At 34.8% G+C, this 72089-nt stretch overlaps 2 protein-coding genes across 7 annotated transcripts; one reads left to right on the forward strand and one right to left on the reverse strand.

Moving 5' to 3' along the window:
• Positions 1 to 8386: 8386 nt before the first annotated feature.
• LOC100266389 (ABSCISIC ACID-INSENSITIVE 5-like protein 2) lies at positions 8387 to 33272 on the forward strand. Its single transcript, XM_002265711.5, has 4 exons — positions 8387 to 8582; positions 8925 to 9942; positions 10057 to 10128; positions 32369 to 33272. Exons 2-4 carry the CDS (start codon positions 9118 to 9120, stop codon positions 32447 to 32449), a joined length of 978 nt encoding a protein of 325 aa, XP_002265747.1. The 5' UTR covers positions 8387 to 8582; positions 8925 to 9117; the 3' UTR covers positions 32450 to 33272.
• A 744-nt stretch (positions 33273 to 34016) lies between these two features.
• Positions 34017 to 40100, reverse strand: LOC100268121 (protein argonaute 4A). 6 transcript variants are annotated; one of them, XM_059742245.1, is made up of 24 exons: positions 39366 to 39813; positions 39137 to 39178; positions 38857 to 39048; positions 38551 to 38756; positions 38233 to 38451; positions 38009 to 38145; positions 37835 to 37932; positions 37656 to 37753; positions 37391 to 37562; positions 37200 to 37316; positions 37003 to 37110; positions 36829 to 36891; positions 36626 to 36739; positions 36378 to 36543; positions 36165 to 36283; positions 35931 to 36068; positions 35720 to 35850; positions 35506 to 35571; positions 35295 to 35358; positions 35109 to 35220; positions 34947 to 35020; positions 34753 to 34847; positions 34545 to 34576; positions 34017 to 34405 (listed from the first exon to the last, which is right to left on the reverse strand). In XM_059742245.1, exons 3-24 carry the CDS (start codon positions 39037 to 39039, stop codon positions 34248 to 34250), a joined length of 2670 nt encoding a protein of 889 aa, XP_059598228.1. In that variant the 5' UTR covers positions 39040 to 39048; positions 39137 to 39178; positions 39366 to 39813; the 3' UTR covers positions 34017 to 34247. The 6 variants fall into 6 exon arrangements, with proteins under 6 accessions (XP_059598228.1, XP_019079568.1, XP_059598229.1 ...); XM_019224023.2 differs by lacking the exon at positions 39366 to 39813 and adding an exon at positions 40026 to 40100 and having other exon boundaries at positions 38857 to 39178; XM_059742246.1 differs by lacking the exons at positions 39137 to 39178; positions 39366 to 39813 and adding an exon at positions 40026 to 40065.
• Between the last annotated feature and the right edge of the window lie 31989 nt (positions 40101 to 72089).

Here is a 72089-nt window from a genome sequence, read left to right on the forward strand (position 1 = left end):
ATTTATTTTTATTTTGAAAAAGAGGAAAAATTAAATCTTCTTTGATAAACTCTTGTTTCATTTTTTTTTTTTAAAGACAAAAAATCTTCTTTTTTTTTGCAATAAAATTTAAAAATAATAACGGGAAAATCCTTCTCTACTACAAATAAAATTTAAAAATATATTATGACATCCCGCATCGGATAAGGGAAAAAGTTCCTGGTGTTATAGAAGTATAGACTCCTCTTAATCCTATAGACGCATTTTAAAGCCGTGAGGCCCCCTTTGGGCCCAAAGCAAACAATATCTACACGATAGGGAGCGGGTCATTACAAATCCTATCAGTGTCGATCTCTAACCTCGGTGTGGGGATTTGTTTAGCCCTGTAGGGATGTTCGTCTTTTTGGCCCTGCAATCCCATGGGACACAACGAGGGGGGGGGGGGGGGGGGGGGGGGTGTTTGTGACATCCTACATTGGATAGGGAGGAAATTTCCTAGCGCTATATAAGTATGGATTTCTCTTAACCCTATAGAAACATTTTAAAGTCGTGAGAGCCCCTTTGGGTCTAAAGCGGACAATATCTACATAGTTGGGAGCGGGTCGTAACAAATGGTATCAGAGCCGATCCCTAACCTTGGTGTAGAGTTTGTTTGGCCTCGTAAGAGTGTTCGTCTGTTTGGCCCCGCAATCCAGTGGGACACAACGAGGATGTTGTGTTTGCATGGGGGGTGTTTATGACATCTCACTTCGAATAGGGGGAAAGTTCCTGGTGTTATATAAGTATGAACTTCTCTTAACCCTATAGACGCATTTTAAAGCCATGAGATCCCTTTGGGTCCAAAGCGGATAATATCTATAAGGTTGGGAGCAGGTCGTTACAAATGGTATCAGAGTCGATCCCCGACTTCGGTGTGAGAGTTTGTTTGCCCCCATAGGGAGTGTTTGTTTGTTTGACCCCGAAATCCCATGGGACACAACGGGGATGTTGTGTCTGCATGGGGGGGAGGGGGGGAGGTGTTTGTGACATCCTACATCGGATAGGAGGGAAAGTTTTTGGCACTATAAAAGTATGGACTTCTCTTAACCCTGAAAACGCGTTTTAAAGTCGTGAGGGTCCCTTTGGGTCCATAGCGAACAATATCTACACGGTTGGGAGCGGGTCGTACCTTCCTGATAGGTAACCTAATCCCTGAATCTATACTCAATTTTTGCAAACATGTCTTCTTCAAATAATGAGTTGTACAGAGTTTTCTTTCTTATTTTATTTTCCCTTTTTAAGTGACGACTCCAACTTTTCTAAAAATCAAACTTTCACAAATAAAAAACAAATATCACTATTTTGAGTGGAAACGTACAAGAAAAATGCAGGTTCAGAGAATCAACAATTTAAAATAGAAATTATATTTTAATAACTTCAAACATTCATTGAGTATTAATGTTGTATTATAGAAATAAATGAGACAATACATATAATTATTTATTTTAAAAAATATATGAATGTAACAAAATTAAATATTAATATCATGGAAGTAAATAAGAGAATACAAAAAATTATTTATTTTCAAAATAAATAAATATAATAGGATATTGTAGACCCCCGTTTTGGGGTTCATTTTCATGCATTTTCTGCAGTCGTTTTTCCAGGTGGAGGGCTCTCAATGAGCCACGTGTCGCCTCGTGGTTGGTGGTCAGAGAATCAGGTAGTAGAATTGAGGAGCAAATGAGAGTTGGACACCTGGGGGAATATTGGGTAGAGGAGCGTATGAGAGAAAGGGAGATATTTTTCTGGAAGTGAGGGAAGTTAGCTTAAGGGGAGAGTTTTGGGCTAGAGACAAGAGGAGACAAGTTTTATGAGGGTATTTTTTTGAGCTTGGAGAGGACACTTTGAGCAGGGGGGTGCTTTTGCTGTGATTTTTCTGGTGGCCGGCCAACTAGGAGAGGAGCCTTAGAGAGTTGAGGACAAACGGTGGCTGATTTTTCATGTGAGGAGCGGACGAGAGAAAAAGAGATATTTTGAGAGAGGCTCCTTGAGTTTGGGAGGCTGGCTGGAGATATTTTTGGGGGGATTCTTTAGCTTGGCAAGGGGGCGAAACGAGAAAGTAGAGCCTCTTGAGCAGAAAAAGGGATACAGGAAGTAGAGGAGCTCTTGAAATCTGGCTAGTAGAGGAGGTAGAGGATGGCTGTAAGCTAAGTGAGCTTCATTGGAGAGGAGTTTCACAGGTATGGAGTATCGTGTTTTTTTTTCAAGGTCTTCCTCAATATCACTGTTCTTCATCATCTTTTCTTGCTACTTGAGCATTGTTAGTTTGTTTGGTTGTGGATTGAGTTTTGCTGAATTTGAGTTTGTTTTTATGCTTGCTCTGTTTTGGTTCTTTTCTGTTTTCTTTGATTTCTCCTGTCAATAACTGACGTATGGATTGTTTTTGAGATTGATGTTTGATTAATCATGCCACTGCTCCCTACTTGTCTCACCTGTTTAGACCCATTGAGTGCAGCATGGGATGAAGTCTTGATTAATGGATTCTAAGCGTGCTTTGTTTCTTGAGCCTTCCTTTTTTGCTTTTGAAAAATACCGACCATTATTTTGTAAACTACCTGGAAGTTCTGGGATGATGGTAGAAAATGTTTCTAACTCCAAGTGGTTTCTGGATTTGATGGACTGGGGAAGTCGAAAGTTCAAGTTATTAGTCTGGTCTTAGTTGCTGTCGGAATGGGTGGAGAAACTGGCAGTAGTGGGGCTCCTGTCATTGCAGTTGTAGAATCATTGGGGAGGAGTTCTGCATCCTGACTGAGAAACAGAGGTGATAGATGATGTCAATTTCCTCAGCCATTTAATGATGGATATCCTGTTCAAGCTCATGAGAAAGTGGTTGATGTACCTCCAGTTATTGAATGGATACACGGTCTTGAGGCTCTCCTACTGTTTCCATTGGAATTGCTGATGATGGGGAACCTGGGGAAGCAAGCTGAGGTTACAGAGCAGGGTTTTTAGAGAGAAAACGGATGATGATGAGAAGTAGAAAGCCATGGTGAGTTGAGTTTGATAATCACGGGAAAACAGCTTATCCTGATTGAGAACCAGCAATCCAGTATGTTAAATCTCCTCCAGAGGTTTATTGGCAACTCCCAAAGTGGGATAAACTCTATGGAGACCCGTGTAAATGGCCTGGGGATGGTACTGGATGAAATATCATTTGATTTGGCAATATCAAGTGGAAGGGTATCAAACTGTGATTTTGCAGGGAACACATGTTGCAAGCTGCCTGGGGGCAGAATTCCTGAGTTCTAAGTTTTGGAAGAGAACACAAGGTCATACCACTTCAAGATTCTTTTCTACTGGCAGCATCCAAGCATGAACTACCTTAAATACTATGCCCAATAAATATGCCAGCAATAAGGTAGATGACCAAAAGCTTTATCACCAAAATTTGGATGGATTTGTTGCAAACCCATTAGTTGATATTCATAGCACTTCAAGAACTCTAATTGATGGGGTATCTCCAACTACTCAAACAATGCCAGTGAACCTTAGCCGCAAATTAGTTGTATAGATAAGATGGAAGTGAAATATGTTCGGATGACCAATGTTATCGAGAGACGACAGTCATGGATTCATTATCAACGAGGATCCCAGCTTCGTGGCTCTCTCACCATCAAGATTTGCAATTGTTCTCGATGGTTCTTCCCCTCTAATTACTGTGACATCAATAGATGCTGAGGGAACTATAGAGCTTCACGTTCAGGTTGGTTGAGTACATGCTGAAGATGTGTTAGCTTTTCCATATTCGGATATAATGTGACGAGCTAGAGGTTGAAGAAGTCGATGTGTTTATGGCATCTCAAACTGTTGTGGAGCAGTTCTTGACTCTGCATGCAAGCTTGAATAATGCTTGCCTCGTTGCTGATTCGCTATCTAAAACCATCCCAGTTGGTTCATCTCCAGATCATGAAGAAAACCCCTCAGAAGAAGCATTAAAGATCACTTCGGATAGACGAAAACAGGCAGCTTCCTAGGTCCACGCTGCAGTGGCCACCAATTTGTCATCCTTCAGTGTATTTAGAAAAGAATCCACCTTGGGGCTGGCTCCAGCTCAAAGCCAGAAGACTCTAGCTGGAAATCAGCCCATGTTAGTCCTTGAGAACTCTATTAAGAATGCTTCAACAAAGACACAAGCCAAGCCCTGCCAGACAGTTGGCTCTAAGCTTGCTACACTAGGAACTCCACGCAGACCAGGGGATGGGCCAACTGCAAGCCAGAAACCAAGGCCCCCACCTCCAACAGAGTGGATAAGAGGAAATGGTCTTGACGAAGCCATTGACTTGGGTGAAATGTTGCGAATGGAGTCACAAGATTGGTTCTTAGGATTTGTGGAGAGGTTCTTGGATGCTGATGTGGACATCTCGACATTGTCAGATAATGGTCAGATAGCAAGTATGCTTACTTAGCGCAAAAGCATAAATGACTGGTTAGATGAGATAGGGTCTAGCAAGGATGAAGGCGACATACCCCATATTTCAGCTGAGACAATCGACAAACTGAGGAAGGAAATTTATGAGTATTTTCTCACGCATGTGACACTTGCTGCTGCCCTGGAAAGAGAAGTTACAGGAGAAAGCCCTCTATGCATGGCCACCTTTTGGCATGCCACCTCTAGGCCATGTGCCACCTTCTAGTTCACCATCTTCAATTTTGAAAATGTTTTTGTTTAAATCTCATTCTTCAAATAAAATTTCAGATTTCAACTCTTCCATTTTCTTAGCCTTAGCAATTTTTTTTTAGGTTCCAAAAATCCATTTTTCAACAAAATTTTGCTACCATCTTTCTCTTTGGCAAACCATTTCTATATCTCCTCTATTTTTAAAACATTTTAAAAATAAGCGCAAATTAAATTCCATAATTCCAAGTGATGGAATTTACAGAATTGATTCATGTAAGAATAAAACGGGCTTTGGTGGGAGCCCAACATTATTGGATGTTTCCTTTGAAAATCCATTTGATTGAATAATTGTGACATGTGATGATTTATTGCTTGGTTTAGTGACATGGTGCTACATTTTATGCTCATCAATTGTGCAATAACCCCATTTCTTGATAGCGTATTGTGGCTCGTTGCCCAGGTACGCATCCGCTCCCATTCCTGTCATTCTTTACGCATGTTCTGATTTTCATATGTGCATGATCAATTCGGGTATTCATTGATTCATTATTAGATACCATGATTGTTTTATCTCATTAGTAGAAACCTGACTTTAGGGACTAGAAGGGTGCTACGGTCTCTACCGTACCTTCCTGATAAGTAATCTAATCGTCGAACCCGATCCGATTTTTCACAGACCACATTTTCCAAAATAAGGAGTCACACTTAGAATTTTCTTTCTTATTTTGTTTACCATTTAAAAATAAAACAAAAATAAGTGGTGACTCCAAGTCATTTTTCTAAATAATAAAAATCATTTTTTAAATAAAAATCGAGCTCACCATCGAGTGGAAGCGCATAAGCCGAAATGCGGGATCCATAGATATATCATGTAAATAATGGAGCATCTTAAATTTAAAATATAATCTATATTTTTTTTACACTTCATTATGAAGGAGAAAAAACTCATTCAAAGATACATATATACAAGTTTATTATTTCTTTATTTATTATTAAAGATACATGAATACAAATTTATTATTAATTTATGAATTTATTAATACAAAAAGTTACTTATTTAATATATACTCTTTTGTTTAAAATATTTTCTTATCATATTTTGTAAAATATTTAAAAATTTATATTTTATTACCTCGATTTTTTCAACTATATATTTATTTATAATTTTTAATATTATTTTTAAAGTTATGATCAAATGCCTTGTAAAACACTTCAATAATTAAAAAGTTATTCTTATCAATTAAAAAATGATTAAATGAAAAAATATCTATATCTAGTTTTAGGAAAGCACTGAAAAAAATAAAAGGGAAATGACTTTTTCATATTTAATTTTATTAGAAAAACACAAAATAAAATCAAATATAATTAAATTAATTAAAAATTTATGAATTTTTAAATTATTTATATAAAAAGAAATTACGTCCTTCGGTAAGTGTCAAGATCACTAGCTGTCCACTGAATTAAAAGTTGTCCATCTTAATAACGTTTGAATTTTATTCCAGCTCAATTCCGTGGATTTTAATCAAATTCAAATTTGTCAAAGATCAATGCTATCTATAGTATTTTCTAAATATTTTTCTTAGTTTTTATAATCCCTTTTCTTTAAAAAATTTCTTCCTTTGTAATTAAATCCTTCTATCGTTGACACAAATCAATCTTGTAATCAAAGTATAATTGTGAACAAAAATTTATTTCATATTCAAATTCTATATTCTTGTGTTCAATTTTTGTTTTAAATTAGATAGAATTAAACTATTAAATTTATGTTTTGATTCATAGATGAAATTTATCTTTAATGATTATATAAAAATTAAATAATTTAAAATATATATAATTTTTTATTAATTTTAATTATATTTAACTTTCAGTAACTTTCCAACCAAACATGGCGTAAAGCATTGGATTGAATAGATATATATATATATATATATATATAATATAATTATCAATTAAAAAAAGACAAAAAGAAAAAGCCGGGATGGTTGGAGTTGGAGAGGAGGATGAGGTGGAGATTAGAGGCAGGGCGTAGAGAAAAAAACAATAAGAAATGTTCATAAAGAAAAGAGGGGGGTGCACGTGAAATTGGAAATCCAAAGTAGTGGTTGTAAACAAAGGAATAGAGGGAGGAGAATGGCAAGTGTTGAAGCAAAGGCGTCATCTATGTGTAATGTGTTGAGGGGAGCACAATCAAGTAAAAATGTAAAACGTGGATATTAAAATAAGACAAAGGCCAAAGGGCATGAGCTGGGGCACTGCCGCGTGGTCCTCATGTGACAAGCACTTGAGTGCCCACCACGTGGCACATGCCTTGGGACAACACTGCCTTCTCTTCTCCACCTTGGTCTCTCCGCCTTCCCGAGTCCCGCCCCCCCCCCCCCTTCCCCCTTCCCCCTTCCCCCTTCTCTCTCTTCCGCCTTTTTTCACATTTTCCCGTCTCCAATTCATCATCCAACTTGATGCTCCAAATACACTTCACCTTTCCCCAACCCTACCCTACCCTACCCTACACTACCCTACCCCTCAGTTTTTTCAATGAAAAATAAATGAACATTTTGTTACTACATTTTTATAAAAACAAATGAATCCAATTAAGTTTTTTTTTTTTTTTAACTTTATTCCACTTATGTGTAATCAAATATAATATAACATATGAATCTTTATTCAATAAAACTGGAAATGCATTTGACGTGGATATATAAATTCATTATTATTATTATTATTTAAATATAATGAAGAGTGATAAAGATGTAAGTGATATAACCAAACAAAAATGATTATTAAGATAAGCTTTTGTCTCTATGAATGTTTGAAAAAAGCAAACAAAAACTATTATTAAAATTAAACAAGCCCATTTGGACAGTCAAAATGTAAGTGACACCGTACACCTAAGACAACAAAAATACTAGTGTATTACTTACCTTTAGTTCAAATACATTTGAGCCACTAATGTTATGATGTCTCATTAAACAATAAATCCAATTTTTTTGTTAAATAATATTTTTATTGGTTTTGAGTCGATATGTTAAATTAATAATTTAATAAATATGTAAGATTGTACATTTCAAAAAAACTTATGTAATTTCATATAACACCTGCTTAAACATGTTATATTTTTAAAAAAATAGGTAAATTTTTATGAATTTTCCTTATTTAAACAAAATATATGAAAAATAGTTAGTTCATAAAATCAAATATTTAATTTGCTTAATTATGATAAAAGTGATATTAAATATAATATTTCAAAAAAAAAAACCTTGATAAATTAATAAAATATAAGAATATTATTAAAAATATTTTTTTATACTCAAATACTATAGTTTTATAAAAATATTTTTAATAAAATTATTATTAATAAAGATCAATAAAGGCTAGATTGAGATATTTAATATGATAGAATGTAATAGAAACAAGTACGGTTACCTAATCTTAACTAGTAAATGAAAAACCCATTTAGCAAAATGGCTCCCAATCCATGAATCCATAATATTCATCACAAAATTGATTGAATGTCTTTTTCAGCAGAAGAAAAGGTAGATGGGACAAATTTAGTGAGAGAAGGATATGATTTTAAGTCGAGTAATGAAAAGAATAAAAAAGAAGGGATAGAAATATCTAAAGTAGGAGAATTGGACAAAAATCTGGTCAGTTGGGGATGGGACCGTGTGGAAGGTCGCAAACATACAATATATCATATTATAAACGTAATATAAAAATAAAAAACGGCTAAAAAAGAATTCCACCAATTAAATTGAGTCGTGGGAGACATTTGCCCTTTTCCTTACATATATATATATATAAAAAATGCACTTGGTTTTGTGTTTGTCCCCTCCAAACCTCCAACCCTCTAAACATGCCTGCTAATTTCGCCTGAGCACAAGAACTTCCTCACCCTAAACCTCGAATCCTTTCACTTTTTTTTTAGATCCAAACAGCACTATGTCAAGTAAGTACCACTGATTTTTCTTTTCCATTTTTTCTTTGTGATTTTATTTATTCTGGTTTCCTTGTTTTTGATCTTTGCGTCAGAAAATGTACTCCTTTTTTCTAAGTTCCTGTTCGTTTATCTGGAAATGAGTTTTTTCTATTCTTATGATTGATTTTTTGTTTTCCCTTTTATTTTATTTTGGGCTTGGGACTTTGATGGGCATTGGGGTTGGGTTTTAGGGCTTGAAAATTGCTTGTGGTTATGCCATGTGGATGTTGCATGTGAAAGATTTGTGCTTTTTGATCCTCGGTGACGTTTTTTGTTGAATGCTCTGTTGACGTTTTGGTTTCATTTGAACAGGGGAGGATTGAAAATGGATTGATGGGTTTGATTCATTTGTTGGGTTTTTGGGGTTTGTGGATTGGTGGTTGAGGTGGGATCTTTTGGCACATTCTAGGGTTTGTGCTGTTCTTGCTGTTCATATATAGGGATTTTAGGGTTTTGAGATTGGGATTTTGGAAGTTGAATTGATGAATTAGGTGGGGGTTGTTGAATGGGGATTCAGACTATGGGGTCTCAAGGTGGTGGTGGCGGTGGTGGTACTGGTAATGGTAAACAATCTCAGTTTCAGCCATTGGCACGGCAAAACTCAATGTATAGTTTAACACTTGATGAGGTTCAAAATCAGTTAGGAGACTTGGGGAAACCGCTGACTAGTATGAACCTTGATGAGCTTCTCAAGAATGTGTGGACGGTTGAGGCTAATAATTCTGTGGGTATGGATGCTGAGGGTGCAGGTTTGAGTAACCAATCTGCTCTGCAACGAGAGCCTAGCCTGTCATTGACAGGTGCTCTTAGCAAGAAGACAGTTGATGAGGTCTGGCGAGATATACAAGGGCATGGCAAGAACAGTGAAGAGAAGAAATCTCGGGAGAGGCAGCCTACTTTGGGGGAGATGACATTGGAGGATTTCCTGGTAAAGGCGGGAGTTGTCGCTGAACCATCAGATAAAAAGATTGCTGGTACTGTTATTGGGGTTGATCCTAATGTAGGGCCACAATTCCCACAGCAGGGTCAGTGGATGCAGTACCCACAACCACAATTTCCGCATCCGCAACAGAATATGATAGGGGTTTATATGCCAGGCCAGCCAATGCCGCAGCCGCTACCCATGGGACCTAGCTCTGTCATGGATGTGACATATCCTGACAACCAAGTGGCCTTATCTTCTCCATTGATGGGAGCTTTATCAGATACACAGGCACCTGGGAGGAAAAGAGTTTCCCAAGAGGATATGATTGAGAAAACTGTTGAGAGGAGACAGAAGAGGATGATCAAGAATCGGGAATCTGCTGCCCGTTCAAGGGCCAGGAAGCAGGTTGGCTGTCGGTTTTCTGTTTTTCTGAACTCCACCGCACTGTTATTTAGTTTTTTCATTTCATTTCTTCTTTTGTTTTGCATTCTTAATAAGCTTAGAGTTGATGATGAACAGGCTTACACAAATGAACTGGAGAACAAAGTTTCACGTCTGGAAGAGGAAAATGAAAGGCTAAGGAAACGAAAGGTATGTATTTTCTTCTAAAATACTATTTCCCCTTTATTTCTTTAATTCATTTTCTTGAACATTCCTAAGTTCTTTCTGAATTGATGAAAGAAATTGAAGCCGGTAAGATATAATCCAAACTGTCAGTTTTCTGTTATTTTTTTTCCTTCCCATTGTTAAGTTGATAACAATAACATATATGCATTATGATTCAATACCAAATTCGTTTTAACCAGAGATAGCTGTTATACATGCTAATTTAGCAGACATTTCATCTAATTAAGTACCAGCAGTTGAACGCTTTCTGCAAACTCAAACAATTATTCGAATCTGTAGGAGGCATAGAGCTCTTGTTTGCTTGCTTGTTGTTAAACTCTACAGATTCTAAAAGCTTTATGGGATGATCATTTGAATGAAATTTGTAGGATTGATATGCTAATTTGGTCATGGCTATTTCTCTTGCAAACAATCAAAAACTTTTATATGGTTGGGTAGATAGATGGAGGGTAGGAAAGATGTTTCTTAAAATTATTTCCTTTTCCTGTTTGGTTTGGAAGGAAATAGGAAATGGAAAGAATCTGGACTCTTGAAAAATTTAGTAGATTTTTCTGTTTCTCATTTGAACATTGTTTCCATAGAAAGGTGGGTTTTCAATGGAACTTTGTTAGGCCCTTAAGGCCTGACTCAAGTGGTAAAGGGATGGGGAGGGTTTGTGAGAGGCTCCGGGTTGAAGTCCCAGTGGGGACAAATATTTATCTATCAAAAAAAAAAATGAAGTTTTATTAGATCTAATTTCCTTAATTTTATACATTCATGCTACTTGCATCTGTTGAGAATGCCTTCATGCTGACATTTGTTTGTGATATCAGTTAATGGTTCATAAATGTCCTTTCAGGTTTCTTTTGCATTTTTTATTTTATTTTGTTAATAGGATATTCTTAAATGTGTTTCTCTGTTTTATTGCTGTATTATCTTGTTGCCTGATTTCTTATGTCAGTATCATTCAGATTGTTGCTGTAAATGTGTAGTCTTCTGGTTATTGGTTTCTGAACTATTACTGTCAACTATGAACATGCAGACGATAAACAACAGAGTTTATAATGGTGAATTAGTGGAACTGTAGAAGCACCTGTTGTTAGACTTAGATAATTTTGACATGAATCCTTTTGGAAGCTAAAATGTCTATTTTGAGTTTTGGGAGGGATTCTCCCTTCTTATCTTTGCAGTCTACACATGCTAAATGAAATTTTTACCCAGTTTAGGTACAATCCATCTTTTGAGGCCTGACATAGATACAAAGATTTGAGTCAGTTGGATATCTGGTAACATGATCTGTGATCTTTTGAATTATAAAAACCCAATGCCAACTCAATCTAAATGAATAGTAAAATACTCATTAATGTGATAATTTGAAGCAACAAGAACCCTAGAAGATGCCTATAGTAAAATATATAAATGAAACTCAAAACAAAAATTATAAAATTGACCTTGGAATCAATGACATTTGACTAGTTTAGGGTCTAATGGGTTTGATCCACCACCTCCTTTTATTTCCTCCCTTCCATGGGTATATCAGTTTATCACTGTTCCCATGCTTTTCATTATCTCATTCTTCAGCTTTTTCCACGGCTTCATCCATCATTTGATAAAGAACCACTGTGATTTGCAATTGTGCATCTGATGGACATATAATTGCTATTTGGATGATAGCAAACTGCATTTGATGGGTAATTTGATGTGTGCATATATATATATATATATATATTTATTTATTTATTTATATATTCTGCTGTAGGATAATTCTTGTAAGTTCTGACATTAGGGCCTTCTTTTTCTTTCCACACAAAATCGATATCGCATGATGGAAAAAATAGCATGCGATGGTTGATTAATATCTAATGAGCGTGTACGCCCAGTTTACAGGACAAATCTTCAAGAAATATGAGCTTCTTTATTATGCCTTAAGGGTATGAATATTGTATTTCTATTTAATCAAAAGGTAAGATATATACTTGAATAGATGTAAGTTGTTCATAGACGATTGCCCTCTAACTATAGCTAATTTTATTTATTAGTTGGGTTCTAAGTAGGCTTGTGGCAATCGGGTTTTTTTTGTCTTTTGGCCTTTGATGGCGGGTGTATAGGTTTTGTATACTTAGAGTCGCTATTTTAGCGTCTCTTTTTTATTAATGAAATTCATTTACTTATCATAAAAAAAAAAAATACTTGAATAGATGTATGCTATATCATTTTATTGTGTGTAGATAGTTGTATGCCTGTAGAAACCTTTCTTAATGAGAAAAGAAACGAAAATTGGTTACATAATAATTATATTAATTAATAAAATTGCAGGTTGTTGACTGCATATGATTTCTTTCCATCAGTCAATGAGAAAGGTGTTCCCATAATTGATCTTCATTACTCACAATGCTTTTAATAGTGCCAAAAGAGGAAATAAAATTTTAATGTTGGGAATACAGGATTAGACTATACTTGGTGGTGTCTCCAACAGATCAGCATTAGGCTTTAATTGGCAAAGAATTTTGCAAGGCCTTAGTTAGAAAGTTTTTAATTGTGGTACATGCATTACTGGTAGAAATTCTTTCTCAATTAGGTATGGCTTCATTACTGATGTCAAATTATCCAAAGAGATAAATCTGCCCCTACTTTGGGTTATCCTTTGTACCTCATCCTACCATAGTTGTAAAAGTGGCTGGAGGCCTAGGTGATGGCCCTATTGTTTTCCAATGATTCTACTTAGGAGCACAACTTTTGGTCATATGGATGACCAAGTTGACTTGCCAAAACTTAGAAATTATGATGGTCTATAAGACATGGAATGTAAGAAAATAACGTGGAAATTAACTTAGTTTAACAATTGTAGCATTATTAGGAGCCATTAAATATTGTTTCATTTTCTTACTTTTAGTGATTCTGCTGGTTTTGAGGATGGATTTAATCTTAGTGGGTCACTACATTGATTACAACATGTTTAAAGGCTTTTGTGGGTTTTAAAAGCCTATAGATTATGTTTATATGCAGAATGGAGTGTCATTTCCAGAGAATAAAAGATTAAAAAATAAAATAAAATTGGAAAAGACCCTCTCTCTCTCTCTCTCTCTTTCTCTGATGAGGAAAATAGAACATTATTCTAAAGAATGGAAGAAGTTTATTTGGACTTGGAATACCATTTGGTGGTGAATGGAACAATTTGAAGGTAATTTTAAGGTTGTAGAAGGCATATGTAAAGTAGCAATATGCTCTCTGAAACAACACATTCACTGCTAACTGTGGAAAAGTTGAGAAGAAAATCTTATTATTCTAAACAGCATCTGGTTATATACAAAATGGATAAGCCCTAGGAGTGTTATCTAAAACTAAGACTATCATAAACCAAATCCCTGTAAATCAGTAAACTAAATCCCTATAAATCAGGGATCAAATTCCAAAAAATTAGGAATTACATTATCTCCCATATTTAAACCTATTTACATAAAATACAAAGTCAAAACCCCATAAGAAATGTGTTTCTCCACACTCCCCCTCGAGCTGGTGAGTGAATATCATGCATTGCCTTCTTGTCAATTATTGCTTGAAACACAGTATTGTTTAGACCCGTGGTAAACACATTTGCTAGTTGATTGGTTGAGGGTCTCGTACGGTGTGCAGATGAGACCACTCCAATTTTTCTTTGATAAAGTGTTTGTCTACCTCCTCATTTTTGATCTGGTCATGTTGCATGGGATTATGTGCAATATTGATTGTTGATTTGTTGTTGCAGTAGAGTTTTAGAGGTGCTTCACAGTTAATCTTCAGATCTTCTAAAATTATTTTCAGCCATTGTAATTCACAAATCCCAAGTGCCATTGCTCTAAGTTTTGCCTTGACGCTTGACCTTGCTACTACATTCTGCTTTTTACTCCTCCATGTTACTAGGTTTCCACCAAGGAATGTACAATAACCCAATATTGAGCATCTATCAACCATAAATCTTGTATAATTAACATCCGTATAGGCTTCAAGTGTCAAACTTGTTCCTTTCTTGAATAGAATCTCTTTTTCTGGCATTCCTTTGAGATAGTGTAGTATTCAGTGAACTGTTTGGAGATGTTCTTCCTTAGGATTGTGCCTAAATTGACTCACCACACTAACAACATTTGAAATAGTAGGTTTTGTGTGTAACAAGTAGATCAATTGACCCACTAATCTTTGATAGTTTCCTGATCCACACTAGCATCGTTATTATTATCACCAAGCTTGTGATTAGTCTCAATAGGCATGTTTGCTGGTTTACAAGCTAACTTCCTAATTTCCTTCAACAAATCTAGTATGTACTACTGTTGGGATACAAAAATTCCCTGTTGTGACCGTGCCACCTTAATACCCAAGAAGTACTTCAATAGGCCTAGTTCTTTAATTTCAAACTCTTTCATCAACCACTTCCTCAAATTGTTTCTTTCCTTCTCATAGTTTCCAGTCATAATTATATTGTCCACATAAACTAACAAGGCCGTAATTCCCCTTGAAGCTGAATGTTTGATAAATAAAGTGTGATCACCTTGACTTTGCGCATCCATTGGTAATCATCACCTTCGCAAATCTCCCAAACCAAGTTTGAGGAGATTGTTTCAAACCATGCAAAACCTTGTTAAGCTTACACATTCATCTACCTTCTAGATTCTTGCCAAATCCAGAAGGAACTTCCATATAGATTTTTTCTTCAAGATCCTCTTGTAAGAAAGCATTCTTGACATGAAATTGTTGCAAATTCCACTCAAAGTTGGCAGCCAAGGATAACAACATCCGAACTGTATTCATCTTAGCTACGGGTGTGAAGGCCTTTAAATAATCTACTCCATAAGTTTGGGTATATCCCTTGGCAGCAAGCCTTGCTTTATACCTCTCAATTGATCCATCCGACTTGTATTTTACAGTAAAAACCCACTTACAACCTGCCGGATTCTTTCCTTTTGGCAACTCTACTACTCCCATGTTTTATTTTTTTCTAGTGCTTCCATCTCAACACTCATGGCTTGTCTCCACTTTTTATTATTTAATGGCTTAGGTAGGGTTTTAGGAATAGTAACAGTGTTTAGTTGGGTAAGGAAGGCTCGATAGGAATGTGACAGTCTATCATAGGATACAAACTGAGCTAATGGGTATAAATGGTGTTTAGTACAATCTTGTGTACCTTTCGTGCGAGCAATGGGTAGATCAAGATCATTATTATCAATGGTAGCACAAGAATTATCAAAAGAAGATTTTGGTAAAGCATTGACCTCATTTTCAGAGATTGGTTTCAACTTTTGTATTTGCATAGGTTCAACAACAAATTCTTTTCTCCTTGAGTATACCTGTAGTGGTCCAATAGGATTGTGAGTTGCACTTTCCTTAGTCAATAACATGGGATTAGAAGAGGATGCTTCGATAGTGGGCAAAACAAGAGGGTGATTGGGACTGACTATGGGCTTGGATGAGGGAGATTGTGAAATGGAGGGCAAGTCAAGTAAGAATGAATCGTTGTCCTTATCTTCCATGAATGATGTCTCCTCCTGAAGATAAGGACGGGTAGAATAATCCTCTCTTTCAACAAAGGTCACATTGACAGAAACAAAAAGTTTCCTAGAAGGGGGATGGTAACATTTATAACCCTTTTGTGTTGAAGAATATCCTATAAAAATGCATTTAAGAGCACGTGGATCTAACTTTCCCCTGTTATGATCATGAATGTGGACAAATGAGACACAACCAAAGATTCTAGGAGTGAGATTATTTTGAGGTATTGACGTCGGGAAAAAACTAAGAAAACACTTGCATAAGACTCTTGAACCCCAAAACTTGAGAAGGTAACCTATTGATCAAGTGGGCGGCTGTAAGCACTACCTCCCCCCAATAGTGTTTAGGAACATTTTTTTGAAATTAGAAGGCACGAGTAACAACAAGAAGATGGCTATTTTTTCTTTTGGCAACCTTGTTTTGTTGGGGGTGTACTAATGCAAGATGACTCATGAATAATCCCTTCTTTCGCAAAACAAGGGGACAAAACCTGATTAAAGTAGTCTTGGGCATTATTAGACCTAAACTTCTTTATGCTTACACCAAATTGAGTTTTGATCATGTTATGAAGGTTTGGAAAGGCTCTACTCACATAAGATTTCTGTTTAAGAAGAAAGATCCAAGACACATGAGTACAATAATCAATAAACACAACAAACAAGCTAGCCCCTGAAATATTAGGAACCTTAGATGGCCCCCAAACATTACCATGAATAAGAGAAAAAGGAATAGAGGTTCTTTTATTGCTAATTGGAAAAGAAGCACAATGATGCTTTGCAAGTTCACATACTTTACAATGAAAGCTCTCTACATCCAATTCTTTAGCAATGAAGGAAATAAAACTCTGAGTATATTAAAGGAAGGGTGTCCTAAATGGAGATGATAAAGCCAAATTTTGTCCTTATTTGAGATGGAGCTTTTAGTCAAGAATGGCAAAGGAAATTTGTTCTCAATCCTATTTTGATCACTTGGTACATCAAGATAATAAAGCCCCTTTTTTCCTTAGCAAATCCAATCGTCTTCCCTGAACTTTGGTCCTGAAAAACACAATGAGAAGGGTAAAAGACTATACGATAATTCATATATTTGTTAATCCGATGTATGGACACAAGATTAGTTGAAAGTTTGGAACATGAAAGACATTCTCTAATGTAAGAGACGAATTTATATGAATTTTTCCTTGATCAGCTACTGTTGTCAAAAAGCCATCTGCTATGGAAATTTTCTTGTTACTTGGGCAAGGTGTGTAGGAGCTGAATTTCAAAGCAGAGTGGTCATATGGTCCATGGCATCTGAATCAATGACCCAGGAATTTGAAAGAGGAGAGTTTGAGACATTGAATGCATGAGAAACAAACCTCTTACCTGAAAGTGCTAAGGAGCAAGCACCAGAGGGTTTTTCTGATGATTCTAACAATCTTTTCAGCCTCTCAATATCCTCCTTGAACTCTCCATCTATTGGGGTCTCATTCTCATCGTTTGGTGGATTGCTATTGGTGAAATTTGCCTGTCCTTGAACTTTTTGCTGCTGTCCGCTGTTAGGTCTCCATCCCCTATTATTATTGTTGAAGTTTAGTGTTCTTCCATGCAACTTCCAGCACATATCCTTGGTGTGCCCAGGTTTCTTGTAGTAATTGCACCACCTGAATGAATCTGGTCGTTTGTTTGCAGCATTCAGCTGATTTTCTGCAACAACATTCTTCATATTTCCGGCATTTGACAACATAGCTGAGCTTTCTACCATAGGTGTTTCATTCATCATTACACCTCTTCTTCCTTCCTCTGCCCAAATTATGGAAATAGTTTCATTTATGAACTTGAACTTGATCAAACTCCAGATTTAGACCAGCAAGGAATTCGAAAATTCGTTCTTTCTCAACAAAGCTTTTCAATATGGCAGCATCCTCACTATCCTTCATTTGAATGCATTGATAATGATCCATCTCTTACCACAAATTTTTTAGGAGATTGTCATATTCAGTCACAAATTGCTCACCTTGTTTGGTGGCTGAAATCTCTGTCGTTATCTCAATTATCTCTGCTACATCACATATCTTTGAGTAAGTCTGTCTCAGGTAGCATCAAATTCCTTTAGCCGTGGACAAAAACATGAAAGTGCTACTAATCTCAGGTAGCATCAAATTCCAAAGCCATGACATAATCATGGAGTCTTCCTCATCCCAAATCTGAAAGTTGGAATCACTTTGCTCTGGTCCCGTACCCAACAAGTGATTCATTTTTCTTTTCCCCTTCAAGAACGTCTTCACAATTTGTGACCACTGCAAATAATTCTTCCAATTCAATCAATATGTGGTGTGAATGCTTTGAAGCTCCCCATTGGACTGATTTGGCAGCCCTTCAATTGGTTGTACTGCAGGAATGTTGGTGGCTTCAAATGTCTTGGACATGGTGGATTTTTTCTTTTTCTTTTGAATTGAAGGAGCAAAGAACTAGAAACTTTGATTGAATAAGGGGCAAAGAACCAGAAACTCGGATAAAGAAGACTGCTAGGTCTTAAGAAGAAAACCAGGTTAACAAAGGACAAAGGAATGTGAATTCTGGGAGCCTAAGGCTTTGATATCATATGGAAAAGTTGAGAAGAAAATCTTATTATTCTAAACACAAAACTCATCTGGTTATATAAAAAAAAGATAAGCCCTAGGAGTGTTATATAAAACTAAAACTACCCTAAACCAAATCCCTATAAATCAGTAAACTAATCCCTATGAATCAGGGATTAAATCACAAAAAATCAGGAATTACATTGTTCCCAGATTTAAACCTATTTACATAAAATACAAAGTCAAAACCCCGTAAGAAACGTGTTTCTTTGTCTTCATGGTCTTCAAGAGCTTGAGGCAAGGTGATTCAAGATTCTATTGGTTCATAGCGGTTCTAGGAGAGGAAAATGTCAATTTTGACTCTGCTGGCCAACCTCTTGATCTAATTTTTTCTGCATGTTAGTGGTAAGTATTTGAACCATTGGGGTTAGTACTGGAGAGAATGGCATTTGATGATATAGTGAGTGCAATGGTGGAAGACTGGTTGGAGAACTAACTACAACAAACTTCTAAAGTAGGCAGCATAATGTGTTTATATTCATTTGAGTTTCAAGTTTGAACAGTGAACTGGATTGCATTTCTGATCTGGTCATATCTCAGTCTTGCTGCAATAAGTGATGGCTTTAGTTAAGAAAAGTTGTCCTGACCTAAGTATATGACCTTTGTCCTTTTTTTTTTTTATCTCTTTTTCTGATGAGCAATGGTATGATTTTATGTACAAGCACCAAAGAAACAACAAAAGAAGGTGCCAAGGAACCACCAAAACGGGAGAGCAAAAAACAAGTCTCTCCCTTAATGAGGACCTAACCAATCAATGAAATCAATTAAAGACATTGTGTCTTCACCTATGGATAACTTTATAAACCAATAAAAATAAAACCTATGTATAACTTTATAAAGAGATTACTAAGGAAAGAACTCTTTAGAAAATAGACAAACTACTCCTTATTCTATAATGACCTATGATTTTGTTGGAATCCAATTATTGTTTCATGGAGTTTATTTGATTTATTCATGATTTTGTGCATATTTAAATTAGTTGACTAAAAAAGTAAGGAAGTTGTTTGATCAAAGGCTAAAAAATTTATTCCGTAACAATTTCTATGTGTGGGTCAAAGTGTATATAGGAGGAGGGTATACACATTTGATTGATTTCATAGATTGGCTGGGTTGCGGTTGAGGGAGGGAGTATTTTTTGTTCCCTATTTTTTATTTTTGCTTGGTGCTCCTTGTATATGAACTATGTACTCTTGTGTGTTTTTTGGTGTTTTTATTAACACAATCTCTTACTTATCCAAAAAAAAGAAAGGAAGTAATAATTTAAAGGATTTGTAGGAAGAATTTTAGGAATAGGTTAGTTGTCTTATTCTGTTTTCATTTATTGTACAAGTTTGAAAGTTGTATATATATATATTTGTACTAACTTTTCAATGAGTGAATGAGAAGATTTCTTATTTTCCAATGCATTTTTATTTTCCAACATGGTATCAAAGCTGAAAAAAGGCTTCTGGCAATTTTTTCTTCTTCTTGGCCTTGATTGCCTATTATATTTGCAACCTTCTATTGCCATCAACCCTTATTTATCCCTGCCTTAGTTTTCTTCTACCAATGGCGGAAGAAACTTCTGTTGGAATCTTCTTGAACCAGCCCAAGACAACCACCCATTTTGATAATCCCACACTTAAGATTACAACAAAGAAGCTTAATAGGCATAACTATCTTGAGTGGTCTCAATTTGCAAAACTTTTCCTTAAAAGTAGAGGGAAAATAGGATATTTACATGGTACCATTGAGTTACCAAAACAATTTGATCCATCTTTTGAATCATGGGATGCTGAAAATTCCATGATAATGTCATGAATGCTGTATTCAATGCAACCAGAAATTGGCAAACCTTTTTTGTTTCTTTCTTCGGCTAAGGAGGTTTGGGATGCTGTGTCACAAAGATACTCGAAGAAATGAGATGCTACTCAGATCTATGAACTAATGACCCTGATCCATGTCACCGAGCAGAAAGGTCTCTCAATAACGACCTACTACAACACATTGAAGGTCTTGTGGCAAGAGTTGGATCTCTATCAACATATTGAAATGGAATCCACAGCAAATGCAACAAGGCTAGCTGAGATGATTAAACAAGATCAAATCTTTTAGTTTTTGGCTGGATTAAAACCACAATTGGATCAGGTAAGAGGTCAAATACTTGGATAATATCATCTTCCATCTTTACGTGAAGTTTATTCCTATTGAGCGCATTGAAGAGTCTAGAAGGACTGTCATGATGGAACCAACTCCATAAGAAAATTCAACACTCAATACAACTTAGGACAACAATCCAAGACTTTAAAAAGGGGGAGAAACTGAGACTAAATGGTGTGATCATTGGAATAAGCCAAGACACACTAGAGAGACTTGTTGAAAATTGCATGGAAAGCCACAATCAAGGGCCAAGGATAGACACAAGGGCAACAATCAGTTCAAAAACAACAAAGGATTTCAGTGTGAGACAATTAATGTACTATCAATCAAGACACCAAGTTCAACATCAACCTTAAATACCCTCCCTTTCACAACAGAACAACTAGATTTCTTGTATAAGATTATGGGAAAATCTGAGGTTTCCTCTTTCTCCACTTCTTGTTCTTTTGCACAATCAAGTACTTTTGAAACAACTCTTGGTACTTTAGCCCTTGTATTTTTTATTTAGGGGCAACTGATCTTATGATTGAAGAGTCTAATGTTTCTCTATCCTACATTCCATGTTTTGGTAACCAAAAAGTATAGGTTGCTAATGGATCTTTGACTCCCATTAGTGGTAGAGGCAATGTTTTAGTCTCTCATAATATCACTCTTTCATTTGTTTTGCATATCCCAAATATGTCTTGTAACTTATTGTCCATCAGTAAATTAACGAAATCTCAAAATTGTTTTGTAACTTTTTTTCCAATTCACTGTGTGTTTTTGGACCTAACTATGGGGAAGATGATTGGAAGTGCTAAAGAGAGAGAGGGTCTTTATTACTTAGTTATCGAGGAGCAAGGAAGGATTCAAGTTCATCAACTAAAAGGAAACACAAGAAAAGAAAGTGAACTCTGGTTAATGCATTAGGGCATTTGAGTTTTTTCTCTTTGAAAACTTTATACCCTAAATTATATGTCAACTTAGATCCTTGTAAATTCCAATGTGAGGTCTGTGAGTTATTGAAAAACAATCGTATTTCTTATCCTTTGAGCGATAAAATAAGTGAAATTCCTTTTTCTCTCATCCGTATTGATGTTTAGGGGCCATTCACAAGTTCCTTGTCATTTATGAGCAAATGGTTCTTAAGTTTTATTGATGACTATACTCGAACCACGTGGATCTATCTCCTAAAAGAAAAATCCGGTACTATCCTCACCCTTAAATAGTTCCATAGGCAAAATTACAAGTTGTGAGGTTGGATAATGGAGAGGAATATTTAAAACAAACCCTTGGAAATTATTTCTTGGGGAATAGGATTATTCATTAAACCTCTTGTGTAGGTACTCCTCAACAAAATGGGGCAGTCGAAAGGAAGAATCGACATTTGTTGGAGGTAGCTAGAGCCCTAATGTTTGCTAGAAACGTTTCTAAGTTATTTTGGGGAGATGTAGTACTTACAACTGGCTAACTTATCAATAGAATGCCCACAAAAACCTTAAACTCCAAGACTCCAATAGACATCCTAAAAAATACCTACCTCACATAAATTGCCTTGGTTCTCTTCCCCCCAAAGTCTTTGGTTGTACTATATTTATCCGTTTCCCAAACAAAAATAGATCCAAACTTGATCCCAAAGCCACTAAGTGTAAATTTTTGGGCTATTCTTCCACACAAAAAGGGTATAAGTGCTATTATCCACCTACACAGAGGAAATTTGTCTCTATGGATGTTAGGTTTTTTGAAAATGTTAGGTTTTTTGAAAACCAGCCTGATTACCATAAATGTAATCTTTAGGGGAGAAAATATTGTAGGAAAATTAGTTTTGGATGCTTCCTTTATTTGGAGTCATGCTATTGAACATGGTGATGTAGAGGAGGTGGAGAATGTATGACCAGCAGTGGTAGAAAATGCTGATTTAGACTTGATGGTTCACTCTAGGAGGCCAAGACTACCAATGTAAGACCAAGACCTGATCTCTCTCACACACGACCAATCATCAACTCCAAAATTAGGTATATCTAAGCCTTCTAATCTCTCTCTTCTTAATCATAGTTTTGATATTGATCTTGATATTCCTATGGCTATTTGGAAAGATGTTAGAAGTTATACTAAACATCCTTTGTCAAGCTTTCTATCCTATCATAGACTTTGCCACCAATATAAAGCCTTTACTGCTCCTTTGTCCTTGGATTGATTTCCTAAAAATGTACAAGAGGCTCTAAGTGATCCTAGGTGGAAGGAGGCTATATATGAGGAAATGAAAACCTTGTATAAGAATGAAACATGTGATATTGTTGATTTGTCCAAAGAAAAAAATTCAGTGGGATGTAAGTGGGTGCTCACTGTTTAATACAAAGCTGATTATTCAATTGAGAGGTATAAAGCTAGGTTAGTAGCAAAGGAATACACACAAACCTATGGAATTGACTACTAAAAAACTTTTGCACCCATGAAAAATATGAATTCCATTAGGGCTCTTTTATCCTTAGCAGCAAATTTTGATTGGCCTCTACAATAATTTGATATAAAAAATGAATTTTTGCGTTGGAACTTGGAAGAAGTATTTATGGATTTGCCTTTTGCTTTTGAAGGAAAAATTTAACAGTGGAAAGGTGTGTAGATTGAAAAAATCATTGTATGGTTTGAAGCAGTCTCCTCAAGCTTGGTTTGAGAGATTCACTAAGTCTCTTCTCAAATTTGGCCAATGTTTTTAAAGGCGTTAGTGAGGCGTCTTTAGGGTGCTCCTTAGAGTGAAGCATTCCAAAAATGCGTTGAAGCATTTAAAAAAAACTAGACTCAGAAAAGGCATGCGCCTCTAGAGTCCAAGTGTACCTAAGGTGCACTTCCAGCTTGCCTTCAATGCATCAGAGCATGAGGCTTAAACCTTCTACGTGTTGTAGAGGTGGCTGGACCAATAAATAAATCCATTTAAAAGAAAAAAAAAATGATGTCTTTCAACCTAAAACAACCCATGGAGAATGAAGTCTTAGGACACTTTAGGGGTGGGGGTGGGGGACGAGACTTAACTTTAACTCTGACCTTATTGTCGACGACCACATCTCAAGCTTCTCAAAACCATTGAAAACGGCTCACTTCAGCCAAGGTAGCTTCAACATCTTCACTTTGCCTCCAACAAGATCTCTCACTTTCCCTTTTGTTTTTTATTAACATTAAAAACATGTTTTTATAAAAATACTCTTGTTTTTTTGTTTTTTTTTTCCCTTTTTAATGATGAAAACTCTCAAATTAGATAAAATTAAGATAATAGATAATTGATTTTTATTTTGCCATTTTATATAGATGAAATTAGATAATTGATTTTATTTTAAAATTAGATGATTGATTTTATTTTAAAATTAGATAATTGATAATTGATTTTATTTTGCTTAGATCAAATTTGACAATTGATAATTGATTTTTTCAAATAGTAAAAAAAATTAGTTAATTGATTATATTTTGTTTTTTAAAGCATTTGGTTATCACCAAAGCCAAGGAGATCATGCCCTTTTCATCCAACAATCACTAGAAAAAAGGATTATAACACTTGTTGTTTATGTGGATGACATAATTTGTCATTGGAGATGATGTAGAATCTTAAGGGAAAGTTGGCAAAAGAATTCGAAATTAAAGATCTTGGAAATCTGAGATATTTTCTTGGCATTGAGGTGGCAAGATCAAAAAGGGATCCTTGATTTGCTAAATAAAATTATGATGCTAGGATGCAAACCTATGGGTACACCTATTGATCAAAATCATCAATTAGGCGCTATCGTTGAAGGAATACTAGTCGGCAAAGGGAGGTATCAAAGAAAGACTTGTTGGGAGATTAATTTATTTGTCCCACACAAGATCAAATAGAGCATATGCTGTTAGTATGGTAAGTCAGTTTATGCACTCCCCCTTAGAATTTCATATGGATGCAATTTTAAGAATCTTGAGGCATGTGAAGTCAACTCCAGGAAAAGGTTTATTGTTCTCAAAGAACAATCACCTTAGAGTTGATACTTACATAGATGCAGATTGGGCAGGTTCTATCATTGAAAGGAGATCTACTTAGGGTACTATAGTTTTGTGCGAGGCAACTTGGTTACTTAGTGAAGCAAAAAGCAACAAGTAGTTGCTCAATCTAGTGCTAAAGTTGAGTTTCAAGCTATGAACCTTGGCATTTGTGAACCCATGTGATTAAAGGGTCTGTTGAGGGAACTACAAGTGAATCTTGAGAATCCCATGGAATCATATTCTGACGAATGCTGCAATAAACATTGCTCACAACCCAGTACGATATGATATGACTAAATATGTTGAGATTGATATCGTTTCATTAAGGAAAAGATTGATAGTGAATTGATTTGCACTTTGTTTGTTGCATCCAAACTACAACTACCTGATGTCTTCACAAATGGAGTTCAAAATCCTACATTCAACTCTATGGTTGGCAAGCTGGGAATGGAAGATTTCTTTGAACCAACTTGAGGGGCAGCGTTGGAGTCCGATAATTGTTCCTAATTTCATGAAGTTCATTTGATTTATTCCTGATTTTGTGGATATTTAAATTAATTGATTGTGTAAATTAGGGAAGTTGTAATTTAGAGGATTTATAGGAAGAATTTTAGGAGTAGGTAAGATGTTTTATTTTGTTTTCATTTATTGTACAAGTTTAAAAGTTATATATATATATATTTGTACTAATTTTTCAACGAGTAAATAAGAAGATTTCTTTTTTTTCAATAGATTTCTCTCTTCCCAAATTATCCCAAAGATGCATAAAGGAGCAGCTCTCTACACTTTCTTATAGATTTTAGTGAAGGAGGATCCATGCCATCCTAACAAAGTCTCTCTCACAGTGGCTGGCAGCATCCAAAGAACATCAAACAAAAGCAATTGCTAAAGAACCCTTGGCCTTTCTTTGTCTTATTAGTGATATTGTTGACATATTCAGATCCTACGTAGTGGATCCAAGGGATTATAACCATTCAATACCTAATATAATATTTCATCCGAAGAATAAAAAATAGTAATTGGCTTGATAGAAAATCATTAATACTTAATTTGACTCTGTTACAATGGCCTGTGTAGATATAACTCCCACTAGCTACTAGTTGGATTTGTCAATTTGTCAAGGCATGAAGAAGTATGATTGTGTTAGTGATTCTAATTTGGCCCTCCTTATTATGAGACCATCTTTGCCATTGTCTACCCAATTGCCTTCAAGCAATAAGAGTTTTGTGCTTTAAAATTGATATTCAAGCTAAGTGCATGTTGTCACAATTAAATAGTAAATCTTGGCATGTTTGTCATTTGTCTTTTATAGGAGTTAGTGGCTTGATTGGATAGGAGAAAACTAGGTTAGTAGTGGCAAGTGGTTCAGTTTGGATGGTATATATATATATATATATATATATAGAGAGAGAGAGAGAGAGAGAGAGAGAGAGATCCACTTTTAGTATTTTAAAATGATAAGTATAAGAACGGGCAATGCTTCAAGGATGTATGAGAAATGTTACAAAGTAACCAAGTGTCAAGCCTTGCTAGGGGGAAGAAATACAAATAAGAGAAATTCAGCACACTCAAGGGGGAAGCAAGTCACTAACAAAGGACGCTAAAGGCATAACTTCTTTTTTAGCTAACTAGTCTACAACTTGGTTGGTTGAACAAAGAACCTAAGAGAGGGAATAACCTAACTCACTGACAACATCTAAGATCTTGCACATTCAATTGTCAAACTTCTATGGATCTCTTTCCTTATTAATGACCTAAGATATGACAGTAGCAGAATCTCTCTCTACAGTTAAGTTAGAGAGGCCTAAAGCTTTTGCCCATGGCAATGTCAAAATCTCTACCTCAATAGTCAATCCTACACTTGCCTACATAGAGAAAGCTCTCAACACACTATGTCAAAATAATCTCTAATTGAGCCCCCAATACCCCATCTAACCAGGGTTACCTAAAGAACATCCATCAAAGTTTTAACTTTATTAACTTTATTGAACCTAGTGGGGTGGGGAACCAACCAATCATAAGTTTCTTCATCGACTTGTTTGAGAAGCAAACATTTTTCCAATCCAACACTAAAAGAAACAAAGGAATATCTATAAAAGGTTTTGTGATTGAGGCTCGATGAGAAGAAAAAAAGTAGATCAAGTTCCAAATAGATGGAATATATTCTCTAAATTTAATTATTAATGTGCTTGTTCATGCTAAGGAGCATTTTAACTAAGGTTGTAATTTGGGCAGTTGAGTCGGGTTTGATGACCAACCTAATCCCAACCTCAATTAAGAAATAATTAATCCAAGCTCAACCCAACCTGATCTTTAACCCAAGATGCTCAATTTAAGCACAATCCCACCTCATTTTTCTAAGTTTAGGTTGAGTTGGTTGAATTAGACTTAGATTGGTTGGATTGATTGAGTTTTATGATTCAAAATCCATCACAATGTTTTTTTATTTTTTATTTTTTAAAAAAGAAAATTCTATATATTTGTACTAAAATTTAAATAGTAAATGGAAAATTTTTTCAGATAATAAAAAGTAAATGTCTTTCTTGAAAAAATAAAATGGTAGATGGAATATGGAAGTACTTATGGCAGAAAGGGCCAATTTGGTCTTTCACAATAAAGTGACAAAAGGAACTGCCATGAATTGACTTGTTAATAAATTGATAGATCACTTAAGAATGACATATACATCACAAGTCCTGGATCAAGTAAAGACTTTGAGTTTCTAGCAAGTCATTGCTACATCCATTTCATTAGGAATTAATGATCTTGTAAACCATACCTTCTAAGGGATGGCTAGTCCCCTAGAAGGTTATAATAATTAGATATCTTTGCTTAAAAATCTAAAAGGAAAATAAATAAAATGAATGTTATTATATAGAATAATATAAATCATAAATGTTATAAAATAATTAACTCAGATTTGGTTTAGACTTTGGGTTGTCCGATCCGTGGTCCAAGCCCAACATAAATTGAGTTTGGATTGAAAAAGCTTCATCGAAGCCCAACCCAACTATTAAAAATGGTTGTCCAAACCCATGTAAAAGTGGGTTGGGTTTGGGTCAACCCACTCAAGTTACACCCCTATCCCATGTATATCATCTTGCAGAGATGTAACAGAAATTGCTTGTCTGAGGAATGATGGGGAATAAGTTGAACATGGGTACGTATCTTAGCTTGCAGGGCACTGATGTAGCTACCTATACAAGACTGTTTGGATTGTCTTCTTATGCAGTAAGCTAATTGTTCAAATTAAGGTTAGTAATCCTTCATGATTAGACTAGATGAACGGCTTCTTTCTTGTGCTATGGCTTTGATTCCCCTTGCCCAAGCCTGCCTCCCTCCCTCAAACCTTCCTTCATTCAATGCTTGACAGGAGGCTGCTTGTTCTGTTTGGAAGGTACAGAGGGTAAGGATGGACTGTGAACCTCCTCCATTTGGTTATTGTAAGTTTAAGTTTGGTGGTTGTGTGTAGGAAACTCGTTACAAATGAGGATTGGTCACATTTTAAGAAACCAATATGGTGAAGTTGTTAAGGGTTTCTCCAAGCTGGTAGGGCTTAGGTTAGCCATTGAGGCTGAGATAATGACTTGCTTACTTGTGTTAATGGCATAAACTGTAGATCAACTCTTTTTTTTAGTTGGTTGAAAGAAAGTGAAAAAATCAAAGTGTCTTTTTCTTAAATTTTATTTTTAGGAGATATAAGGTATATCAATAGAGAGGGGAAAAGGACAAGCAAGGAAGGGGGGATCCTTCTAGAAGCACAAAATGGAAAAGGAAAAGCATAGAAAGCATAAAAAGCACAAATATCGTTAAAAAAAGATAAAGGGCCGATAAGCTCCATGAGGGTAGAGAGAATTGTTTGGTTGTTTGTAGGGGGAGGGAAGGTAGAAAGTTTACTTTTCTTTGATAAATTGCTGTTGTAAACCAATTTTTCCTTTTTCTGGAAAGTTTGATGTGAAGTTTGCTTTTTCTTTTCTTTGCGGAAAACAGTCTGGAAAATGATTCTTGGTTGTAGCCAACTTATGATAAGAGGTAGAATTCTTGTAATTGGTGCTGCTTGTGTAAACAAAAGGAGTCAGCTTACCATACTCTCATTTGTCTACAGTGTGCATAACATATGGTTTTTTTAGTTTTTGTTCTTTATTTTTTATTTTAATTTCCCATTTTTGGGAGTTTAGTTGGCTTTGCCTTAGGAACATTCTAGTTAGCTAGCATGATAGGTTTCTTTGGCAAGAGGAAAAACTTGATTTGGACAATGGCCTTTTTGTACTTATTCAGGTGCTTATGGATGGGACAGATTGAAGAAGTTTTGAAGCTTTGGATTTTTTAATGCTTGTTCTAAAAATTTATCTCCTAAAATCTTTAATCATTGGATTTTTTGAAGATTGGGAATCCATCCTTAAACTTTATTGAAAAGTTGGGGAGGGTTTAAGGCTTCATAGCACTTGTGATTTTATATAATTATTACTATTATATTTGCCTCCCTAGATTTCCAAGGGAAGGAACAACCCAATTCTCTATAAGAGGGAGCATAAAATCTCCAACAAACTGAAGAAATGAGCAGTTCCCCTTTTTGCAAGTACATTGGATTCCTGTCTAGCTACCATATGCTTCCAAGCAAAGGAATGACAAAATCTCTAGAAAGATCGATGCAACTAATGATATGCCATGGATACCCAAGAAAGAACAATCATAGAATTCCCCTACACAGCAAGGTTGGAGACCCCCATCAAGGGAAAAAAGATATCTTGGTAGGCAACCCACATGACACTTGCCAATAAAAATAACCTCTGTCATAACTCTTAGGCAACAGGGCAATGGGGGAAATGTGGTGAATAGATTTCCACTCTCCATGTATAAAAGGCCTTCTAAGATTTGGAGCAAATCATTAGCATTAACCTTGTTATTCATCACTAGCCATGTGAAGTCTCTAACTTTTGAAGGATTCTTAGATGTCCAAATAAACGTGATTTGAGGGAAATGAATTTAACTAGCACTTACATAGAGGGTGGAAAAGAAGAATTTGTAAAAGAATAAGCCATTTAAGACCAATCCCTACATCTCCTGTCCAGAAAAGACTGGGATAGGTAAGTTGATGGGGATCAAGAATTTCAAGTTCATTATAGTCCTTAGGGGGGTAGGAGGGATTCTTATTCTTATTACATGTTCAGAAAATTTGCTACTTTTTTTTCTCTGTTTACTTTTCTAGATTCCTTATTTAATTTCTATTCCTTTCTCACCCACTTTCTTTCTTTCTTTTTTCCTTCTCTCTTCTTATCTAAATTTCCTTGTTACTTATATTGCTTCTGCTGTCCTACATTACAAGTGTTTTGCAAATGCAATAAAAGACAAGAGAGGTGCAGCGAAGTAACAATTTCTTGGTACTGAGGTTTCTTTGGAAATTTAAAGTTCCATAAAGGGAAATTATGGGAGAAAGAAAAATTGATGGTAATAGAAGCTTCTCATGCCAGATAGGTGGTGTAGACAAGGGTAACAAGACTGCTGGTTATCCATCACATTCCCTCCTAGAAATGAACCTTCAATACACTACCAACAACAAGTACTTGCTAAATGAACTCCTAGTACCTCTCCCATATGGCTTTTCATAGACAAGGATGTGAAGTCCTAACCACAAAGTTAACGTTTAATCCAATACTAGTGCAGCTGTAAGTCTTTCTAATCACAGGATGCATAATCAATCATGTTTCCCACAGCACCATTAGAACTACTTTCAAATGAAGGCTTTACCATACAGTTATCACAAGATGTATAGAGAATCCTCTTAGTCACATGAAAGATAACCTCTCTAATGTTCTCTTCTTGGAACACGGGATACATAAAGAATCACCATGTCTATCTGAAAGATAACCTCTCTAATTTTTTTCTTGGAAGAGGCTCTTCAACCATCTTACACTAGTTCCAAGATTGGTGACCAACATGATCCCCAGTCTCTTTTTTTACAACCTTTGTGGAGGCATGTAAAGAATCTTAAGATGTCCCCAAAACATAAGATCCTAATATTCGAACCTCCCTTAGTTTTCCAATGGAGCATGTTACTACTGCAAAACATTTTCCTCAACTGTTCATAAGGCTAATTGAGTGGGGCCTAATGTTTCCCAAGCTTGGCTTCTTAAGCAATAGGGTTTGAACTTGGTGTTTGATATGGTTTTATGCTAGATAATGAGTATGATTTGTGCTGTTTACTGGTAGTTTCTTCATTTACTAGCTGTAATTAGATGGTTTTAAATCTTATGGAATGGAGGGTTTATGGATCACTAACACATTACTGTAAGAAACATTCTTAAATATTGGCATATTGAATGAAACATCAAGTCATATATTCTGACTGTAAACAAATAGGTATGACAGTTAATGAGTATGAATTCATGCAGCCTTTTGGAATCAGGTGGTTGTGCTGAGATGGCAATAGACCATCTGCCTTGTATTTCTCACTGTCTTGTGCCTTTTCTCAGTATCTTCTTAAAATATGAAAAGTAGAATTCAGTTGTGCATTTATGTACTTAAATGTGTTGTTCTTTATACTTTTAGTGGATACAAGTTCAGGGAGATGCAATGCTGAAATTCCACAATTTAAGATAAAAGTTTTTGTTTGCTTCTTTACAATTATAATTTGTTTGAGTATGACAATGTTTGTAAAGGTACGGATGAAAGCACATTTTTTGTCACCTAGGTATTGCTATGCCTTGTCTTTCCTTGGGAGACAATTATCTTGGCACGACTAGATGCCTTGTAATGGATTTTGTTTTTTTTAATTTGAAGGTTCATTGAGGGAGGAGGGTTCTCAATGTTAATTAACTAGATTATAATCCTAGGAATAACCTTAAAAACCTTAAGCCATAGTGCTGCATTTGTACTTACTGCATTGGAATTCAGATTCTCATTGCCCTGGTTTTGGTTAGATATCTTTATTTAATCATCAATTGTGCACTATAATTATTATATGGACTGGAAAAAAAATTTAGAATAAGGTCCTGTGATATGTTTTTATTTGATTGGCCAGCATCAGGCCCCATTATATATGCAGAGGTTCTTTAATCTGAGAGACTTGTGGATAGCTTCTTACTATAGGTAGAAGTAGAACACATATGGAAGAGTATGGGCCCTGGATTATTGGTTTCAGAATCTCAGTTTAGGAAGGAGAAAAAGAAAAAAATGGTTACTGGTTCAGAATTTATTAGACCTAAGGTAGAGTGGGCAATTAGGGAGGATACCTCCCTAGGATTATTAATTTCAGAATCTCCTTTAGAGAAAGGAAGGGAAAAAAACGAGGTTACTGGTTCAGAATTTATTAAACCTAGAGTAGAGTGGGCTGTTTGAGAGGATACCTCTCTATAAGAACATCCTGTATTTAAAATCTTGCTTCTTAAAAATCAACCAGGATACCACTACTGATCCATTCTGGGCAGTCCAGCAGGCAAGTCACTTGATACATCTTAATTCAAATGGATGCAAACTAAGAAGGAAAAATGAGAGTCAATTAATTCGGTTGCCTCACTTGTATCATTTAATTATCAACAAATAGCATATTTTATCTTTCAAAGGAAGACAGTAATGCTTTTTGAAGAGATTGAACTGATAGAAGAGGATTAGGGGATTATTTCAAGTTGAAAAATAGATGGCTCCGAATAGGCAGTCTACAAATGAAGGAATGGCATGAAGACATTCCTTCATTTGGTAAATACAAGAACCTCCAAAAAAAAAAAAAAAAAATTGAATTGGGTAAATCAAATTTGTGTACCTGATATCAACCCACTTAAGCGTGGAAATGACTTCAACTGTGTGTCATGGTCTACTTCTTGACTGGTGTTCACAAAGCAGTGCTGAATCTTGACAATAAATGTAGGCCATTAGGTATACAATCCATTTTGTATGGTTTTTACATGATTCTCCTCTTTATTTGATAATTAGTTGTATATTTATATGTTATTATTTTATGACTTGCAGGAGCTGGAGAAGATGCTGCCAAGTGCACCACCCCCGGAACCCAAATACCAGCTTCGCAGAACGAGTTCAGCCCCATTCTGACATTATGTACCTATTAGTAGCAGTTTTGTAGATATGATGCATATGGGGTGCTTCTTGTCTAAAGTTTGCTCTAAGTTGCCTTACCTATTTAATTATTAAAAAAAAAAAAAAAAGGTTTGCTCTAAGGTGGATGGTGGTATAAGGTGCAATCTCTGGGTCTCCTGGGACTAGCCCGGCGATGGTGGCTTCTGGTGGGGATGGTGTTTTCTTCCCCTTGGCTTGAGGTTTCGCCTCTATCTTCATTTATATGGAATGAGTTGAACTAGAAATTCAGATGGGACCATTTTACATTTCCTATTGTCTCTTAAGATTTGCCTCCAAATTCGTAGTTTTGAGTTTCTACAGATGTTTAATATATAGGCTGTTCTCTGTGCCTCTGAACCTCTCAAATCTTTTTGACTTAAAAAAAGTTCATGTGCTCTCGATTCTCCATTTTGCTTGAGGGTGGTGGTGATGAGGATTGGCTAAGATTGTATTAAGTTAAAATTAGATCTTAACTTTTAGCTAATTCTTCTGAGTTGGGCCTTGTGGGGGTGTCTAGGTTCTCTCAGGAAGTAGCATGCAGCTCTTGTTGGGCGTGAATTTGCATTGAAAAAATCATGGTTGAGAATAAGTGCAGTAGAGCAAAATAAGACATTGTTCTGTTTTCACTTTTCCTAAGGGAGACGCCCATGTGTATTATGAATGGGGACTAGTAGTCGTTTCTTTGAAGTGTGTGTTGTAAGAGTCAATGTGCATCTCTAGCTTCTTATGTAAAAACCTGTGTCGATGGGACGGACCAAAGCAAATGAAAAATATGTTTTTATTTTTATTTTCTCTATTATATTATGTTGTTTATGGTAAATTAATTAAGTATAAGAATTTAAAGGTTTGTTTGGTAATTGTTTTCAAAAACAATTTTAAAAAATATTTTTAAAGACTAGTTTTTGAAAACTGTTTTAGTGTTTTGTAAAACAAAAGTCTATATAGAAACTTAAAATGTTTTTAATTTGTTTATAATATTTTAAAATATGTTTTAAAAATTAATTTTATGTCAATTTTTTTATTTTTTATTTTTATAATTATGTTTTAAAACATCCTGAAAATAATACAAAATAATTAATATATGTTATTTAAAAATATTTTTATTTTTTATTTTTAAGAATTAAAAACATTTTGGTTGTTAAACGTGTTTTTCTATTATTATTTATTTATTTATTTATTGTTTTAAAGAATAGAAAATAACTGTCAAAAATAGTTAACAAATAGGTCGGTATTCACTCGGGAGTTCTAATATTTTAACACCAATAAAGCAAAACCTAATTTATTATTAGAGAATACAAATAAATTTATTATTAGAAAATGAAAATATTTTAAACATTGATGATGAATGTTTTAAGCTCTGTTTTCTATTTTCCAAAAATAAAAAAAATGGTAGTAAATAAATACTACATCAAATATTAATACTTTTAGTCAAATTTTCCTTTAAAAAATCCTGAATGCTTTTAAAATTGTTTTAAAAGCATGTGTAATACATGAATTTTTACACACATGAATAAGAAATGCATTTATCTTACAGATCTTAAAGTTCATAGGAAAATATTCGTTCCATCAAAGATATCATCCCACTAGCGAATTGTATACAGAATTCTCCAAATGTATCAAAATGCCAAAATAAGAAGAAAAAAAACCGAGTATAAAGATGAGCCACGGCTTGTGATATATGGAGACCTTCACAACACTGAATTTGGAAAAAGAAGGCGAAGAAAGAAAAAACAAGAAAGAGTCCCAAGAACATCCATAAACTCTGCCTCAAAGCTTAGCAAAAGAACATAGTATCAGCGACCTTCTCATGGAAGGAGGGCAACTGTGGTACTGGAGCAGCAGCATGACCAGAGGATGACTCCGGCAAGTCCTCAAACTTGATAAACTGGGCAACTTGGGCTGCAGCCAGGTGAGCATAGCATACTGGGGCCACTGCACAACACCACAAAAACAACCCACATTTAGCACATTTGTTGCAATTCCAAGATAACCAACCCCTGCCTCAACTTGTAGGCAATTGCAGTGACAAACAACTCCTTTGCAAAAGCAAATAGTTAATAGAATTCATTACCTAGAGATACAGCCGTGGTGCTCCTCTGATATCTGCATGAGTTGTGAAATATATCTATAATTAGTCTTAAATTTCTTGAGATCAAAGACGAGAACATTTGCAATGCAAAACAATCCTTCTTTTTCTCTATCATGTGTGGTCCATGCTGAAGGTGAACATGGAAGGCTCAGGCACCAAGCATAAAGAATAAATATGAATATCTACTTACACGTAACACAAGGAATGCACAAGTTGCTGCAAGTCATCTGCTGAAAAGCCAAGCTCATCCAGCAATACATGGTAATGCGTAGGCCGGCTTGTCCCCTGTAAAGTTAAAACCAAGTTCTGATTCATGACTACGTCCCACTCCAAGCTTAGCAAAAGAAAGAAAACAGTGAAACTAAGAACCATAAGTGAGCTTACAATCATCCCAGCATGTGCACACAAATAGAAATCATTGTTTCTTGGATGACATATTGTGTTGTCCACGATTGTCCCTGCACAAGAAATCAAGGCAAAAGAAAAGGTTATGTCACATGACTTACGATTGCACTTGGCTCTGGAGATGGTAAAGAGGGGACAAACCGGGAGGAACATTAGACGGGGATCCATTCTGGAAGAATCTTATATGGTGATTCTTCTGTGCAATAATCACCATGAACTTTGGATGCCATTGCTCATCCAGGAGTTTGCAGGCCTGAAGAAAATAAACATCCTTTTAGTTAAAATGACCAATGTTTTCCACCCAAGAAAGGAATTAGGGGCACACACCTCAATTATTTGTTCCAGTTCAATGTTCAAGACTTGGTTGAATTGCGATTCACCGACTCCATCCCTGAATTGATAAATGAAGAAGAAGATGCAGGGTAAGAGCCAAGACAAGGTTGAACTTTTACAAACAAGATTAGAATTAGATGAAACTCAAGTATGAACCAAGACACCTTTATTTTTTGTCTTTGCAAAATGGAATACTAAATCATACCTGAAAATGATTATGTGTTCAGGCTTCCTTTTTGCTGAAGTTTTATAGAAGTCCAACAGGGTGCCCCTGTTATTGATGGGGAAAAAAAAACATGGATACAGTGATCCTTTTCTCAGCAAGAAGAAAATTTTAATTCTTTAAGGAATTGAGCTAATCAAGAAAACTTGTTCAGGGAACCATGATTTTCACAAGCAAAACATGGAATATCGCCAACCTGATTATGCCACTATCTTTGGAATTAGGCAGAGGCTCGAATAGAGAATCTATCATCTCAAGTTTGGGAGACTGTGTACGGACTGTAGCTCTATATTGAGAAATCGATGGCCAATGCCTGGAACTTACCACCTAAGAATTGGGGTAGAGGAAAACTTAGCATCTAATAAAAAACCAATAAGAATAGAAAATGTTGATGAAGTATATGTTACCGCAGCAATAGACGGCACATCAGGCCGACCAGGAGAGCCATGGGACACATCCATTCCAAGGATTAAAGTGGGTATCGTTGAAATCAAATGAAGGGATGGACAATATCCCATAGTTAACAAAGAATTCAAACCCCCAAGCTGTAGAGAAACAGAAAGAAAAATGTAGAAAGACTATATCAATGTGTGAAAACCAGATGACATACAAATGGGATGATGAGTAATTCTCTAATCCACCTTGGCATTGATTTTTAACAACACATTAGTGAGGTATTGATCATTCACTACTGGTGTAGATGGTGCAATGCACTGTATGGGAACTCCACAACCTGAAAGGCATTGCCGTTTCCATGGACCTTCAATTAAAAAAAATCATTGTTTTTGTTAGAGAAATGAGTTATAAGTCGTTACATTTTTCACATTTTGGTTTCAAAGCAAGCAAGGACTAACCATAGATGTCGCAGTTCTTCTTCTGTGGAAGAATACAAAGAATAAACTGGGGCAAACGTCTGAATTGTGACATCATAGTGCCAATCATCTTGTCCACTCTAACAGGAGCTGGTTGTCGCATATATTGAGGATTCTCTGTAAAAATTTCAGCCGGATATCCCATGGACTATAGGAAAATAAAATACAGATCAAGTTAGGAGAGTGAAATCAGTTTAATCTTGTAATTGACAGAAACAGACAAGACTCACAATTCCTTTCATTTTTGCACACTTAATGAGATCCTGAATCAGTGTTTTCATATTACAGCGTGATGAGAAGCTTGCAATAAGCCAAGGGTCAATCTTTGTTGGTTGAGCTAGTTCCTACACAAAGTTGAAGGAATGATTGTCAGGAGTGTGTGTTACCAAGATGTTTTCAGGTCAAAGAAAAGGCAAAACCATAAACACAGCACCTTATTGTTGAAGTTCCACCTTCCGTTTCGAGGTGACAAGTCCTGCCCATTGCCTGATTTCAACTGCAGTGAGATAACAACAGAGATGGAGCCTGTAAGAAGGGGGGTGTAGACAATGCAAAACAAATTGTAATGATGGGGGGGTGTCAAAATTTTATCGGAAGAAGTATTTACACTTGGAGTCGGCAAGATACGGCCTTCAACTTGTGTAAATTGAGTACTAATTGAAATTCCAGAAGAACGGAGCATTGGGTTTGCATCATACTTGTTGCTTTTTAATGCCTGCAAAGGGTTCAACCGTGTAAAGATCATGTATATAATACACAAGTAAATACCAAAAGCAATTGAGTCATTTAGAGTATAAAATCTGCCTGTTCTATGACTCGCATCCGTTCTTGAGGCTTTTGTCGTGATTTCTCCACAAGTGAAGATCTCTGCTGAGTAGACAATGGCTTGGTATAGCGTTGCAAGGAAACCAATGTGCAAAGCTGCATACACAAGAAAAATATGAGTATGCTGTTTGCTTCAGCAGACTGAAAGTTTAAAGCTATGTATGAGTCACCTCGAGAGGAATATAGACGGGGTGCTTTGATCTCCCAACGTTGATGCATGGAAAATCCCCAGAATACTGTAAACTTATTTTTCGATGTTTGACAAAATAGTCATAAACTGTTACTTCAACACTTCGGACTTCATCCCCATCCGGCCCTTCATTTCTTTGTTTCATTAAGAAGCTATGACATGAAAGGAAGTGGCAAATTAGCATATTCAGAGATCACTAGTAAACAATTAACATCTATCAAGAAAATCACAAATTATAAGCTCACGTTTGATTTCTGCAGGTCCTCTCACTCAATCCACTGATTTTCCACTCTGCATTGGAGTGTAAAGTTTTGACCCTCAGATTTTTTAGCATCCTTTTGGCCTGTTAAACACACTTGCAGAGTGTTTGATTACCAAAGTTTTAGTAAACAAGGCGTTAGAATTGAGGGAGAACTTGGATTACCTTGCTCCAGTCAATGTGATACATGTCTTTAACATTTTGATTAGAGACGAGAAAATCTCTCACTGGATCAGGCTGTATGACCAGTGTGGTAGAGACATCTGTGCCCAGATGGAAACAAATTAACAACTAGTGGAAAAAGGATGCGAGGGACAGCATTGCAGTATAAAAACTTACCCATATTCAAGAATAGACCCCCTTGAGTAGCTCTGAAGCTTGAATTGAAACCTCGACATCCAAGAACACCACCTCCCAAAGGTGTGAAATTCCTAGGTAGATTGTCAAAAAATGACTGTCGGACAACAAGGCAGCCCCTGGAGATGAACATTGAGCAGAGTTACGATGCTAGCAGAGTGTGATGTCTAAGTCCCAGTAAAATCACAAGGCCAATTAGAGTTTACTTCTTTGCTGCATGCTGCCTTAGTATGATGTCTAAAACCCGAGCGGCGTCCTGGAGGTGCTTTGATGGCTGGCCGTATGATGCCCTTACAATGGAATCCATTGGGAATTTGGCTGCAAAACTAATCTCCACATTGAATGTTTTGGAATGGTAGGGACGCCTTGATCTTTTTCGGTCACTCCCATCATCAGGGCTGTCTATGTTTCTTGTAGTTGATATTCTGTACAAAACAACCACCAAGTTAATGTCTAAAACAAACACCTGATCAAGAGTCAAAAGTAGCCGAGCAAATTTCAAACAACACAATGTGCATTTATACCTATTTGATGATGCATCCTCCAAGACAACCGTGAATCGGAGCTTTTTGCTTGGAAGAGAGCCAATTGTAAACAAACTCTTCTCGCCATCATAGGCAAAGCTCATACCAGCCATCTCAGTGTGATAAGTCTCATGAACTTTGTCCATAACTTTTCTGCCAATATCTTTGGCATCAGCCGGGTGCCCATCTTCATGAGCCAGAGATACCTATACCAACACAAATATTTCAAGAGAAAATCAAGTTGTTGATCTCGAACAACATACATATGTTGTGTTTTCAAAGGAGAGAGGAGGACTCAGGAGGTACATTATATTGGTAGAAGTGGGCACCAGTGTTCGCATTGGAGTGCATGGAAACTTTGAAATGGTTGGTTACAAGTTGTATAGTTTCGCCGGTTCTCCCAAGTCCACGTCTTGCCATTGGGAGTCGATTTGGAATTGATGATGATCTCTTAGCAGGTTCAGCATTTGGCGGCTTCTGGGATTCCATAGTTAAATTCTGAGATCAATGCAACACTTCTGATTAATTCAGATGTCCCACTGAACGAATTAATCAAGAAGCAGACATTTCTTGTTAGCTCCGAAACCTTATGAGAAGACAAATTATTCACGTGGGTCAATGTGATCACCTACGTCCACGAGAAAAGGAGATCAAATTTATTATAATCTTGAAGATTATACACTTGTAGTAGTAAAGAAATAGAAAAGAGAAAATGAGAAAAAAGAGAAAGAAAAAGAAAAAGAAAAAAAAACGAAGGACATGCTTAAACCCATGTTTCTTCTTGTTCTTAGGATCTTAAGTCATCGCCAAAAAACCTTGTGGTAGTAACCAGAATCAGATAAAGAACTCTGATGCTCTTGTAACAGCAAATCACGGAGAAGAATTATGCTTTTTCTGCATCTGATGAAACAGAAGAGATCCAGAAACCGTACACAAAGAGAAATCCAAAAAAAGACCAAAAACAAAACCGAAAGTAATCTTGAAACGCCTTTTCTTGTGCTGTTTGTCTCACAAAAAATAAAATAAAATAACCAAAGATTGAATAATATGCGAGACGACAAGTTTCTCTTTCTCTATTGTTATTTGAGAGTATAACTTTCCCAGAAGCCAAACAAACTATTAAGACGGTTGCCTATTCCCTCAAAGAAACAACTCAAAATAGAGCACACTAGTATATTAATTTGTTTCTTGAAGAAGAAGAAACACCAAAAGGAAAAAGAAAAGTACAGATGTCAGTTTCGTTACTTTTCAGAATTTTCTCTGCAACAAACAGAACTTCCGTATGGTTGTACTGCACTAATTGCAAGGAAAAAGCAAGAAAAAGAAAACAAACGAGCAAACAAGAAAACTCAACAACGTTAAACCAACTCTAAAACACAAAGTTACAGTCTTGTACATGGACACATGAGATCGACAACAGTTTGAAGATGGGAGAGAGAAGGAGATACAGAGAGTGAGAGTGAGGAGAAGAGCACCTCACGTCTGATTCTAGAGAGAAAAAAAGAAACCCCCTAGGACTGGGAATAATAGGTTGGGGAAAGGAGTCTAACTATATGTATATATATTAGTTTGGCTGTATACCTCTCCTCGTCTGAGACGTGTCCTCGGTAGTGTCTCCTTGTATATATAGCCTTTCCACTCTTGTTCATAGGAACATCTCAAACGTGTTTCCAATATCCTCAAGTTTCACGCTTTCCACTATTGGGAATGTTTCCTTTCTCCCTCTACTTGATCTTTTTTTTAAAAAAAAAAAAAATTTAAAATATGAATTTTTTATTTCTTTAATGGAGAAATAAAAAAAAAACAAATATAAGAAAATTTATTTGAAATTTTAATATTTTATTTTCATTTATGTTTTTTCTTTTAATATTGCATTTTTTTTTGGGAGAATTGTGTTTTGGGCCCAGTTGGGCCCAAAAATTAATAAAAGATCCTCCAAACACCTATAATTGATTGTAAGGATATGAGGTTGGAATAGACAAAAATACCCTTTTTTACTTACACCCATCATTTTGTCTTTATACCATCACTCTTTACATGCCCCATCCATAAAATTCTCCTTTATTTAATCATTTTTTTATTTTTTATTATTTTTTAAACTCCTTTAAAAATAATTGAAAAATCAACATTATTTTCTATTTTTAAATTATAAATAAATAAAAATTATATTAATGATTCAAAAATTATTTTGGAACATACTTTTGAAAAAAATATTAATTTAAATGAATAAAAATTATTTTTTACATTTTACAAGTAAATAATTTAATGATTAAAACACTATTTAAAATAAATATATTTACTATTTTTTTTCTTTTATACTAAAAAGTATTTTAAAGTTTATTTTTTTTATTATTATAAAATAAAAAGTTTAAAGTTTTTTTTTTAAATCTTTTTCTTTCCATAGTTTAATAATTTTTTGAACATAGACTTTTGTAATAAGTTATATGAATGTTCCAAATTTGTTTATTAAGGAATTTTTTTAATGATTTGAATTAATTGAAAATTTATTGAAATGAGAAAAAAGAAAAAGAGAGAAAGAGGATAGATGAAGAGTTTTTATTTTAAATATCCAATTAAAATGTTTTCGTATTTAAAAATGAATTATATCAATACATAGTATAGTAGAGATTGATTTTTTTCTCATACAAAAGGGTTAAATGATATGTTTACTCATTTTAAATAAAAACAAGTAGTTAAAAATTATATAGATTATGTTTGAGATTGGTTTTAAAATATTTTTTCTAGTTTTTATTATTTTTTTATTTTTTAAAATTATTTTTATTTTCTATATTGTCTCTTTTTGAAAATACATTTAATTAAAAAAATGAAAAATATTTTTAAAAATGAAAATTGAAGACCTTGTTTAATACTAAGATAATAAAAAGAATTAAATTTCATTTGTTAATTATTCTTTTTTATTTTTAAAATATAATATGTTCACAATTAAATAAAGGAATTGGTCAATTGTATATTTTTTTTCACAAAAATGTAATATGTTCATAAAAAAATTGGATTGAAGTTTTTCATCATTTTTTTAAATCAAACTACTAGAATCATGTTTAATACAAATATAGGCATATATGCACTACGGGAATATGAAATTTGTGTCACTATATAAGAGTATTTACTAACTGTATAAGGGAAATGTACTAAGTGTACAAGCAGTGTATAAGATTACCATTTATAAAAGATTTCAATCTATTTTGAACTACTCCTTTATTTTCCTTGTCACCCACAAATTGCATATTCATGTCATGCACTTTATTTAACTCCCATATGGAAATTTCGATACTTTCCCCAATAATGATGTTTGGGAAAAAAAAAAACTAACCCTAATTCATCCATCCTTTTATTAGTTAAACCATTAGAAATATGGTTAACATACCTACATGGACATATTACTTAGGATAGATATATTGTACAATGGTATTACACTAATTGTACAAGGGAAATGTACTAAGTGTACAAGGAAAATGTACTAAGTGTACAAGGGTGTACAAGACTACCATCTATAAAAAAATTTAATCGATTTTGAATCACTTTTTCATTTTCCTTGACACCCATAGATTGCATACCTATGTCATGCAATTTATTTAACTTTCATATGGAAATTTCGATACTTTTCTTAGTAATAATGTTTGGGGAAAAAAAATTTAATCCTAATTCATCCACCATTTTGTTAGCCAAACCATTAGAAATAAGATTAATATACCTACATGGACACACAACTTAAGAGGGATATATTGCACCATTGTACAATGATGTTACACTAACTGTACAAGGGAAATGTACTAAATGTACAAGGGAAATATACTAAGTGTACAAGGGTGTACAAGGTTACCATTTGTGAAAGATTTTAGTTAATTTTGAATCATTTCTTTATTTTCTTTGTTACCCATAAATTATTTATGAAATTTGCACTATTATATAAGGGTGTTACACTAACTATAAAAGAGTATTCCAAAATTAAAGTGTTTATTACAAGTAAACCGAATAAAATATATATTTTTACTATTTTACCTTTATAAACATAATGTTAGTAGATATTAAAAAAATCATATTTAAATAGAATTAAAAAGGATAAAAAATTATCTTTGTAACATTTGTAATTTTTTTTTATAAAAAATCATTAATTTAAATTATCAAGTTAATTTAAAATAATTTTGTTGTTGTAATTATAGTTTTGAAGATTCTACGATTTTTATATTATTACTTTTAATTTATTTTCTTTGATTTTTTATTTTAAATTTCATCTAAACTTGTTCTTTCTTACATTTATATGTTTTCTATTATATCCTTATTTAAAGTGATTTTCATCTAATTTATGTTCCATTATATTCTCTTTTCAATTTTAATGTGTTGTTATGCCTCTTTACATAACAAAAGATTTGTTATTTTTCATCTACAAAACTTTATACAAAAGATATCATGTACGAGGAAAAAAAATAAAAAAAGAGAAAATTATGATATAATTTACATACACATCTCTTAATATGATACATTTGCTTAACTTAATGACATCATGCTTTAATAATTTAAACCATGTCAAGTCCACATCTATTTTAGATTTAAAAGGGCATTTGAATATTTTTCAAATTATTAAGTTATAATACATTATTCAATTAAAAATTAATTATCACCATTAGTTAAAAAATGATCATGTTACAAAATAATATATTAAGATAATATCAATGTATTGTCCAAAAAATAGAGAAAATATTCAAATAATTGTCTACAACCTTAAAGATATTTATATATATATTGGATAAAAAAGAATAATAATATTTTTTAAGGTGTTTAAAAAATATTTATTATATATTTTGTAAGTTTAAAAAAAATTATGAGGTATTTAAAAAATATTTATTATATATTTTGTAAGTTTTAAAAAAAATTATGAGGTATTTAAAAAAATATTTACTTTAAAAATATAGTAATAATCATTTTCAACCATTGATTCCAATATTTAATTTATTAGGCATGGTTTTTGGGAGAAAAATAATTGATGAAAATAGTAACACTTTTCTATAAAATAATTAATTTACATGTCCCACCAATTAATATGTGAGAGAAAAAGACAAGGTGAATGATGAAAGAGAGAGGAAAAAAAGAATGAAAGAGAGTAGGAAATTAGTTGTTTTCTTTTTCTTTTTGACAATAAAGGGCATTTTCGGAAAATTGAATGTTTCATATCCTTCTTTTCAATTTGTAAACTTTCTTTAGGTGTTGGGCTTAAATATGGAACTTATGAGGATCTTTTATTAATTTTTGGGCCCAACCGGCCCAAAACACAATTCTCCCTACATTTTTCTACAAGAGAGGGACCACTTGTGGGACCACAGCAGCGACGACATGTTTCAAAAGGAGGTTTCTCCTTCTGAGAGTTTGGTTATGGGGCAGTTGTGAATAAGGGAATATTCTTGGTGGTGGGCTGTTAGCAGGTGACACGTAGCAGTAGGATTCTTCGGCCATTAGGGAGCTGCAGAGGAGAGAGTAGGTATGGGCAAGAAAAATTTAGAAAGGGGTGTGAAAAAGTTTTGGAGTGGAGCATGCACATTTCTGTTGGGGGTGAGAAAAAGAGCAGAGGAGTATTTGGGTTTTGAGAGAAGTCTAGGAGAGAAAGAAAGGGGAAAAACAAGAAGAAAAATGGAGAGAGTTTAGAGGGGGAATTCAGTGAGGTTCTGGACAGAGAAGAGTGAGAAGCCTTGGGGACCAGAGAGAGAGGTGGAGGTTTAGAGTGAGCTTTTCAGAGAAAAGAGTCTTGGATGACAAGCAATAAGAAAGATGAGAGAAGCTGAAGGGAGAGAAAGGAAGCTGGGAGTTTTGGCTAGTCTGGAGAAGCAAGAAAAATAATAATGAAAATAACAGAGAGAGTGAGTTGTTTTAGATGAGGGGATGCATTCGGGGTGAGTTGGGTTAGAGTGAGATTCTGTTAAGGAGAGATGAGTCGACCGATTTTTGCTGGTCTGAGAGGAAGAAGCGAAGAGCACTTTGGAGTCTTGTAGCCAAGAGAAGAGGTGAAATACACAAAGCCAAGCAACTTTTTGCTTCAGAGGAGGGTTCTCAGGTTATTTGCACTGTTCTTCCACTTCTTTTTTTGCATTCTGGGTCATTGTTGTTTGGTTTGGGTGGATTTTTTCTGTATATTTGATCTTTGTTGATTTTCTGGGATGAATGTGGATTTACTGTTACGGTTTTATATCTGGTTCCTTTTGGTTTTTGCTAGAAAGCAATCTGTCTCTGTGTTTTGTTTTGCTATGCATAATCTACGAATCACATTTTTGTTCTTATCTGAGCCTATGGTTTCTCTCTCACCTAGCTCGTAAGCTCACTGATACTTCATGAGGTGAAGCTTCATTTGATGGTTTAGTGCTTTGTGTTTTCACTCTGTTTCTTTGGTTGCTATCTTCTTGTTGTTTTCCTCTGGTTTTGGTGCCCTTCCATGGTGTGGATCAGGTGGCTTACCACCATGCGTTTCTTCTGAGTACAATGGGTGGTTCAAGCATGGATGTTGGTACTGGTTATTACTTGACCTACATGAACAATGACCTTGGCTCCCATTTAGTTGCACGTCACGCTGCTCTTGTAGAAATCTAGGAAATGGCTTAAAAAGTGGTGCCAGTCATTCTGATGACAAGTGCTATATTTGCTACCAGATTTGGGCTAAAATAAACCAGTAAGGCTGGTATTCTATTGAGAATATTCTGCAAGATTGTAGAATAGTTTGAATTTTTTTGAATTCATATTTGACTTAGTAATGCAATTAGAAATCTATTGAAGATATGTAGACAGATTTTTTTGGCTTTCTTTGTTTATTTTCCTGTATGAATTCAAATTTTGTAGCAATGAATAGATGCAATTTTCAGCCCCAAATTTTTTGTGTTTTCTGTTCTTACTCTAAAAACCTAAAAGTGGTATCAAAGCCCTTTTTTCTTAAAGGACCTATGAAGTGTGTGAGTGTGTGAGTGTATTAAGTGAGATATAAACCACAGCAAATCAAACACCTAGCATTCATCTTGAAACCCGATATGTCAGGAAATAATTTCTTGTCTGCACCTCCAGTTTTCACAGGAGAAAATTACCAAATATGGGCTGTGAAAATGGAGTCGTACCTACAAGCATTTGACTTATGGGACTTGGTGGAAACAGATCCTGAGGATCCAATAATAGTGCAGATCAGGAGCAACAAAGAGGAAAGAAATAAGAGATGTAGGGCCAAGACCTGCATCTATTCTGTAGTTTCAGACAATATTTATAAAGATCATGACATGTGATACAACAAAACAAGCATGGAATCTTTTGAAAGAAGAATATTAGGGAAACATCAGGACAAAGCAGATGCAGGTTCTTAGCCTGAGAAAGGAATTTGAAATGCAGAAAATGAAGGAAATAGAAGCAGTGAAGGATTATCTGGACAGGCTGTTGACATTGGCTAACAAGATTAGGATGCTAGAGAAAGAATTCTTTGACACAAGGGTAGTAGATAAGATTTTGGTGACCTTGCCTGAGATATTTGAATCCAAAATCTCTACACTTGAAGAGTCTAGGGATCTATCAATAATAACATTAACAAAACTCATTAATGCACTACAAGCTCAAGAACAAAGGAAAGCTTATTGAAATGAGGAGACCGTTGAGAGAGCATTTCAAGTGAAAGAGGTTAATCAAGCTCAAGGAGGCAACAAAGGAAAGAAACAGTGGAGTAAGAAGAACAATAAGAAGGAAAACAACGATAATGGAGGCAACAAGGGCAAACACCCTCCATGTCCTTACTATGAGAAAACCTCTCATTTGCAAAAATAAAATAAAATTGTTGGTTTAGACCTGACATTTAGTGCAGGGCATGCAAACAATTGGGGCATATGGAGAGGGTGTGTAAAAACAAAAACAAAAAGGACAACAAGCGCAAGCAGTGAATCAACGCCAGGAGAAATTTTTGTCGCATCTTGTTTTTCTAGTAGCAATTCAAATGATGGCTGGCTTATAAACAGTGGATGCATGTTGGAAACAGGGGAGGTTAACACACCAAGCAACAGAGAACAGAGATATGCTGCTACTGATCTGATATTTTTATTTGATCATAAGGCTGAATTTATACAGATTGTGTAACAGATATGACCTCAAAAAAAGCATCAAATTAAGCTACTTGTTGAACAAACAACTACCTCCTACAAAATAGCATCAGAATTTAACTTAAAAGCAAAAAACATAAAAATAGCAACAGCAAAAACAGAAACATAAAAATAGCTTCAGCATTCTAGTAATCTTGTTGACTTCAATTGCATGTGGTTGACGATTTCAGCCTTTCCCTCAGCAGCTACTAAGGCATAACTCTCAACACTCCTCCTTGACTTAGGAGCTGCAAACTCCAAGTCTTTCTCGTAGAAACTCAAATCTTATTTTAGGAAGAGCTTTAGTCAGAATATCTGCATTCTGACTTTCTGTATTGCAGTAGACTAGCTGTATATCTCTTTCTTTCTGTACTTACCTCAGAAAATACAATTTAATCTTGAAGTGCTTTGTTTTACCATGAAAAACTGGATCATTTGCAATAGATATAGTGGCCTGGTTGTCTACAAACACCTTTGTATTCACTTCTTGCTTCATATCCAAATATGTCAGCAACTTTCTAAGCCATAAGGCTTGATTTACAGCTGCAACAGCAGCAATATACTCTGCCTCAGCTGTGGATTGAGCCACGACTTCTTGCTTCCTTGAACTCCATGAAAAAACACCAGAACCAAAGCTAAAACAATAGCCTGAAGTACTTCTCATATCGTCAACACAACCAGCCCAATCATTATCAGAAAATCCATGAAAATTGAAACTTTGAACTTGACTGAACTTAATGCCATAATCCACAGTGCCTTTAACATATCTTATCACACGCTTTGCTGCCTGGAAATGAGTTTCACTAGCACAATGCATGTATCTCGAAAGTAGACTTACAGCATGCATTATATCGGGTCTTGTTGCAGTCAAGTACATTAAGCATCCAATCATGCTTCGATAAAGTCCTTCATCTACCTTTTCAACACCGTCCTCCTTACAGAACTTCTCTTTCTGGTTCATAGGGGTAGATGTAGATTTGCATTCCTCCATTTTGAATTTCTTCAGAATTTCTTTGGCATATTTTTGTTGGCAGATGAAAATCTCATTCTGCTTCTGGTGTACTTCCATTCCCAAGAAGTAAGACATCTCACCTAGGTCTGTCATCTCAAAGACCTGCTCCATTTCAGCCTTGAATTTGTTCACAAACCCTGCATTACTTCCTGTTACAAGCAAATCATCAACATATAGAGAAACAATTAATATATCTTCTTCAATCTTCTTAATGTAGAGTGTAAATTCACTCAAGCTCTTATGAAAGCCTAAAGTTAGCAGGTGAGTGTCAATCCTGCTGTACCAGGTTCTAGGGGCTTGTCTTAACCCATACAAGGCCTTCTTAAGAAGGTATACTTTTTCTTCTTTTCCTTTGATAGCAAAACCTTCTGGTTGTTCGACAAAAATCTCTTCCTCTAGGTAGCCATTCAAAAATGCTAACTTCACATCTAGTTGATAAATCTTCCATTTTTTTTGAGCTGCAAGAGCCAACAACATCCTGATTGTATCCAAACGAGCTACTGGTGCAAAGGTTTCCGAAAAGTCAACACCAAACATTTGTGCATACCCTTTGACAACCAGCCTTGCTTTATGTTTGTTTATAGAACCATCAGAGTTGAGTTTGGTTCTGTAAACGCACTTAACCCCAATAGGTTTTTTGTGTGAAGGTCTATCTATTAGCTCTCAAGTGTTGTTCTTGTCAATCATATTTAGCTCCTCCTGCATTGCAACCCTCCATCTTTTATTTTCAGCAGGTTCAAGAATAGCTCTATTACACCTTTGATAAATATCAAAAAGTGTCCTGAAAGCTCTAACTGGAAGTTCATCAACATCTTCATCAATATATTGCTGATTCTGCTCATCCCAGCTCCATTTCTCCGTTTCCAAAAACTTAACATCTCTACTTACCACAATTTTATTATTTTGTGGCAAGTAGATTCTGTAAGCTTTTGAGGTGCTGCTGTATCCAATGAAAATTCCTGGTTCTGACCTTTTATCTAACTTGTCTCTTTTCACGTGAGGAACATAAGAGAAACACAAGCAACCAAAGGTCTTTAAATTCATTAGCATAGGCTTATAACCAAACCAGGCCTCAAAAGGTGTCTGTTTCTGCAATGCTTTTGTTGGTAGTCTATTTAGCAAAAATACTGCTGTATTTGCAGCTTCAGCCCAGAAACTTTTTGGCAGCTCTTTCTCATGCAAAAGACATCTTGTCATCTCCATTATTGTTCTATTTTTTTTTTCCACCACCCCATTTTGTTGTGGGGTGTATGGTGCAGTGAGCTGGTGATCTATGCCTGCATCTTCACAAAATTTGTTGAATTTTTCTGAAGTATATTCTGTACCATTATCCGACCTTATAACCTTGATTCTGTATTCACTTTGATTTTCAACCATGGCTTTATATCTCAAAAACACATCAGCAACCTCAGATTTGTATGTGAGAAAATAAATCCAACAAAATCTTGTGAAGTCATCAATAAATGTAATATAGTACTTACTCCCTTTCAAAGATGGTGTCTTTTGAGGTCCACTGACATCTGTGTGAACCAATTGTAGTTTCTGTGTTGATTTCCATGCCGCTTTTTGAGGAAAAGGAAGTCTTGTTTGCTTCCCATATTGATAGGCTGCACATATAGGAAGTTCTTCTTCCAAATCAGGGAGTCCTTCTACAATCTGATTCTTCTTCATGTAGAGCACGACATTGTGGTGGAAATGCCCTAATCTTTTATGCCAAAGCATTGTATTGTTCTCATGTTGTGCAGCAGCAATTTGCTCATCTTCTAACATATTCAAGGCAAAACTTTTGCCTTTCATTTTTATGTTGAACACCTCTTTGCCTTCAGCATCCTTGATTATGCAATTTTTGTCTTCAAAACAAACTTTAAACCCTTTCTCAATAAGCTGTCCAACACTTAGCAGATTTTGGTCAATGTCAGGCACAAACAAAACATCAGAAATGAGCTTTAAGCCTGTTAGGCTTTCAATAGCTACCGTTCCTTTACCTTTTACTGGAATATACTCACCATTTCCAATTCTGACTTTGGAAATAGCTGTCCTATCAATCTCCCTAAAGAGATCTTGATCATATGTCATGTGGTTTGTGCAACCACTGTCCACGAGCCAGCTTTCAGAGGTGCTTCCGTTTGCAAAACATGTTGCTGAAAATAGTTGCTCCTCTTGGTATTGTTCAGCTGCTACATTGTTTTCTCCCTGCTGCTGTTGAGTTCTACAGATCCTTTCTATGTGTCCCTGTCTACCACATTTGTTGCATTTCACATCTGGTCTCCACCAACATTTTTGTTGAGGATGATTTGTTTTCTTGCAATGAGGACAGGGTGGATAGGTTCCAGTTTTTTGATTGTTGTTGTTGCTTGGCTTATTGTTGTTCTTTTTGTTCTTCCTCCTTCTTGTGTTGCCTTCATTGGTCTGTGTCTTTGCTTGAAAAGCTCCTTCTACAGAACTTCCTTGCCTCATGAGTCTTCTTTGTTCCATTTTTGCAAGGTTTTCAGATACAGGTTTGGTATACGGTGTTTAGGCTCACACACCTCATTGGTCCCTCAAGACAAAAATGCTCTGATACCAAACTGTTGGAAACAGGGGAGGTTAACACACCAAGCAACAGAGAACAGAGATATGCTGCTACTGATCTGATATTTTTATTTGATCATAAGGCTGAATTTATACAGATTGTGTAACAGATATGACCTCAAAAAAAGCATCAAATTAAGCTACTTGTTGAACAAACAACTACCTCCTACAAAATAGCATCAGAATTTAACTTAAAAGCAAAAAACATAAAAATAGCAACAGCAAAAACAGAAACATAAAAATAGCTTCAGCATTCTAGTAATCTTGTTGACTTCAATTGCATGTGGTTGACGATTTCAGCCTTTCCCTCAGCAGCTACTAAGGCATAACTCTCAACAATGCACAAACCACATGTTAAACAAGTCAGAGGTGTCAAGAGTTAGAATTGGCAATGGGCAGTATATTGAGGTAAAAGGTAAAGGGATTTTTGCAACAAAAGGCTCTACAAGTATAAAACTATTTTTTGTGTATTACTTGTTCCTAAAATTGATCAAAATTTGCTGAGTGTGGGACAATTGCTTGAGAAAGGTTATTTTGTTGTGTTTAAGAATAAAAATATGTGTGATTGCTGACTCAAATGGTGTGGTGTTGTTTTCTATGAAAATGAATAGCAAAAGTTTCAGTCTAAATTGGAACAAGGATGAGTCTAGTGCATATCCATGTCCTTTGGACCAAGCTGAGTTATGGCACAAGAGGATGGGACATTTTCACTATTCTGCATTGGATTACATGCATAAAAAGGATCTTGTGTGAGGAATGACTTACAATAGAGAAAGTACTGTAATTTGTGGAGTTTGTCAGCTTGGAAAGCAAGCTAAATTGCCATTTCCTATTAATAAGGCATGGAGAGCAGTTGAGAAGCTTCAATTGATCCACATCGATGTTTGTAGACCTATAAAGACCATATTCTTAAGTGGTAACATGTATTTTATGGTTCTTATTGATGACTTTAGTATAATATGTTGGGTTTATTTTTTGAAACAGAAGTTTGAGGTTGCTGGTGTGTTTTGGAAGTTCAAAACATGGATTAAAAATCAAAGTGGTTGTAGAATTAAGGTGATTAAGTCTAATAATGGAACTGAATATATGATTGACAAATTTGCTAAGTTTTGTAAAGTTACAGGGATTAAACATCAGTTTATTACAACTTATACTCCTTAGCAAAATGGAGTCAATGAGAGGAAAAACAGTACAATTATGGAGATGGCTAGATGCATGCTATTTGAGAAGGAAATGCCAAAAATGTTTTGGGTTGAGGCTGTTAATATTGTTGTATTTCTATTAAATAGGTTACCAACCAAGGCTTTAAAGGGGAAAACACCTTTCGAAGCCTCGTATGGTTTTAAACCTTCTCTTCATAACTTGAGAATTTTTTGTTGTTTGTGTTTTGCTCATGTTCCAAATACAAAAAGGGAGAAGTTGGATCAAAAGGTAGAATATGGAGTTTTTATTGGATATAGCAGTCTCACCAAGGGTTACGAAATTTATCAACCCTTGATGAGAAAAATTATAGTAAGCAGGGATGTCAAATTTGATGAAGTTGCAAGATAGAACTTGGATAAGCTTGAACAAGAACAGGTTTATGCAGAAGAAAAAAAACCAGAATTGCAAGTTGATGATGTGATTGATGATAAGCTTATAAGAGGTACTAAGTCACTTATAGAAGAGTGTGTAATGACAGAGTGTACTGTGGTAGGATAAAAAATTGGTTTGATGGAATTTATGTTAAGGTAGAGATTGTTGAGAAATGTATCAAATTCTTATTTAGTGATTTTTAGATTCTTATTAATTTCATGTCTATAAGTCGTAAACTAAAACATCTCATAGAATCCATTTATGAGGTTACCATAAAAGCATGTTAGATGGTAATCCTTTGATATTGAGTTCTTTAAGACTATATTTGGTTCTTGGAAAACTTAGAGGAAAAGAAAATATAGGAAAAGAAAAATGCAAAAAATGTTTATAATTTTTTTTTTCTTGTTTGGTTGTCCATTAAAAAGAGCAGTAAAATTATAAATTATTGAGAAATTTAGTTTCTCCAAACTTTCTTTGCTTTTTATTTTTTATTTTTTTATTTTATAAAAGGAATATGGAGAGATTTAGAAAGTTACTTAACACATCATACAAATTTTATTAGACTTCTATTATATGTTTTAATGGGTAATTATTTTTTTATCCAAAAGATTGTGAACTAAAGGCTCTTAAAAAATAACAAAAAAAAGAAGTATGTTTATGTTATGAAGAGTTAGGGACCATTTAAGAGGATATCACAAAAACCATAGTGGATGCTCATGTTTAAACACCTAGTCCTTTAAATATTATTGATGATGATGTGGCTAGCATGGGTTTTGAACTAATAAAAACAATTTAGTTCAATGCTCACGCTAACCATTTCTTTGTCATTATTGATATATAAAGGTCTTTATGTTAGAAGTAAGAATAGTCTTAGTTGTCATATTATTTTCATAGATTATCCTCACAGATGCTCATGCTTAAACACCTAGTCCTTTAAATATTATTAATGATCAAGATGTGGCTAGCATGGGTTTTGAACTAATAAAAACAATTTAGTTCAATGCTCACGCTAGCCATTTCTTTGTCATTATTAACATATAAAGATCTTTGTGTTAGAAGTAAGAATATGTCTTAGTTGTCATATTATTTTCATAGATTATCCTCATAGATGCTCATACTTCAATACCTAGTCCTTTAAATATTATTGATGATGAAGATGTGGCTAGCGTGGGCTTTGAACTAATAAAAAAAAAAATAGTTCAATGCTCACGCTAGCCATTTCCTTGTCATTATTGATATATAAAGGTTTTTATGTTGGAAGTAAGAATATGTCTTAGTCGTCATATTATTTTCATATATTATCCTCTTAGATGCTCACGTTTCAACACCTTGTCCTTTAAATATTTTTAATGATGAAGATGTGGCTAACGTGGGCTTTGAACTAATAAAAAAAATGCTCACGCTAGCCATTTCCTTGTCATTTTGATATATAAAGGTCTTTATGTTGGAAGTAAGAATATGTCTTAGTTGTTATATCATCTTCATAAAATATCCTCATAGATGCAATATGACTTAAGTTCATTAAGACTATGTTTGGTTCTTGGAAAACTTAGAGGAAAAGAAAATAGGGAGGACAATATAAGGAAAGAAAAATGTAAGAAATATTTATAAACTAATGGATGTTCACGCTTCAATATCTAGTCCTTTATGTATTATTAATGATGAAGATGTGGCTAACATGGGCCTTGATCTAATAAAAAAAGTTTTAGTTCAATGCTCACATTAGTCATTTCCTTGATATATAAAGGTTTTTATATAAGAGGTAAGAATGTGCCTTAGTCGTCAAAATATCTTCATAGATTATCCTCATAGATGCAACATGATTTATCTTATACTGGACATACTTTTTTTCATTTATTTTGCATGGACTTGAATGAATTTTTCTATTTATAACTCTATGATTCTAATGGACTTATTATAGATTCTAATGGATATAAATAATTTCATATATGTCCATAAGATTGCAAACTAAAAGATGCCATAGTACCAAATGTTGAGACCCTTGTATGCGGATACCAAATATCATTTTAGATAATAAACTTTTAATATTAAGTTCTTTAATACTATGTTTGGTTCTAGGAAAACTCAAAGGGAAAGAAAATAGGGAGAAAAATATAAAGAAAGAAAAACGTAAGAAATATTTATAAGATTAGTGGATGTTCATGCTTCAACATCTAGTCCTTTAAATCTTATCAACAATAAAGATGTGACTAGCATGGGCTTTGAGCTAATAATTTTTTTTTTTTTAGTTCAATGCTCACGTTAGCCATTTCCTAATAATTATTGATAAATAAAGGTCTTTATGTTAGAGGTAAAAATATGCCTTAGTCACCATATTATTTTCATAGATTATCCTCATAGATGCAACTTGATTTATCTTGTTTTGAACATTTTATTTATTTATTTTGCATGGGCTTGTATGAATTTTCTATTTATAACTCCATAATAAATACATTGCATTTTTCCCCCCATTTTTTTTTATGGATTCTAATGGATGTAATGAATTTCATATATGTTCATAAGATTGGAAACTAAAAGATTTCACGGTACCAAATGTTGAGGCCCATGTATTTGTTAGGATAAAACCCTAAAAAGCATGACAAAATGTAAAAATAAATGGAATTTATTAATAAGGACATGGGGAAAAGATGAGGGAGTTACTGGTTTGTAGTAGACTCTAAGTCTTTTGAAATTTTTGTGGATATGCTTGGGAAGAAACTAAAGGGGATTATTGTGGAAAGAAGTAGAGGATTCACTTCGTGGATTAGGTTCGGGAACCCCAGCTTGTGCTGGCTATTGGAAGGAGTGGAGGCTAGCTGCAAGTTGAGTTTGCGCATGAATTTGTCAATAGTTGGGAGGATGGAGGTAGGAGGTTTAAACTAGAATGTTGAGCAAATGAGGCTAATAGATTTTTATTATGTTCAGTGGTTGACTCGGAGGCAAAGAGACATTGTTTAGTGTTCTCGGAAAGAAAAGGTTTTTTGGGAGGTTGGGCTTTGTTGGTTGAAAAACTTCCCTCAATTGGAATATCGACATGTGATGAGCCTAGGGAAGTTTTTGTTTCCTCTAAGACTGAGAGCAGAGATAGGGATTCTAAGAGGCAGAAAGAAAATTCCTACATCAAAGTAGTGAAAACAAGAGGAGTCTCAAGAGTGAGAAGGCTAAGGGAAGCAACGTGGCTACAACTGGGAGAAGAAGATGTGTCAAAGAGAAGAGAGTTGTTGGAACAGTGCCTGGTTGGAAGATGGGAAGAGGTTTTGGTTTCGGATCCAGACCTATGTGCTCTGGAAAGTTGGGAAAAAAATCACTGGAAACTCAAAGAAGAAGTGAAGTTAGCAAGGATGGGGGGCCCTTTTATTCTGTTTGAGTTTGAGAATAAAGCAGAGGCAGATAAAGTATTACTCAGAGGTTTATGATGTTTTAAGGATTCGATGCTACACTTGGAAAGGTGGGACCCAAAAGTGGGGTGTTCTCAAAGTTGTGAACAACTTAAGGATGTTTGGGTAAGAGTGATGGGATTACCGCTGCACCTTTGGAGTAGGAAAGTCTTAAAAAAGATAGGAGACTATTGTGGGGGCTTTGTTACAATGGATGAAAGCACTAATGCTTTTAAGGAACTCCAATGGGCCAGAGTATTAGTGAAATTGGAGGGATTAGAATGGCCAAGTTCCCTGCAAGTGGTAATCGACACTACATGTTTTGCTATTCAACTATGGTGGGAGGTGCTGCCAAGGGTGTCCGAAGTGTTTCCAGTGAGCAGAAATGGGTCGGGAAAGGAGGAGGTTAGGGAAAAAGACGAGAGGGCTTCACTTGTCAACTGTGTGGTGGAACAGATGCAGTCAACTGGGCAGCCTGCAAAGGTGGTTGTGCCGTCTAAAGATGGAGAAAAACGCTGTAGAACAGACATGGAGACTTTTTTTTCTGACTTGATGCCGACAAGAAGGGCACAGGCGGACGCGTCTAAAAGAAGACAAAAGTATGGTGGGAAGAATAATTCAAATTTTTGGCCTGTAGCCAAAGTTAATGGAACTTTAGGCTGGGTTTTGAAGACGGTAGTGGAGAGGAGGCCCGATGAGAAGGGCTTGCTTGGCAACAAAGAAGAACATGGGTTGGCTCACTTAGGCCTAAATTCAAACAGGCTAGAGGCAAAAGTCCAGAAGAGGCCCAACGAGGAGGGCTTGCTCGTTTTTACAGAGGACTATGGACTGTCCCACTTAGGCCCACTACCAAACATGCATATTAATTGCATGGAAGTGGGCCGACCCACTTTGGATTCATCAAAAGGTCCAATTGAGGTGGGGAGACCCACTGTCGAAGATTAGGGCTCGTGGGAGTTGTTGTGAGGTGGTCTGTGGGTGTCCAAAAAGGGTCGATTTCAGCTTCCAACAGGGATCATTCCCTCTGGCGCCAAACACCAAAGTAGTTATCGACGAGGCTCTGATGGAGGAGGCCTTCAGGTACACAGTTTCTATTTCTCGGGCTTTTTTCTAGTTGGGGAAGTGGGATTTCTCTTCTTTTTCTTTTCTTTCTGGGCGGGATGGGATGTTTGTCGCCACAGATGGGGGTTGCGGTTGGGGCTATAGGTTGGAAATACTTGGGGGAGCAGATTTGGGTCTTCTAAGGATGATCATGACGGATGGAAGGGAGGCGGAGGTTCCTAGGTCGTTGGGGTTGGCTAATGGGACTGTCAAGGAGGGGATGTAGGACGTTTTGGAAAGGGATACTCAAGAGAGTATGGAGGAGGGGAACGAAGTGGGTGAGTTTTGTTGGCAGTCTAGTTGCTTGGCCAAGTTTAGCTGATGCCTCAGAATGTCGATGGAGGACTTTGAAGGGAGATTCTGTTTTTGCTCAAAAGAATGAAAGAAAGGAAAGTTCAGACGGAGAACAAGGGGAAACTAGATGGTAGGGAAAAAAAAAAAAAAAAAATTGGATTCGAAAGGAAGTTGAGGAAGTTGGAATGGACTGTGAACTATATTGGAGGAAGAGAAGGAAAGACCAGTTCTTCTAAGTTTAGATGAAGATCCGTATACTCTCTTGGAATGTTAGAGAGACTAATAATTGTGATAAGAGGAAGGTGATCAAAGCTCTTATTAAGAAGAATAGGGTGGACTTGGTTTGCTTGCAAGAAGCAAAAATAAAGGAGATGTCAATGGGTCTTATTCGAAGTTTAAGAGTGGGAAGATTTTTAGAATGGGGAATTGTGGATTCAAGGGGACAACGGGTGGTATAGTGGTGATCTAGGATAATAGGGTGTTGGATTTGATCGAATTAGAAAATGGAGAACACTCAATTTCCTGCAATTTTAAGAACTGTGAGGATGGCTTTATGTGGACTTTTATAGGGGTCTATGGGCTGATCATGAGGAGAGATGGGGAATATTTTTGGAATGAGTTGGGGGCCATTTACGGTCTTTGGAATGGGTCGTGGTGTGTTGCTGGAGATTTTAATGTCATCCTAAGCCCTGAAGAGTGCAGTAGAGGAGGGAGCTTTAATTCAAACATGAGAAGATTCGCAGATGTAATAGAAGACTTACAGTTAAAGGACTTGCCTCTGTTTGAGGGTCCTTTTACTTGGAGTGGAGGGGTGAATAACCAGTCTTTCTCAAGGCTAGATCGCTTCTTGGTCAATGAGGAGTGGGATTGCCATTTTAGTGGCTCAAAGCAATGTGTCCTTCTAAGACTAGTGTCTGACCATTTCCCAATTCTGTTAGAAGGAGGGGGTTTGAGAAGATGACCATTCCCTTTCAGATTTGAGAATATGTGGCTTAAGGTGGAGGGGTTTAATGATCTATTGAAGGCCTGGTGGGAGGAGGACAACTTTAATGGTTCTGCAAGCTTTATTCTGGCTAAAAAACTAAAGGTTGTGAAGTCTAAATTGAAGGAGTGGAACAAAGATGTCTTTGGCAGGGTGGATTACAGGAAGAATTTGGCCTTGGATCAGCTGCAGTTTTGGGATGCAAAGGAGAAGACTAACATATTGTCTTTGGAAGAGATGGATGTTAGAAGAGAAACGATGGATGAATACAAAAAATGGGTTTTATTAGAAAAGGTTACTTGGAGGCAAAAATCTAGGGAAGTGTGGTTGAAAGAGGGTGACAGAAATACGAGTTTTTTTTCCACAGGATGGCAAACGCTCATAGGAGAAGAAATAATATGACCGAATTAGGATTAATGGTGTCTGGCATTCAAAGGAGAATGGGATTAGTGAAGGAATAGTAAATGCCTTTAGATCCCTACTATCCAATCTGGGGGACTGGCGCTTTCCTTTATCCGGGCTATAGTGCGAAACGTTGCAGAATTTGGATGTTGATGCTTTGGAGGTGCCCTTCATGGAAGAGAAGGTGCATGGTGCACTGGTGGTTTGTAGTGGAGATAAAGCTCTGGGGCCTGATGGCTTTACAGTGGTGTTCTGGTAGTTTGCTTGGGACTTTATGAAGGATGAGGTGATGAGCTTCTTCAAGGAGTTCCATGAACACAATAAATTTGTCAAAAGACTAAATGCAACTTTTCTGGTTTTAATCCCAAAAAAGGTAGGGGCTGAAGATTTGAAGGATTTCAGGCCCATAAGCCTAGTGGGAAGCCTGTACAAGTGATTGGCTAAGATTTTAGCCAATAGACTTAAAAAGGTGGTTGGAAAAGTGGCTTCTAAGGCTCAAGGGGCTTTTGTGGAGGGTAGACAAATTCTAGATGCAGTGCTAATAGCTAATGAAACCATTTATTCGGTTCTGAAGAATAATGAAAATGGGATCATGTGCAAACTTGACATAGAGAAGGCATATGACAATGTGGATTGGTATTTTATCCTCACAGTTATGCAGAAAATGGGTTTTGGGGAGAAATGGATAGGGTGGATTAAGTGGTGCATATCTACTGCAAGTTTCTCTATGATGGTTAATGGTACGTCTAAGGGATTCTTTCAAAGTTCAAGGGGATTGAGGCAAGGTAAACTTTTCTCGCCTTATCTTTTTGTGATTTCCATGAAGGTCTTTAGCTCTTTTATTAAAAGGGCTGTGGAAGGAGGTTTTATATCAGGCTATAAGGTGAAGGGTAGGAATGAAGAAGGGGTTCAGATTTCCCACTTGTTGTTTGCTGATGACACCTTGGTGTTTTGCCAAGCTTCTCAAGATCAACCGACTTACCTAAGTTGGTTACTCATGTGGTTTGAGGCCGTATCGGGGTTGAGAATTAACTTAGAGAAGAGTGAACTCATCCTAGTAGGGAGGGTAGAGAATATTGAGGATTTTGCCTTGGACTTCGATTGTAGAGTGGGTAGTCTCCTGTCCACTTATCTGGGCCTTCCTTTGGGTGCTCCGTTTAAGTCAGTATCAGTGTGGGATGGAGTGGAAGAGCGCTTCCATAAAAGATTAGCTATGTGAAAGAGACAATACTTATCCAAGGGAGGGAGAGCAACTCTAATCCGAAGTACTTTGTCGAATTTGCCTATATACTTTATGTTCTTGTTGAGATTACCAAGTTCGGTTAGATGGAGACTAGAGCAAATTCAAAGGGACTTCCTTTGGGATGGTGGCAACCTAGAACGAAAACCACATTTAGTAAGATGAGAGGTGGTATGCTTAAGTAAAAAGAAATGGGGATTGGGGGTCAAATGTCTTTCAATTCTCAATAAAGCTCTCCTCTCCAAATGGAATTGGAGATACGCAAATGAGAGAGAGGCTTTGTGGAATCAAGTGATTAGAGGAAAATATAGCGAAGATAGAGGGGATTGGTGCTCTCGGGAAGTGAGAGATGCGCATGGCATGGGGCTTTGGAAAGGAATAAAGATGGATTGGGAGTTGGTGGGCACACAGATTTCCTTCAGTGTTGGCAATGGAAGGAGAGTGAGATTTTGGAGGGATAGATGGTGTGGGGATTCCCTTTTATGTGAGTCTTTTCCTTCCCTCTTTGCTTTGTCCACTGAAAAGGAAGCTTGGGTGGTAGATGTTTGGGATTCCTTAGCTGAGAGGGGTTAGGGGGGTTGGAACCCCTGCTTTGCAAGAGCCCTAAATGATTGGGAGGTGGAGGAGGTGGAAATTTTTTTGGAGCTTCTTCACGGGAAGAGAGTGCTTGAAGATGTAGATGATATGGTGGTTTGGAACGAATCAAAGAACGGAAAATTCTCGGCCAAGTCTCTATACCTTATGCTAGAAGCGGATTACCCTATTTTGTTTCCATCTAGCTGCATTTGGGATGTGTGGGTACAACCCAAAATTAGTTTCTTTGCGTGAGAGGCTGCATGGGGTAAGGCTTAACCCTAGATCTTGTTCAAAAAAGAGGATGGTCCTTGGCAAATAGATGTTTTGTGTCTTGAGAATGAGAAGACCATGAACCATTTGCTTCTTCATTGTTCACAAACAAGGGCCTTATGGGAGTTACTTTTTACTTTGGTTAGGGTGTCTTAGGTGTTGCCCTCTTCAGTTAGAGAGACTCTTCTTAGCTGGCATGGTTCATTTGTGGGCAAAAAGAGCAGAAAGGTATGGAGAGCAACTCCTCTTCATACATTTTGGACGGTTTGGAAAGTGAGGAATAGATTGACATTCAAGGATGATGAGCTATCAATCTAGAGATTGAAATATTCCTTTATCTTCTCTCTTTGGTCTGAGGCTAAGCTGTTTATAGTCGAATGCCCTCAATCTATGGTTAATTTTATTTATTGGTTGGGATCCTTTTAAGGTTGTTTTTTGGACCAGTTGGTCTTTGGGTTTCTTTTTTTTTTTTCTTTGGCCTTTTTGGTGGTGGGTGTATAGGTTTGTATACCTTGCATAGACTTGTATACCTTGAGTTGCTTTTCTGGTGTCTCTTTATAAATGAATTTTTCTTTACTTATAAAAAAATAATAATAAATGGAATTTATTAATATTTATATTATGACTTCGATTCTCTTTTCACTATCCTTTGTTTATGCATTGTTTAGATTAAGCATTTAGACATGCATCACTTGCATTGTGCATGACTTGAGTGTATTAGAAGTTGTATGAAAAATCCAAGTCATGGCTCCTTGCAAGTTGATGAGTAGTTCACAATTGGTTTATGAACTTAGGCAATTCATCAAGGACTATAGTACACTACTTTCTAATTTGAGGGGTGACTTATCTTAGATATTGGAATAAGGTTCCCATGGTGATCAACACACTGCTGTGTATGAATGCACATTGTATAAGACTTATGGTAAATCATAACATTGACTATTGGGTAGTTATGACTTCACCAAGCTACTATCCTACATGAACTCTCAATCTTGAGAGAATATCAAGCTAATGTTAAGATCTTCAATAGCTTTGACCTTTAGGTGAAACCCTAAGGTAATCATATATTCCTTATAGATTAGGCCATCATTGATTAAAGCAAGTGGCAACGAGTAATCTCAAGATATGCACCAAGATATCTTGTGGGTTTAAGACAGTGTGTCCCCTTAGGTGATCCTAAGGACATGCAATCATGAAATCTATGGCCGTAATAATTCTTTAAGTGAAATTTGACATATGTATGCTCTTAAAGAGTTAAAGTATGTCAATTGATAACATAAAAAGAGGATTTGAAACTTAAGAATGGTAGAGGTAATTTTGAGAGGTTGATAGCATTTACCTTATTAGATTAATGTTAGAGCTTGGTGACCCGAATTCTATTTGGTTCAACCCAACAAGCTTGTAGTGCGACATATGTGGTAAAGAAAAATTATGAAAATTTTTGGAAAGTCTATGATGGTAACGGAATGATTAAACCCCCGATATGGACCTACTTTATTTATTTCTCTCCCATATATATATGTAATGGTGTAGAGGATTTATGCTTATATTTTTTATGCCTATGCAATAGGTGCTCAATTTTTTCCCATTTTGTACTAAATTTTTTACATAGTGGAGTTTTCTTCTCCTCTACTCGTGGTTTTTTCGGTCTAGGGTTTTCCATATGAATCCATGTGTTCTTATTTTCTTGTTGCCTATTCTCGTTTTTCCATAACAATTAAGAACACTAAGTCATGGGGAGCTTTCATGCAATTGTTAGTAGTTCATAGATCCAAGTTTTCTATTTTGATTTAATATCATAAAATACTATAGTGTTGTTGACTTTTTGTAGTGGAATATTGAGTCAACTTTATATTCCTTAGGTCCCAATGGTTCCTGCTCAAGTTCATAGTCCTTGGTGGCACATTATTTAGGAATAGTTGGGTTCTTTATTCACATGTGTGCATAATGATATTTTGGTAAATATGTAAGTTTGTACAAGAGCTTGTAAATGATATAACTGGACTAGACAAATTAATTAATTGTAGTATAATAAGACTAATTAATTAATATGACTCAATGGGTTAGATTAAATTACCTAAGCATAAGATGGGTTAAGTGACTTAGGCCACAAGAAAGCCTATATACACCCCTTTAGGGGTTTACGATTAAAGTCTTGGTAGTCTTGCCATTCAGTTTTCTAGAACCTTTTGTATAGAGAGAAGTCTACATTTCTTAATTTTCAAAATCCAAGGAGGAGTTATCGAGTAGAAGATCTCTAAGTCTTTGAGGTCGTCTTCAACACTTGGAACTTAAGGTTTGGGAACATCCAAAGTTAAAGGTTAGTGTTTTAAAATCTTCTTTTTCTTTTTATTTTTATTTTTTTCTTTCAAAAACATAGCCTTGACATCTAATAAAATCACATCCATTTTTGGAGAGGTATAGAAATCTTAGAAATTGCATGATGAGTGCATTTCTTATTGTTGTTGTTGCTTTTTTTTTTTTTTTTTAATAAACCTAACTTTCTAGGGCAATATTTTTTATGAGTTCTATAGTCAGAGTCCAATCCATGACATTGGGCTTTTTATACATTTGAACTTATGTCAATTCATTATGAAGGCCTAGAATGATTAAGTCAATTGAAATAGTTTAATCATAGTAACCAATTTTCATTTGACTCAAATGTAGTAGGTGGAGCCATTGTCATGGATGACTTCAAAATTAATTATTTTCATGTTGTTTACTAGCATTATATTTGATTATGAGAAAATATTAAAAATAAAATAAAATAATATGAAAAATAATTTTTCTCATATTTGATTTTATTGTAAAAATATGAAAGTTAATAAAATATAACTAAAAAAGAAGTTTATAGACCTTAATTATGAAATACCTAGAGGGCTTAAATTAGTATTTACTTCTTTTTAACTCAAATTTTTATTTTTAATTCTACTTTAATATTTAAGGAAGTGGAAAAGAAACCAGTCGCACAAAACACCATGATTTTTATGTGAAAAACCATTAACACAGTCTCTTGGAGACTAGACTAATATAACAACTATGAGATTAGAGATCACAAAATATAAATCACTATCGAATGAAAAGTAAAAAAATATAATAGTCTTCATGTTTGCGATGCAACACCACACGTGCATGTAGTACCTCAACGACTAAAGGGATATATATCTCTCTCTCACAAACTCAAGGAATGAGAAAACCAACTTCTAATCATTTTGGAAGGTTGATACTTTGGTTTTTTCAAAGTTAATTTGCATCAAAGAGCAAAACCCTTTTTAGCATGGTATTTATAAGGAAAAATCCTTGGTGGACAAAATCTAGAGGTTTTAAAAAAAAAGAAAGAAAAAAAAAGATAAGATAACTTTAAAAAATATGGAATTAGATGGCTCAAGCACTCAAGTGCTCTAATAAGCACTCGAGCACTTCAAGATGCGGTTGAACGCTAGGAGGAATGCTTGAGCGTTCGTGCAATTTCTAAAATCAATTTTAAAAACATTTTTTGCTTAATTAATGTTTAACTTCCACTTTATGCCATGATCAATCTCAGTTAGCCTTTTTAGGACCTCTCTATACTTGTGTCATTTCGTTTGATCATACAACAACTTTGAATCTTCAATGGAGACTAAGACATGGTAATCTAGAAAAGTCCTAAGCCAAGTTTAAACTAAGTAGCTTAATACATTAATAATCTTCCTTTTTGACAATTTTGTGACAAAATACAAATTACATAAACTTCCCAATACTCTTAAATAAAGTATAGAAATCCTTCAATGACACTCATCTAAACTAAACATCCTCAAACGCAAAAGCAATGACCATACAACGTCTAAAAACGAACAACGTTATGATCTGAAAACACATACAAAACAAATACCTAAGTAAAGCATTGTGTGAGAAAAATAATATAACCATAGATGTATATGATCATGATATACCATATCAATAAGAAAACAATGCCAGTCATGCAAACACGTCTCCTTTTTTTTTTCCACAAAAATGACAAAGAATAAAATAGATGTAATAAGTTCATGAGGGATAGAATAAAGCAAAGATATTCATAAATAATGAATGGCATCTGAGTATAAATAAAATCAAAATAAATCTAGACCAAAGCAACAATAGAAAAATTAAGCCAACACAACTTCAATAACCAAATGCCACTACACTAGAAATGATCCACAAAATAACTAAAAAGGGTCTAAAAATTAAGATTGGTAGGTGGCTAGGGAATAGAACTGGAACTGGCTTGTGAACCAATCCAATTTGAGATGAATGTTGGTTGACCATTTATGTGTTGAGCTTGATGGTAAAACTCATCAAACCATTGATCCACATGAGTATGAAAAGAGCAAATGGGGGCATATGTGCAATTGATACCCAATCAAAGAGGGTATCAACCCAAAGGTACAGCTACTTGAGATTGTTTAGAACGTTTTGAAGCTTGGACCCATCAAAAGGACTAGAAGAAAGAGCAACAGAATAAGCAAAATGACTCGTCCTATGACTACCTCACCCACTCATTGCCTGTGTTGCTAAGTGCTTTACCATTTCAAAGCAAAAGTGCAACATTGGCTATAAGGTGCTTCTTATTTGGCTTTTGGAAGCCCCTTTTAGTTATATCTTCCCACACTACTGAAAATCTCTCTGTCCTTATGTGTATGCATATATACATGCAATTAGATGAGGGAATTCCTTTATATAGTTTTTCTTTCTAGTTGATCTGTGTTGGCTTATGCTTAAGCCAACTTCTTTTCATTTGCTACACATCTTGTAATCAAAATATAAGCTCATTATGGCAAACCTGATGACTCATAAAATGGATTCCTTTATTAAAAGATGAGTAGCACTCTGCCATGGTATCTAGTGGTTTAAGAGGCATGAAAGATCGGTTAGGATGTTCATTAGCTTGCTAGGACAAAAATGATGTAATACACTTGAGTTTAGCAGTTATTGTTTTGATGATTTGATTGGAAAATACTTCTAGTTGTTAGTTGATGGGAGACTTATAACCTTCATTTTTTTACCTTCAAGCCTGAATTTTGAAAGATATTCCCTAGCTATGATAAGAATGAATCACAAAAACTTAATAACATGTTTGGTTAAAGATTGCCTCTAGTTTTTTTATTATTTCTTTTACGGTAGGTCTACTTCTTCTTTTTCTTTATTGTTCGAAAATTTCAGAACACCTGGTTTGTGCTCTTTGATGAGAAAATTACATTTTAATCTATGGAAAAAAAATTACAAGAAGATTATGACTTGAAAACCTATGCTTCTTTAAGGGAACTTACAACAAGATCTATGAAATATTTACCCCTTTACTCATCACATATAAAAAAAATTAACATGCATACGATCCTTGGCCATGGGATAATACCAATACTGCGAAAAAAAGGTTAACACACCCTAAATAAAGTTTTAAGCATGCTTATTACAAATGCCCTAATAGCAGTTGTTGGCATCTTAGATCATAGTACAATGAAATCAATACCTATTTCAAAAATTGATTCTTTAGGTTTAAAACACTAACCTTTAACTTTGGATGTTCCCAAACCTTAAGTTCCAAGTGTTGAAGACGACCTCAAAGACTTAGAGATCTTCTACTCAATAACTCTTCCTTGGATTTTGAAAATGAAGGAATGTGGACTTCTCTCTAAGCAGATGGTTCTAGAAAATTGAATGGCAAGACTACCAAGACTTTACTTGTAAACCCCTAAGAGGGTGTATATAGGCTTTCTTGTGGCCTAAGTCACTTAACCCATCTTATGCTTAGGTAATTTAATCTAACCCATTGAGTCATATTATACTACAATTAATTAATTTGTCTAGTTTAGTTATATCATTTACAAGCTCTTGTACAAACTTACGTATTTACCAAAATATCTTTATGCACACATGTGAATAAAAAACCTAACTATTCCTCAAATAATGTGCTACCAAGGAATATGAAGTTGACTCAATATTCCACTACAAAATTCAACTACACTATAGTATTTTATGATATTAAATAAAAATAGAAAACTTAGATCTATGAACTACTAACAATTGCATGAAAGCTCCCTATGACTTAGTGTTCTTAATTGTTATAGAAAAACGAGAATAGGCAACAAGAAAATTAGAACACATGGATTCACGTGGAAAACCCTAGATCGAAAAAACCACGAGTAGAGGAGAAGAAAAATCCACTATGTCAAAAATTTGGTACAAAATGGGAAAGAATCGAGCAGCTATTGCATAGGCATAAAAAGCATAAGCATAAATCCTCTACACAATTTCATATATATATGGGAGAGAAATAAATAAAGTAGGTCCATACAGGGGTTTGATTCTTCCGTTACCACCATAGACTTTCCAAAAAATTTCATAATTTTTCTTTACCACATATGTCGCACTGCAAGCTTTTTGGGTCGAACCAAATAGAATTCGGGTTACCAAGCTCTAACATTAATCTAATAAGGTAAATGCTATCAACCTCTCAAAATTACCTCTACCATTCTTAAGTTTCAAATCCTCTTTTTATGTTATCAATTGACATACTTTAACTCTTTAAGAGCATATATATGTCAAATTTCACTTAAAGAATTACTATGGCCATAGATTTCATGATTGCATGTTCTTAGGATCACCTAAGGGGACACACTGTCTTAAACCCACAAGATATCTTGGTGCATATCTTGAGATTACTTGTTGCCACTTGCTTTAATCAATGATGACCCAATCTATAAGGAATATATGATTACCTTAGGGTTTCACTTGAAGGTCAAAGTTATTGAAGATCTTAACATTAGCTCGATATTCTCTCAAGATTGAGAGTTCATGTAGGATAGTAGCTTGGTGAAGTCATAACTACCCAATAGTCAATGTTATGATTTACCATAGGTCTTATCCAATGTGCATTCATACACATCAATGAATTGATCACCATGGGAACCTTATTCCAATATCTAAGATAAGTCACCCCTCAAATTAGAAAGTAGTGTATTATAGTCCCTGATGAATTGCCTAAGTTCATAAACCAATTGTGAACTACTACTCATCAACTTGCAAGGAGCCATGACTTGGATTTTTCATACAACTCCTAATACGCTCAAGTCATGCACAATGCAAGTAATGCATGTCTGAATGCTTAATCTAAAAAATGCATAAACAAATGATAGTGAAACGAGAATCGAAGTCATGATATAAATATTAATAAATTCCATTTATTGTTACATCATATCATGCTTTTTAGGGTTTTATGCTAGCAAATACATGGGCCTCAACATTTAGTATCGTGATATCTTTTAGTTTCCAATCTTATGAACATCAATGAAATTCATTATATCCATTGGAATCCATAAAAAATGGGGAAAAAAACCTTCTATTTATTATCAAGTTATAAATAGAAAAATTCATACAAGCCTATGCAAAATAAATAAATAAATAAAAAGTCCAAAACAAGATAAATCAAGTTGCATCTATGAGGATAATCTATGAAAATAATATGGTGACTAAGGCAAATTTTTACCTCCAACATAAAGACCTTTATATTTCAATAATTATTAGGAAATGGCTAACATAAGTGTTGAACTAAAAAAAAAATTATTAGCTCAAAGCCCATGCTAGTCATATCTTTATTATGTTGAAGCATGAACATCCACTGATCTTATAAAATTTTTTTACATTTCTCTTTCCTTATATTTTTCTCCCTATTTTCTTTCCCTTTGAGTTTTCCTAGAACCAAACATAGTATTAAAGAACTTAATATTAAAAGTTTATTATCTAAAATGATATTTGGTATCCGCATAAAAGGGTCTCCACATTTGGTACCATGGCATCTTTTAGTTTGCAATCTTATGGACATATATGAAATTATTTATATCCATTAGAATCTATAATAAGTCCATTAGAATCATAGAGTTATAAATAGAAAAATTCATTCAAGTCCATGCAAAATAAATGAAAAAAAGTATGTCTAGTATAAGATAAATCATGTTGCATCTATGAGGATAATCTGTGAAGATATTTTGACGACTAAGGCACATTCTTAGCTCTTATATAAAAACCTTTATATATTAAGGAAATGACTAATGTGAGCATTGAACTAAAACTTTTGTTATTAGATCAAGGCCCATGTTAGCCACATCTTCATCGTTAATAATACATAAAGGACTAGATGTTGAAGCGTGAACATCCATTGATTTTATAAATATTTCTTACATTTTTCTTTCCTTATATTGTCCTCCCTATTTTCTTTTCCTCTAAGTTTTCCAAGAACCAAACATAGTCTTAATGAACTTAAGTCATATTGCATCTATGAGGATATTTTACGAAGATAATATAACAACTAAGACATATTCTTACTTCCAACATAAAGACCTTTATATATCAAAATGACAAGGAAATGGTCAGCGTGAGCATTGAACTAATTTTTTTTATTAGTTCAAAGCCCACGCTAGCCACATCTTCATCATTAATAATATTTAAAGGACTAGGTGTTGAAGCATGAGCATCTAAGATGATAATGTATGAAAATAATATGATAACTAAGACATATTCTTACTTCCAACATAAAAACCTTTATATATCAATAATGACAAGGAAATGGCTAGCGTGAGCATTGAACTAATTTTTTTTTATTAGTTCAAAGCCCACGCTATCCACATCTTCATCATCAATAATATTTAAAGGACTAGGTATTGAAGTATGAGCATCTATGAGGATAATCTATGAAAATAATATGACAACTAAGACATATTCTTACTTCTAACACAAAGACCTTTATATGTCAATAATGACAAAGAAATGGCTAGCGTGAGCATTGAACTAAATTGTTTTTATTAGTTCAAAACCCATGCTAGCCACATCTTGATCATTAATAATATTTAAAGGACTAGGTGTTTAACCGTGAGCATCTGTGAGGATAATCTATGAAACTAATATGACAACTAAGACATATTCTTACTTTTAACATAAAGACCTTTATATATCAATAATGACAAGGAAATGGCTAGCGTGAGCATTGAACTAAATTGTTTTTATTAGTTCAAAACTCATGCTAGCCACATCTTCATCATCAATAATATTTAAAGGACTAGGTGTTGAAGCATGAACATCTGTGAGGATAATCTATGAAAATAATATGACAACTAAGACATATTCTTACTTCTAACATAAAGACCTTTACATATGAATAATGACAAAGAAATGGCTAGCGTGAGCATTGAACTAAATTATTTTTATTAGTTCAAAACCCATGCTAGCCACATCATCATCAATAATTTTTAAAGGACTAAGTGTTTAAGCATGAGCATCCACTATGGTTTTTGTGGTATCCTCCTAAATGGTCCCTAACTCTTCATAACATAAACGTACTTCTATTTTTGGTTATTTTTTAAGAGCCTTTAGTTCACAATCTTTTGGATATAAAAATAATTACCCATTAAAACATATAATAGAAGTCTAATTAAATTTGTATGGTGTGTTAAGTAACTTTCTAAATCTCTCCATATTCCTTTTAAAAAAAAGCAAAGAAAGTTTGGAGAAACTAAATTTCTCAATAATTTAAAATTTTACTGCTCTTTTTAATGGACAACCAAACAAGAAAAAAAATTTATAAAGATTTTTTGCATTTTTCTTTTCCTATATTTTTCTCTATATTTTCTTTTCCTCTAAGTTTTCCAAGAACCAAATATAGTCTTAAAGAACTCAATATTGAAGGATTACCATCTAACATCCTTTTATGGTATCCTTATAAATGGATTCTATGAGATGTTTTAGTTACGACTTATAGATATATGAAATTAATAAGAATCTAAAAATCACTGAATAAGAATTTGATACATTTCTCAACAATCTCTATCTTAACATAAACTCCATCAAACCAATCTTTTATCCTACCACAATACACTCTGTCATTGCACACTCTTCTTCTCAATTATCTTTATTAATGCATAGAACTCCTTAGATATGCCATAATCAAGCAATCACCTAATGTTCCCAATTGGAAACTTATTCAAATTAGGTTTAGTAGAAATTTAAGTTTTGAATGAAAGAATATTGAATAAGTATCTATTATCTCCAATCATAGGTCTACAATATTTGATCTTTCAAACCTTTATGGCAAAGGCATAATCTTCCTCTTAACACAAAAGATTTCATATATTAATAACAACGAACAAATAACTAATGTGATTTGAGTTAAATGTTCTTATTAGCTCAAGGCTTGAACTAGCCACATTTTCAATCACGCATTAATAAACTTTGGGCTATATTTGGTTCCTAAAAGCTACTAAAAAGTGAAATACAATGCTAAGAAATTTTTTTTCTTATATTTAGATACGATAGAAAAATTGAGGTAAATGCACTAAAGAAAAGAAGATGGAAATTAATGTTAAGATTTCCTCCTTATTTTCTTGCAGAAAAAGGTAGATAAAGTTTGGGGTAATGTTTAGGCAACTTAATTGAGACTTCACATATGTAGATAGTTGTGTCTATATCCAAATGAAAACATCTTTTGAAACCATACTATGATATTATGGTATCCTAGTACATACTATGAAAACATCCATGTAATCATTTAGTGTACCTATATATTGAATCTCTTTCTAAAGATTTTTCAGAGTATTTTGTTTCCCATTCTTAATTAATAAAACTTATTCTTTATGGTTTTGGCATTAAGTTGGTTAGAAAAATGATAGGAATTTAATTTCATGATTAAGTTCTCCTTCCATGAGGATCACAATGCTAACTTTCTCATATGACGAATCAAAGTCTAATAAGTTTCCATATTGTGTGAATTTTCTTGAATTTGGACAACACAACGAAGGTGTATTTGGTATGTGGTAATAGGAATGAAAATAAGATGGGAATGAAAGTAAATCACAATATCATATGGAAGAAAAAAATCAAATCCTCACAAATATGAGTTTTAATTTTCACGAGAATGAATTTTTTATTTTTACTCCTATCTCTAAAAAAAAAATTTCTTATTCTCATTTTCTATTCCATCATTCCAAACATGTCATGAATCTAAATCCTTTTTATAGAAGACTTGAATCATGGGTGATATATAATTGTTGTACAACCTAAGTGTTGGATTATTATGAATCATTTGTTAATATATATATATATATACACATAGATATAATATTCAACATATAAGAATAAGTTTTTGCCTTTGGATAAATTGCCTAATATTTCTTCCATTATATCTACTAACCCAATCATTCATTGGTTGCCCTTCTTTTTATCTTTGTCTTGATTCAATCATCTAATCAAACTTCTTCAATGAAAAGCATGAAACAAAATAAATAAATAACAAACTCAAGTTTTTATGAAGGAAAGAGGTTGAAGTTTAACAGTTAGCATCATGGGCCTTTAACGTTTAAAAGAGTGATGTTATGAGACTCTTACAACAACTAGACAAAGAAAGAAAATCAAGTGTGCATAAAAAATAAGTGAAATGATAACTTAACAAAATAAATTGTGTAACAAGTATTCACATGAAAAATAACTTGAAGTGAAAGGGACAAAATAGTAATTTTGCTTTTTCATCGAATCAATATCAATAAATTTAATAATTTAGTTTTTTTTTTAAAAAAAAAATGGAACTAGGGTAAGCTTTTAGAGCACTAGTTTTATTTTATTTTACATTTCCTTTGCAAAATAGTTCAATTTAGATTGAGCAATTATTGGATGAGATTCTAGAATTTGTCAAGTGAACATAATTCATCCATTTATAAACATTTAGGTTTTATTATTAACTTGACCATTTTTTATATTGTCAATAGCCATCTGGCATATTTTCATATGTTAAGATATTTTCCAACAATCTCCTCCTTGGCACAAATCTCATCAAACCAATATTTTATTTCACTACAATACACTCCCATCACTATATATCTCTTCTCCTCATATAAACCTTTATCAATGCATAAAACTCCTTTGATAAGCCACAATCAAGGTCATCACCCAATGTGCTAGATTGGAAAATTTTCCTAATCACACTAAGCAGAAATTTAAGTTTTTGAATGAAAAAAAAAAATACTAAATGCAC

This window comes from Vitis vinifera, chromosome 13 (assembly GCF_030704535.1).
Source record: "Vitis vinifera cultivar Pinot Noir 40024 chromosome 13, ASM3070453v1".
Lineage (NCBI taxonomy): Eukaryota > Viridiplantae > Streptophyta > Magnoliopsida > Vitales > Vitaceae > Vitis > Vitis vinifera.

Excerpts from the sequence above, each read along its gene's own strand:
- LOC100266389 (XM_002265711.5), top strand. The coding sequence starts at position 9,118 with ATGGGGATTCAGACTATGGGGTCTCAAGGTGGTGGTGGCGGTGGTGGT. Across the intron at positions 9,943-10,056 it reads GTTCAAGGGCCAGGAAGCAG|GCTTACACAAATGAACTGGA; the intron begins GTTGGCTGTCGG and ends GATGATGAACAG. Across the intron at positions 10,129-32,368 it reads AAAGGCTAAGGAAACGAAAG|GAGCTGGAGAAGATGCTGCC; the intron begins GTATGTATTTTC and ends TATGACTTGCAG.
- LOC100268121 (XM_019224023.2), bottom strand. The coding sequence starts at position 39,039 with ATGGAATCCCAGAAGCCGCCAAATGCTGAACCTGCTAAGAGATCATCA. Across the intron at positions 37,933-38,008 it reads GGGTCTATTCTTGAATATGG|ATGTCTCTACCACACTGGTC; the intron begins GTAAGTTTTTAT and ends ATCTGGGCACAG. Across the intron at positions 34,848-34,946 it reads GTGCACATGCTGGGATGATT|GGGACAAGCCGGCCTACGCA; the intron begins GTAAGCTCACTT and ends TTAACTTTACAG.